Here is a 72,089-nt window from a genome sequence, read left to right on the forward strand (position 1 = left end):
ATCAATCAGAAAGCATTTATTAAGTGCCTACTAAGTGTCAGACATTGTATTAAGGGCTCTAAGATTAAAAGTTGTGTACCAAATACCAAACTACATAGGTGAAGGCAGTTTTTCTGTTAGGAATTCTAATAAAATCTTAGGTTCAGTGCAAAGTAAAAAGTGCAAATCTTGGTGCTAAGCACTAGGGATACAAAAACAAAAAAAAGTCAGAAAGAGCTTATAGTTTATTATGGAATGGGGCAGATACTCAAAAAATCCCCAAATATTAGAGTTTGACAGTAGCTAATAGAAAGCTCCTTTCAAATATGTTAGGATATAATCCTTTAGAAACTAGGGCTGTTTTTTCCTTTGTACTTGTATGCCTGGCTGGTTGGTCATTCAGTCCCATCTGACACCATTTGGAGTTTTTTGGATACTGGAGTGGTTTGCCATTTCCTTCTCCAGCTCATTTTCCAAGTGAGGAAACTGAGGCTAACAGGGTTAAGGGACTTGTCCAGAGTCATACAGCTAGTAAAGTGTCTAAGGCCAGATTTGGACTTGGGAAGATGAGTCTTCCTGACTCCAGGGCTGGCACTCTATCTACTGTGCCACTGAGCTGCCTACTTGTATCTGTGGCTTAGTGTGGTACCTGACACACAGCAAGCATTCCAAATATTTGCCAATTGATTGACATGTGTGTCTTTCTTCTCAATGCAGAAATATCAACGCTTTTCTTCACACACTAGTCATGCTTAGTATAATGAGCAAAAGCACACTGTTTTCTTCAAGAAGGCAACAAAATTTCTACCTCCCTCCCAAACAAAACTCCTTTTTTAGTCTGTTTTGTATTCTTTCTTTCTAAGTTTGTCATTATTATTGCCACTCTGTGTTTCTCTCTTTGATTCAGTGTCTCTTGCTGAACAATAAAAATGAATGGTTTTGCTGGTAGCATGTCAAGGAACAAATGTCCTTTCCTTTCAGAAGAAGGAAAGATATTGTGAATTCAAGTGGTTTCCCACCTGGGTAACTTTAATGTCCTTGCAAAACTGTTATTTTAGGTCAGAATGTAGCGGCTTGGTTGTCAAAACCATCGCCTCAGTGTTTTGCTGAACGTTGACAAAGGCTTATTGTATTTTTGTCCAGTTCTAGCAGTCTGTGTATTTTTGTAGATGAAGTCTCCTTGAGGGCAGAAACTCATTTTATTATGTCTTTGTATCTCCAGTAACTAGCAAAGAACCTTATATATAGTAGGTGCTTAATAAATCCTTGCTGGATTGTTTTGAAGGGGTCATTTTAACCAGATGAATTAGTACTCAGTTCCCCAGGCTAAAGCCTGCACTTTATAGTTTCTAGAATGAAACTCAGCTAATGGGGATGCATATCCATTTTTCTTAAGCTTGCACTTAATAACAGTCCCACATAGAGTGGGTAGGTGCCACAAGATTTTTAATGCCCTTTGCTTGACGTACATGTCACCGAACCCTTTGGGTCAGAACTTGGACTATATCCATTACTTAGTCCTCTAGGATGGTTGAAGTGGGCCTTTGTCTGTAGTAGGGGCTCTGATTTTCACTCCTCCCATTCCCAGAGATATTAGTCTTCCAATTGGGAGAATGAAGAGGAAGAAGGTAAGAGTTCAGTTGGGTGGTTGAAGTGAATAAGCCTCATGGGCAAACAGTTAGCAAAGTTTCTCCCATTTAGCCAGCAGGCAGGAGCTAGGGAGGGAAGAAGGAAGAATCATTAAGGACAAGATAGGCAGGGACAGAGGGAAAAATTCTGTCATGAGATCTCCTAAGTGAGATATTTGGAACACTGAGTTTATTCTTTGATATTCTGGTGATCTGTATTCTTATCGATGTAGGTATTTCCTTCACTTATGCAGATTATGCTCCAGACATATTATTTTCTCTTACTGTGTGACTCTTATCTATGTCCTCCCAATCATTCAAAGGATGTCAACTCAACCTGTCTTGTGAGATTTTTCTTGATTTCTTGGCATTGTGTGAATAGCAATGGAAACCACAAACTCTTCATCCATTATTCCATGACCATCTCACCTTCTTTTCCCATCATACATCTTTCTGATAATATCTTTGTGGGCAATGTGCTTTACAATTCAGGAAACTGAGGAAAAGGTTAAATGATTTACCCAGAGTCACATATCTAGTAAGTAGATGAGGCTGGATTTAAACTCATATATTTTCCTGAACACAGGGATGCTAGATGATACAGTGGATAGAATGGAGTCAGGGAGACTCATCTTTGTAAGATCAAATCTGACCTCAGACACTGATGAACTGAGCGACCCTGGGCAACTCACGTAACCCTATTTGCCTCAATTCCTCATCTGTGAAATAAGCTAGAGGAGGAAATTGCAAACTACTCCAGTATCTTTGCTAAGAAATCTTCAAATAGGGTCATGAAGACTAGGACAGGACTGAAAAATGACTTAATATTCCTGAATACAAGTTCTAGTATGCTCTTCACTATCACCTAGCAGTGAATGAATACTATTTTTTTTATTGCATTTTCTAGATCAGAGGATTTTAGGACTAGAAAGGAATTTGTGTGTTTGTCTTTCGTTGCTGAAGAAGACCATGCCATCAGAGAAATAATGACATGACGTGCACTTGACTTTGTTTTGAGTAAGGGAGGGCTGTGCAGGTCACCAGCCTCACTTCTCCTCCAGAGCCATCTAAATCCAGTGACCAGATGACTGGAGATGACCCAGGATGAGGCAATTGGGATTGAGTGACTTGCCTAAGGTCACGCAGCTAGTGAGTGTCAAGTGTCTGAGCTGAGATTTGACGTCAGGTCCTCCTGACTCCTGCACTGGTGCTCTATCCACTGCACCACCTAGTTGCCCTTGGAAAAAAAAGAAATTTAGAGATTATTCAGGTATCCATTCATTTTATTTTATTTTTAAAATTACATTTCTTGTATGCAGCAAATTGTTGGCTTTTGTTTTCTTATCCATTCTACCTTTGCCTTCCATTTGATTAGATTTCTTTATCTATTCGCTTTACCATTGAGATAGTTAGGTTCACTAGTTTCCTCCATTTGTTTCTTTCGTATGATTAAAAAAAAACCCTTCTATTTTCTCTTTTAAGTCAGTATTTTGTCTCCCTGCTGAATTTTGTTTATCCTGCTTTGGAGCTTCTAGTCTACTCCACATGGCTTCTCACTGTCCCCTTCTCCCACCTCCTATTTATCTGACCTACTTCAAGGTCTTTGAATTAAAAAAAAACCTTCTCTCTCTCTTTCCCTTTCCTTCCTTCCTTCCTTCCTTCCTTCCTTCCTTCCTTCCTTCCTTCCTTCCTTCCTTCCTTCCTTCCTTCCTCCTTCTTACCTGCTTTGATCTCTCCAAATTATTCTCCTCTTTTCAGAAAGAAGGGATATGACATTTACAGAGAGCAAATAACTCATTCACTGTTACACAGACAGTATAGAACAGAGCTGGAATTTGAAGCAAGATACTTCAGCCACTGAAATAATCACTTGCTCTGAAGGGGAATTGTATTCCCTACCAATTAGATCCCCACCATTAAGAAAATACTTACAGAAAAGGAAAGGTCTTACTGAAAACTATATATCAAAATCTGGTTTGCCTGAACTACAGCATTGTAAGAATAGGATTTATAGCTATCTAAACTTGCTTTGGCTTAATTTCATTTTCAAGACTTGCAGGTCCCTTCACCAATGGGATCTATTCTTTTGGTTTTAATCTTGGATTCAGCTGCTATGGGCTCACATTACCTACTCAATATTATCTTTGTTAAGTTCAGAAAAACCCTGCCATTACTCTGTTTTCTGCCTGGGGGAAGGGACTGTTTCATTTTTGTATCCTCAGTGTCTTGCACAATTCCTGGCACATAGGGGATACTTAATAAATGTTTATTGATTGAATGATTGATTTCAGACTCTGCTTGCTACTGTGAGTTAGCCTTCAGAGTTAGGGCCTCTGAAACTTTGTTGATCCCATAAACCAGTGGTTTTTTTACTTTGGACTATATGTCCAGATCCCTACTTGAAGTTTCTTGGGGGTAACCCTAATGAATATTCATTAAGGATTCCCTTAATTTCATTCCATTCATTTTAATGTAGCTTCTGGCCCAGCACCCCAGGTTTTGTGCTTACATGGACAAAGTCCAAACTTTGAGACTTCTTTTAAAAGAAATCTTTTCCCTTTGCCCTGTTTTGCCCACACCTAGAATTTACTTTGGAATCTCAGAATATAGTCAATATCAATGTCCCCGAAGATGTGGGCAAAAGAGTCTCTAGTTCCTGGATAAGCACCCAAGGTAAAAGTACATATATATTAAAGGATAGTCTTTATTCTATCCTAAAGAAAATTCAAAAACCACCTAAAGGAATCACATAGGTACTTAAATGGAGTTTTATTGATAACTTATTTTCATATCACCTAGAGTTCCTCTTATATCCCTTCTCTTTCCTTTCTCAAAAGGCCATCCCTTATAGCAAGAAACTTAAAAAAAAAAGAGAAATGAGAACAAATTCAGCAAAACTTATCAAAATATCACAAAAACTTATAATATAATAATGCTCCCCTCTCGTGGACCCTTGCCTCTGCAAAAGGGTTGGTGAGGTCTCTTCTCATATGTCTTCCATGGGGCCTCACTTGTTCTTTAGAATTTTACAATATTCAGTTTCAGGTTTTTTTTTTTTTAATTTCCATGTGGTTGTGTAGGTTGTTTTCCTGAATCTGCTCACTCCACTCTAAATCAGCTCATATAAATCCATGCTTTTCAATGTACATCATGTTTGTTTATTCTTGGGGTAGACAATGAGTTCAGGGAGAATTAGTACCTCTGGCATGAGGGCTTGCCAAGTCATTTTTGCAGCTCCTCATCTACCTTTGGTGTCCACCTTTCACCCAGCTCTTACCTGTGGCTCCAAGAAGTTGTAGTAGCATGCACAGTGGTCACATTCCAGTAAAACTGTCTCAGCAGATGGGCTAAACCAGGTTGAGGGTAACCTATAAGCCTCAAGTCTGTCAATGAGTTAGGGGGATGTTGGTTCCAAATGTGAAGACTTCCACTGGCAGACTGGGCAGAAAAGAACAATTTGGTCCGATAGCCATGATGGCAACTGACAAGGCACTGTGGAGTGTCTGGAGCTTGGTCAGACTTTGAAGATGCCAAGGTCATCCACTGTATCCTGGGCCCTTGTCAGTTATCTTGCCACTGGACTTCAATGATTCTGGAAGAGAGAGTGAAGCTTTGTGCAACTCTGCCTCACTTAAATCCAATCCACACAAAAGTCAAGGCATCATCCTGTGACGTCACTGGTCCTTTTTGAAAACAAAGGATGAATGTCTTTTTTAAAAAAAATTATTTTTAATTTATCAAATAAAACAAGCATTTCCATAACATAATAAAAAGATGATTGCATTAAAATGACAAATCTACTATGCACAATTTGCTATTCCTTTCAAATATGCAACAAAACTATCATTTAAATTTATTTTTTCTTCCATTTCCCCCATCCCCTGACCTAGAGTTGTTTACCATTAGATACAAATGGGTATATATTTATGTAAAATATTCTATACACACTTCTATTTATCAGTTCTTTCTCTGGATTACAGATAGTATTTTTCTTCATATTTCCTTTATAATTAATTAGAGTATTTATAATAATCAAAATAACTTGGTTCCTCTTACCATATACATTGTTCTCATCTTCATTTCACTCTTCATTATTTTGTGCAAGTCTTTCCATGTTTTTCTAAAATCATTGAGGTTAACAGCAATGATATCTTGACTGTAGTCTCATCCATGCTAGAAAAGTAAAAAATTGGGGCAGCATTTTTTTTTCCAAAAAAGTTTCATTTGAGGATTATTTGGTCATATCCTTGAACTGCCTCTCTGTTGGTGACCACATAAATGAGGAAAACAATACATTACTCTCTGTTGAGTCTCCTATTTCCCATGGAGCCTTACACAGTTCAAGACTCAGGGTGCTCCTCTATATTTTATATCTTCTTCTAAGGGAAACAAATTTGGGGTGTCACTCTTCCACTCCAACATTCAGTTGTCTCACTTTGATCACATTTAGACCTCCACTCATATTTTACTTCCTCACTTAAATCCAATTTAGTTGCATGTCATGGCTTCACCTCCATGATGACATGGTCTTCTTTTAGAATGAAGGATAAACCACAATTACCACTACTCTAGGGACTTGGGCTTTTCCCCAGGAAGAAAATGAACTTGGGGTTGCTAGTCAGGCAACCTGCCCCCCACAGACCTGCACTGTCCAAACTGCTCTGAATAGCAGAGGGCAAAGTCCAAGTATTTTAATTCCCCATTCAAGAGCCATGTGCATTACCCTCTTTATGAAGTCTTACTCCTGTTAGATGGTTATCTTCTGGAATTCTCTAGGAATTTTCAACAGTGCTCCAGAAAATAGGATTTGAGGAACTCCCACCACTTGGTCACTTAGCCTCCCTCTCCATGGATGCCAGCTTTTTGGTTGAAAACTTATTCTACCATCTCTCTCTAAGGCTGGGGATAGGAACTCTCCTTTTGATATATGCAAGTAAAAAAAAAATATTTGTTTACCATATGCTTCTGCCCCAAGTCAGCCAATGGTTCCTTTCAGAGAATGGGTTACTGTGAATACACATAGGCTTTCCCCCTTTGAGACCCAGGGCTGCTCTTAGCACTGTTGCTCTTTAATCTCCCCCCCCCCCCAAATTGAGGGGAAGGCAAAGGACCCTATAATGAAGATTCTATTTTAGACGCCAGCCACAGAAGGGTTACTGAAATTCACAAACTTTGTGCCAACTGATCCACCTCCAATCCATTCACAACAGCCCAAACCAATTATTTCATTCTCAGTTGACTACTCATTCTCAATGAGTTGTGGATATAACTCTATAAGGTTCAGTGGGCATGTTCACACTCCCCACAGGGAGAATCAAAGTCCCAAATAAAAGTGCACTTTTCCATAATATCCCTTCTCCAAACACCCTCAAATTCTAATAAATATCTAATATGTGCAAGGTGCTCTGGCACATTTTGGAAACGGTAAAGACACTTAATTTCTGGTGGAAACATGTTTGTAACTATTACATTGCTCTCTTTGTGCTGGTAGATTCAAAAGTCAGAGCCTGAAGCTATTTTAGACATGACAGCTGATCGTTACTTGTGCAGAATTGCCTTGGAAATATTGCTTCGTTCAGAAACCCTTGCTAACTGTGTCATATTCCTGGAATATCACACTCTAGCCTGCATCTTGCCCTTTTTAATCTTGTAATGACCTCTGTCAAAAAAAGAAATAAAATTGGACCTGTTCTTTGACTGATGGTATAGTGTGATGAAAATGACATTAGACAGCTGACATCCATAGAGAACTTTAAGGTTTACAAAGGGCTTTGTATCATTCGGTGACACTGGCCTCCTTGCCATTCTCACACAGGACCCTCTACCTCCTTCCAGACTCTGGGTCTGTTCAGTGGTTTTCCCCCAGTCCTGAAATTCTTTCACTTTTCACCTTTGCCTCTTAGCTTCCTACAAGACTCAGCTCAAATCCCACCTTCCCTGAGAGAACTTTTTCCAGTCTCCTCCTATCACTGGTATTTTCTCTTTAAGATTATGTTCCATTTACTCTGGATATATCTTGCATGCACTATACATACACACACAAACACACATCCATATTTGCATACACAAATAAATACATACATATATGTGTATATATAATATGATGCAATATATAATGGGTTATAACATAATATAGTATGTGGAGAGAGAGAGAGAAAAAGAGAGAGAGAGAGAGAGAGAGAGAGAGAGAGAGAGAGAGAGAGAGAGACATGCACACATACATGCACATACACACACACAGAGAATTATATATATTTAAGAGGCCAACCAAGTCATCATCCCTCTCCAAACCACATCTCCATAAGGCAACATTTTCCTACCATGCCCTTTCAAAAAATACTGTATCCACCTCATCCTTTTCAGTCCACTATTATATATTGTCTTTCCTCATTAGTTCTTTGAAGGCAACAATCTTTCTGCATATATCTGCGTTCTCGTCTCTCAGCATATAGTATTTAATAAATACTTGTTGACTTTAAACATATATGTATATTTGTGTACACACACATATATACACAAAAGTGCATACCTACATATATATGTATGTACATGTATGTATGTTAATGCTGTATATAGTTGTTTGTGTATTTACTTCTCCTATTAGAACATAAATTCTTGAGGGAAAGGACTATGTCTTTGTCTTTCTTGGTATTCTGAGGGCTTGCCACAATGTCTGGACTACAGTAGGTACTTAATAAATGCTTGTTGATTATGAAGTTAATATAGCATTTGATAGGGCATCTAGGTGGCTCAGTGGATAGACTACTGAGGTCAGAGTCAGGAAGACTCATATTCCTGAGTTCACATCTGGCCTCAGACACTTACTAGTTGTATGAACATGGGTAAGTCACCTAATCCTGATTTGGGGTTGAATTGAGACCCTGCCTCAATTCCTTATCTGCAAAATAACCTGGAGAAGGAAATGGAAAATCACAACAGTATTTTTGCCAAGAAAACCCTAAATGGGGTCAAGGACAGCCAGACAAAATTGAAATGACCGAACAACAACATAACATTTGATAGTGTAGTTTTCATCATGATGCAGAGGACCCACAGTTTCCAAAATTTACATCAATGGAGCTCAGTCTTTCTCTGACCCAATCAGTGTGGACAGATAGGCATCTCTACTGACACTCTCTGTTAGTTGTCTAAAGACCAGCCCTAACAAGGCTTTGGGATTTGACTTATGTCCAGGTTGACCAAAGTGTGGTGAATTTTTTGGTTATAGCTATCATGGAAAACTGTTTACAAAATCTTAAAGGCATTAAAGTCTGTCAGTAGAAAGGGTGGTGAATTTTTTGGAACAAGTGACTCTCAAAAATATCTTGAGCTTTAGAGAGGTGGTAGATCTATTTGGTAGGAAACAAAATGATGTATCCATATTTATGAAATGGCAGGTTTTTTTTTTTTTTATCAGTCAGTAATAATGGTATGTAGCATTTACATAGAATTTTAAGGATGCCAAAGCACTTTGCAAATACTAAGTCATCTCATCCTCACAGCAATCCTGGGGGAGGGGATAGGTGCTATTATTATTACCATTTTACCAGTGAGGAAATCGGGGCAGACAAAAGTTAGGGGCTTGCCCAGGTTCACACAGCTAGTAAGTATCTGAGGCTGGATTTGAAATCAAGTCCTCCTGACTTACAGGGCCAATGAGTGTACCATCCACCATGTCATCTAGTTGCCCTACCCATTTTACCATTTAGCATTTATTAAGACCCTAAGCACTGTTATTAGACCTAGGATACCAATGCGTATACACACATAATATATATAATACATATATGCATGTATATATGTATGCATATATACATATATATGTGGGAGTATACACACACATACACACATACAATATGGATTTCTGAAGTGAGACATGGCATTAGTACAGAAGTGGACAGAAACAGAATAAACTCCTGTAAAGGTTCCATGATATAGTAAGATAATTTACCTCTGAAATGATAGTTCTCTAATGGCATCAGAGTCTGCCAGATAGGAAGCTGCTTGCCTTCCCAGCCATATATGTGATCTATTTTTTGAAACAAAGAATAATTTGTTTTCCTGACATGTCAGTAATAAAATTGCTCATTTTTGGTTTTGATTTGTCACTCTAAGTTGTCACTACCTTTGGTGGTTCTTGATTTGTCACACATCCCTAATTCTAAGAGCATTGCCAGCACTTTAGATATCCATATGCCAGCCACAAATCCCTGTATTTTAAAACATGACTTCTGGAATCTCCTACTCTGAAAAAATCTCACTGAGATAGAAAGCTCCATTTTGTGTGCGCTTTTTCATGTTTATTTATTGTTTAAAATTTCAATGGATTCATCTTTTCAATGCTGTGGACATCCCTCCCCATGGTGGAGATTGCCGCCCACTCACACTCTTTCATTTTGTGTGATTCTTGCAAATGTTCTTCCACAAATACTCCATAGGAGATCTACCCAATATGCCAGAGGCCTTCTTCTAGATTTCTTTTCATTTTTGTGGGTACCAAAGTAGAGTTTGGGCTATCTATCTGTTATTCCTGCCCCTTGCTCCATGACTGGTCCATATCATTTTTTCCAATGATTGATTTTTTTGGATGATTTATCTTATGTCACTTACTCTATTTAGGCTGTTATAAAAATAAAGTGCTATAGCCCAGAGGTATCAAACACCCTGTTCATACTTCATGCAGCCAGCAATTCCTGGATGCTCCAGAAACCAGATTAAAATGTAATTAAATTTTTAACAAAATAAAAATATAATAAAACATAGGTTGTGTTAATTTGTGATTTTCTAAATTAATATGTATTCTACAAGGATTTGTTTCTGTTTGAGTTTGACACCCGTGCTGTAACTTATTTATCCTCATTATTTGTGTCTTCATTGCCTTTTAGTTCACCCACCACTGTGATTCATTGGAGATTGTGCACAGTGACTGGGTCATAGTTGGCACTCAAATGGTTGATTGATTGTAGTGTTCCCAGATTACTAACCATACACCATCAGAATCTAAATCCTATAGGAAATAAAAGCTGTTGTGGTTGTTCAGTTGTGTCTGACTCTTTGTGATCCCATGGACCATAGCATAACAAGGTTGTCCTCGGAGTGTTTTGCCATTTCCTTCTCCAGTGGATTTAGGCAAATAGAGGTTAAATGACTTGCTCAGTATCATATAGTTCTTAAGTGATTCAGGCTGGATTCGAACTCAGGTCTTCCTGATTCCAGATGTAGTGCTCTCTCCCCTGAGCCATCTATCTACCTCCTAAAGGAAGAACCAAGGAACTAAGAGTATCTTCCTTAAAATGTGAAAATAATGTCCTGAACCATCATCAGTAGAACTGATGTTAGATTGAGATGGCCCCATTCATAGTCTCATCTTATTTCCCTTGTTAGCATGAGTATACATTTGCAAGTTACCTGGCTAGAGTCGAAGGCACAGCTGATGGCTATGAGGTGATAAGTCTTCCCTTTAGACTTCCATTCTGAGTATATTTTAGGAAAGATATTGACCCACTGGAATATAATTACAATAGGTCTACTGGGATGAGGAGAGACTAGTAGACCAAATGAAGATCACTTGAAGATACTGTAGATAGATATTGAGCCTGGAGAAGAGAATGGAACATGAGAGTTTTCTTTTTGGAGGCTTCCATCTAGGAGAAGTATTAAATTTACACTCCAGGGAACAGAGAAATGGGTGGATGTTGTGGAGGGGAAGATTTCTTCTCAATGTAAGGAAAAGTAGAGTTGTCCAAAAGTGGAATGGGGAAGATCATCTCTTGATTAGGGATGATATGGAGGGAATTCATTTTCATGCATGGGTTGGACTAAATGATTTCCTATGTCCTTTCCAGCTCTGGTCTTCTGTAATTTACACAAATGGAGATCAAACTTTGGTGTCATTAATACTAATAATAGGTCACTAAAAAATTATTGATATATCTCATTTTAAAATCACTTTCCTTCTGAATAGCTCCCTTCTTGTTCTACTACCAAGCAGTCTGTCCTTTGTAATGTAGAATAAAGAAAGAGGGGAAAAAAGTAGTTCAGAAAAATTTATTAACACATTTGATTCCAACAGTCTATGTGATGTTTCATGCCCCTCACTACCCACCCCTACTGCAGAGAAGGAAGAAAGGTAGATTTTTCTCATTTCTTCAGGTCTAGATTGGTCCTAATTCCACAATATTCACAATTCCACAATATTCTTGTTTTTCTTCTTTTTGTTTACTTAGTCATGATCATTATGTGTATTTCCCCTTAGTTTTGTTTTCTTTACTCTGTATTAGCTCACATGTGTTCTCATGCTTCTCTGAATTCTATACATTAATCATGGTAAAGTTATATTCCATGGCATTGATGTCTCACAACTTGTTTAGCCACACATGTATTTATCTCACATCTATATGGTGCTTTGTTGTTATAAAGGATTTTACTTATTTTTTCTTATCTGATCTAGCTAACAACTCTTTAAGTAGGGAGTGAGACCATTATACCCATTTTACAGATGAAACAAATGAGCCTCTGAAAACTCAAGTGACTTGCTCAAAGTAACACAACTGCTCTGTTTAAGAGCTAAGATATGAATTTAGGTCTTCTACTTCCCTATTCAGTTCTCTTTGCAGGCACATTTCTTCAGTTCACAAGCTTTTTGTTCCTAGGGCTCCTTTGTATTCGTAAAATTTATTAAGGACCACTCCAGAAGTTTTTGTTCATATGGATTATATCTATTGATTTTTCACAATAGAAATTAAAACATCTTAGCATTATTATGAAAATGATCTGGACCTGAAAGACCCCTTGAAAGAATCTTAGGAAGCTATAGAGGTCCCTAGAACACACTTTAATAACCAATACTTTATACTATGCTGCCCTCCTGAATAAAAGTGGGTCAGGGAGAGGACTAAACCCTCTTTTCATTATTCATTTGTACATTTCCCCCATCTTATTCTGTCCTCAAATTCAGATACTAGCTCTTCTCAAAGGCAATGTAGCTTGGCAGATCAAATGCCAAATTGAGAGCTATGATCTCTAAATCTGTTTAGTTTATAGCTTTAGAAGGCAGCTCATCTGGAAAATAACAGCTTAGAGCTCTAATCCTGCCCTGACCACTAATGTATTGTGTGGCCATGAATAAGTCACTTATTCCCTCTCTCCCATCAATCCTTTTAACTATAAAGTGAAAATCATGGTACAAAAGTTGTTTCTGGAATAAGAATCATTTTAAGCGTTGGGCTAAGCCAACTCAATTGAAAGTTCCTCATTGAAATGATGATAAAAAGTGATCAGTCTTTCAAGAAAGCAAAAGAAACCCAATAACTCTATGCAATTACCAAATGACTATTTAAAAACTACAACAACTATTGTGCTATACGAAATGATAAACAGGTGGGTTTCAGAGAAACCTGGAAAGACTTACATGAATTGATGTGGAGTGAAGTGAGCAGAACCAGGAGATCATCATACACAGTAACAGCAACATTGTGCGATGATCAACTATGATAGAGTTGGTTTTTCTCAGCAATACAATGATCCAAGACAATTTCAAAAGACTTGTGATGGAAAACGCTAACTGTATCCAGAGAAAGAACTATGGAGCCTGAGTATAGGTTGAAGAGTACTATTTTCACCTTTCTTGTTTTTTCTTTCTCCTGATTTTTTCCTTTTGTGCTGATTCATCTTTCACAACATGATTAATGTGGAGGTATGTTCAACATGATTGTACATATGTAACCTATATCAGATTGCTTGCTGTCATGGAGAGGGAGGGGAAAAATTGGAACTCAAAATCTTGTAAAAGTAAATGTTGATAACCTTCACATGTCATTGGAAAAAATAAAATACTATTAAGCAGAAAACAACAACAACAAATTTTTGGGAATTGCTAAAGTAAGTGAGCATAAGCAAAGAACCCACTCAAATAATTTCAGAATTCTCATTTCCAAAGAGGTTTTTAAATGTCATATCCTGTGGATCCATGCAGGTCCTCAGGGGGATTGGTGTTTCATTTTAGGAAAGTGCTTTGTAAATTGTCAAGTGGCAGCCAAGCAGCTCAGTGGATAGAGCTCTGGAAGGTCAGGAAGACTTTAGCTCAGATCTGGCCTCAGACACTCAACTAGCTGTGTGTCCCTGAGCAAGTCACTTAAGTTATCTTTGCTTCAGTTTCTTCTTCTGAAAAATGAACATAATAATAGCATCTATCTCCCAGAGTTGTTGTGATGATAAAATCAGATATTTGTAAAATGCTTTGCAAACCTTAAAATGATATATAAATGTTATTTATTTCTTCAATTTAATACTCATTCATTAAACACATTCTTGATAAGGAAACCAAGAAGTAAGCAGAGGAGTTTACAGTAGAGGTGGGAGGAATTTCAGACATCTTTTACTTCTATCCACTCATTTTACAGAGGAGAAACTGAGGCCCAGAGAGAGGTTAAATGACTTGCTCATGGTCACATAGCAAATAAACATCTGCAGGTAGATGTGAACTCAGATCTTTCTGACTGATTGAGCATAGACTCAACCCACTGAGATTCTCAATAATGTGCTTGTTCCTACATGACAGATGATGAAATTGCAAGCGGTTGTGCCTTGCTAATATGTGGCAATACAGGGTTGGCAACTCATGTCCTTCCTTCTCTAATTTCAAGGTGTTTTTTTCTATTCCAAGATGACTTTCATTGATGTAGTATGTAGCTAGGAAATAGAGAAAGGTGAATCTCCATCAAAATCTTATAGAAAAAGAGACAGGTTCTCAGGTTAAAAACCTTGACCAGAAATCTTAAGCATCATTAAGTGTTTAATATTGACTGGTTAATAAACCCACTTTCCTTCTAAGCAAAATATGATAGCCATAAGATATAGTAAAAAGAGCATCTTCTAGGCTGTCCTGTTCAGTTGTTTTTAAGTCATATCTGACTCTTTGTGACTTCATTTGGGGTTTTCTTGGCAAAAATATTGAAGTGACTTGCTATTTCCTCCTCCAATTTGTTTTACAGATGATGAAACTGAGGCAAGTAGGGTTAAGTGACTTATGCCTAGGTTTGTATAGCTAGTATCTGAAGTTGGATTTGAACTTTTTTTTTTGACTCCTCTGTACCACCTACCTACCACTCTATATACTTTACTGCCTCTCAAACATGACCTGTAAGGATGGGATTTGAATCAATAGCATGAAGAACACACTGTATTAGCAGTCCATTATTTTAATCGTGCAGTTACCTTTTTCCTAAATCCTCAGTTTGATTAAGTGTCTTGATTTCCCTGTCCCTCACTTTCCTTGTTTGTAAAGTGAAGGGATTGGAGCTTCTCTAAGTTTCCTTCCAATTCTAACCCTCCACGAGTCTATGAGTCACAAAGTATCTGCAGAGAATAGTGGGTAGGGGCCAGGATGTCAGGGGAAGTGATGGAATATGGCTTAATGATTTCCGCGTCAGAATACCCGAGTTGGTATCTCATGGACAAGTCACTTGACATCTCTGGGCCTCAGTGTTCTCATTTCTAAAATTAGGCATTGGGTTCATTGACTCTCCTAAAGTCCTTTCTGGCTCCAAATGTATGAAACTATGAATCCATGTGACTTGCAAGCAAAGAGGCTTATAGAAACAGTAAACAGAAGCAGAAGCAAATTGGAAATCTTTGAGACTAACAATTCCTCATTCATGGGGTTTCCCTTTTTTCTTCCTTACTCTAAAATTTTTCTTTGTAATATCATGAATGGTGTCTTTACAAATGGGAATTTACTTTCAGGTTTTCTGTTTTAATGGTGCTAGTGTATGGGATGCAACAAGCACTTATTAAATGCTTATTGATTGCCATGCAAAGATTTTCCCCAGATTTCTTGGGTGGAGATTTAGGAGGCAAGAGAAATGAGAAAATATCACAAAAAACATCCTTCCTCCTGTGGGCACCTCTGATATCTAAAGATAACATTAAAAATTGTAGCCACATATGTTAAATAATGAAAATCCACAAAAAGTCTTCTATTATCAACTTGACCTTTAAGGGGTTGATATTTTAGTTTGCCAATTTCCCAGGTCCCTTAATTAAAATTACAAATCATATAAAAATAGAATGTTAGATCTTAAAGGAACCTCAGAGGTCACCTAGTCTAATCTGCTCATTTTGCATTTAGGAAACTGAGGCCCAGAGAGATCAAATTCATTATCTTAACGGCCAGACAGATACTTCATGAAATGACAAAATCTGAGTGTTGGCAGGGACCTCAGGGATTATCTAGATTAAAATACCTAAAAAAGAATCTCTCTCCCTCTTCTTTCCTTCTCCCACCCCAGTAACCAATGTACTGACTGGAGAATTGTCCAGCTTTTGTTTCTTTGTTTTTTAGAACCCAAGTGAGGAAGAACCTTACCTCTTTTGGAGAGTTCTAATAATTAGTAAGTTTTTTTCTTTATAGGGATACTGTACTAATGACATAGGGAACTGTGATGAAGAATCTCCTTCTTCCCATTCAGGTCATAAGTCCTGTGACTTAGTTTCTGAAAGTTGCCTAGAGCATTGATGGGTTACCAGGATCCCATAGCCAGCATGTGTCATAGGTGGGACCTGAACTCAGGTCTTCCTGGCTCCAAGGCCAGAATGCTATCCATGGTGCTATAGATGTTTTTTCATCAAATCTAAATCTGCCTTCTTGTAATTAGAACCCATTGTTCCTAGTCTTGTCTGCTGAGGTCATCCTTAACTATTAAGCCCAATTAAACCCTCTTTCACACACTATTTGTACTTCATATACCTGAATATAGTTATCATCATCCTAAGTCTTTCATTTTCTAAACTAAACATCTTCAGTTCTTTCACCCAGTTGTCATAGCAAGTGGAGCCCGTGACTTTCATCATCCTGGTAGCTCTCCTGGAGGACTTTCATTTCTCCACCTGGGGATGGCATTTGACAAATAGCACCATTAAGCATTGGTAACTTCCACCTACACACTCAGCCTGTGTATGGCAAAATTTCTATCAGGATTTGGGAGAAACAGGGGGTACAGAATAGTAGGGCTTCTAGATTTTACATACTGTACATTGAAGTAGATGGATCCAAGAGCTCTGTGTGGGCAGCCTTGTGAGTGGGTATTTTAATTTGAATATTTCTCCAGTTGCTATAGCAATTGTCACAACTGTGTGGTTTATGCGGTCTCTGATGTGCTGAACACTTATTAGAAGCACACGCCCTGTAGTAATGTCTACTTCATGTATTTGTATTGCACTTGGAGAGGGGAAAAAGAACCAGGCAATCAGATTTTAAGTGGAGATTTAAATTCTAAAGGCTATTCACCATTTCAATTTATTTTGGTCAAGTATTTTCCTTTCAAAATTCTTTTATTTTAACCAGATTCTCCCCTCCCCCTTAGCTTAAATATAACTGCATAATCTCACTAAGGATGTGTTTTTTTCTTTTTTAAGTTGTTGTTTCCTCAAGAAAGTAAAGGCTCTAGAAACCAAGGTTACCAAACTCTTTATATTGAGAACAGGAAATTCCCCCTTCTCCTCTGAATGTGTCAAGTCAGCATCGATGCTGATGTGGCACTGAGATGTATGTGGATATGAAAAATGAGTATTTATAAACTATTGCCTTTTTAAACTGTTGGGTTCCCTGTGGCCACTGATCATTTATTCACTCCCTGTGGATCTCTTATGGGGTTAGTCCTAAACATGGCTTTCCAAGGGTTGAGAGGTACTTTTTGCTTCTTCATAATAGAAAATCTGTAATTGTTTTAATATTTATCAAAACCTCAATACCAATGGCTTAGGCCTGCTCATCTATTAGATCTCTTGACAAAAGCACTTTAAAAACTCCAGCTGACCACCCAGCTTCATAAATTAAAGTGTATATGAATTATAAAATAGATTCACAATTAAAAATTACTGCTGGACTTCATTAAAGTTTTGGTTTAAATATACATTTAACTATTACATTGTATAGCACATAATTTAATAATTAAATATAGAATGTATAATTGTATACAATTATATATGTAAAAATGTTCACTAGAGGTAAGTGATGTGTGGGAGGTAGTAAGTTCCTCATTAGATGCCTTCAAGAAAAGGCTGGAGAGTCATTTGTTGGTTGAGATGGAGAAGACATATTTGGGTTGGTTGAGTTTAGGACCTTTCCAACTCTGAGATTGTCTGACTGCAATTTGGAAAATGAAGTCTTGGTTCAGTGACTCCAGAGACTTGAAGAGAAGTAAAATGACAGAAGAAAAAGCTATGGCTTTGGCCACAGTTTGGGCATCATGTGGGCTATGCATGTTGTGGGATGGGCCCTGTGGGTTAGAAGAACAGAAAGCCAAACTTCCTGATTACTGGGCAGCTCTTCAACCTAATTATTTTAAAGCATTTGGAGTATCAACAGCCTGCAGATAGGGTGTGTAACTAATGGGATTTGTTCAATTAGAGTTTAGATTACGTTTTGCTAAATTCAAAACTTAGTTTATTTAGATAGAAATGAGATTTCTTAGTATGTGTGTGTGTGTGTGTGTGTGTGTGTGTGCGTGAACCTGCATACTTTGTTTCTGTTGGGCAGGTGTGGAGAGTTAACAGAGGTACAGGTGCATGGGGGCTAATGCTAGATCACAAGAATTGCCTGTTGCTATAGATAGGCATTCTTTATACTTGAGTCTGTAAACCTTAAAAACATTTTTTAATAACTGTATTAAGTATAATTGGTTTCCTTTGAAATCTTCTGTATTTCATTTTTTGCATTTAAAAATATTCTGAATAGTGGTCCATTGCTCCTCCAGATTGCCAAAGGAACCCATGACTCAAAATAAGTTGAATAGGCCCTGGACAAAGGACTTTCATTCAAATCCTAACTGGACTACTTACTACCTATGTGACCTTGGGCAAGGTTCTTAACCTCTCTGAGCCTCAGTTTCCTCATCTATAAGGAGCGAGAAATACATTAGATGACTTCTAAGGTCCTGTCTACCTCTCAATCTATGATCTAGGAAACTTGGGCATGCAAATGAAGAGACCGGCTTAAGATCATGTATGTGAAGAACGTTGCTATCTTCAAATCTACCACATAAATATCTTTCATCACTATGAAAGCCTCTTCTATACCAACACACTGGTGTCTTGGTTCTTAGCTCCTTTTCTTTCTGAGTCTTTCTTCTTAGAGTCTATGGCTTGGTTAAATTATATTAGTTACCATCTATTTATATAGGGGGAAGGAGACAAGCATTTATATAGTACCTACTATGTTCCATGCACTCTACTAAGCACTTGACACATATACTCAAGTCAATCAACAAACATTTATTAAACACTTACTAGGTACTATGTATCACTGTGCTAAGTACTGGGAATAGACACCTAAGTAGAAGAAAAGTCAGTCCCTGCCCTCAAGCTTACCTTCTAATGGGAAAAGATAATACACAAAAGGTAGTTGAAAAGGGGTGGAAGGGAGAAGTTAATCCCTCAAAGGGATGGTGAAGAAAGTAGGGAGAGTCAGAAATGGGTCCTGGAGAAGAATGAATGTCATTCTTCAAATGATTACAAAGTGCTTTTAGGATATTATCTCGTTGGATCTTGCCAATAAGCCTATGAGGTAGGATCTCTTATTACCATCTCTTCCCTATATTATGAAGTGAGGAGAATGGAGGAGAAGGATTAGTTAGGGACTTGTCCAGGACCACAGTCAATAGGTATCGGAGGGAGGATTTACATGCAGATCTTCTTAACAACAAATCCAACTTTCTCTCCAGCTAGTTTCCAGATTTCCCTAGTATCTCTCTGGACTGCTTGGTTTCCAGGTATGGTATCCCCACCAAAAAGACTGTGCCATTGCTTGACTGACCAGTGTTTTCTGAACTGCCCACTTGCTGGCAATATGGCTACAATTCTTCACCCTAATTTTCTGATGTTCCGAAACACTTAGCACAGACCTTTGAATGTATTAGGTTCTTAATTAACTATGTGTTGAACTGAATTGAATTTATAGCCACTGTCTGCCAGAATTTGTGTCCATAATGTGTGTGTTTTTTTTTAGGAGTGAAAAATACTTTGAGGTAAGAGAAGGTACTCAAAGAAGAAAGCATGATGTAAAGACATGAATTTGAGGTCCAACTTTCATTTAGTTTGTAAGTGACCCATTTCTCTGGCCAGGGCTCAATTAGCGAATCTCCTAGAGTGTTGGACTAGGTGACCTTAGGTGCCTTCCAGCTCTTATATTCTGCAGTCCTGTGAAGGTCAATCTTCTTTTCCTAAGCAGCTGAATTAATGTAAGGAAATGATTCTGCATTTATCAGGGAAAGCTCATAGACCTTATTGTTTAGGAGAGATCTTTCTATGTTATTTTCTTGAAGGAAGGATTAAAGATTATTTCCATTCCTTCCTTGAATGACTGTAGCAAGAAAAATTGTACAGATTAGGTAAGGGATATTGTTCCAAAGATCCTCTTGGACTCAAAAAATGAAACATGAAATCAGCAAAAATATGGGTAAAGGTATAACATAAATATTGTATCCTAATGAGCTTTATTCTTTTCCAAGTGTTTATTTTTATTGATAAACTTTGTTTATTATATTACATTCATTTTTCCACTCCCACTAGAGAATTGTCTTTTATGTCATCATAAAAGAAAAGAAAAACAAAAGATGCTTGGAAAAACTAACCAACAAATTGAGTCTGCCAGTAGATACCATATTCCTCCAGAGATAACCTCTTTCTTTGGAAATATGGAGAGAAGCTACATTTCTCATTGCATCTTTGGGTCCAAGCCTGGTTATTATAATTACACCATATTCAGTTTTGTGTGCACACATAAACCATTGGATTTTCTTTCTGTTTCCAATATTGAGGTCATTGTGTATATTATTTTGTTGGTTTCTCTTATTTCATTCAATATCACTTCAGAAAAATCTACTGTTTCTCTAAATTCTTCTTTTGTCATAGCGATCTTTCATGACACTCATATACAATAATTTGCTTATACAGTAATTTGCTTAGCCATTCCAATTTTTTTCCATAGTCATGTGCAATTGATGAACATCTCTGTTGCTTCTTTGAGAAACAACCTATACCAGTGAGGAGAACCTTATACAAATGGGGCTGAACACCTGGTCACATTGACAGTTTCAGGAAGAGATTGCTATAGATACGTTCCTCCTTTTCTAACTTTGGTTCTGGTTCTGGATATTTAGCTGACAGTGGATGGGGTGTTGAGCTTGGAGTTGGGAAGACATTCATTTGTCTATGTGGCCCTTAGCAAATCACTTAACATCTGTGTACCCCACTTACCTCAACTGTACTATGGGGATAATAATAACACCTATTTCATAGGGTTGTTGTGAGGATAAAATAAGCTGGGATGTGTAAAGTGCTTTGCAAATCTTAAAGCACCGTGCAAATGTTTATTATTATTTTTAATGCAAGTGGACTTCAAAGATGACAAGACTGGTAATGAAGAAGGAAGAAAAGGTGACCTGGATACAAATCTATGGGTATATAAGCAGGAGATACACACACTCTCTCTCTTTCTCTCTCTCTCCTTCTCTTCCCCCCCTCTTTTTCTCTCTCTCTCCACGCCACTCTCCTTTGTCCCTTTGACTCTTTCTGTTTCTCTCCATCTCTCTGTCTTTCCATCTCTATCTCTCTATATTTATCTGAATGTTTGTCTCTGTTTTTGTGTTTCCATTTCTCTGTCTCTGTATTTCCATCTCTCTGTCTCTGTATTCCTAGAGTAAGGAAATGTGGGAGGGAATCACTGATATTACAATGGAAAATGTGAATTTTCCATACTCAGGATTATCCAGTCTGGATTATTTTCCTGGAGGTAGAGATCAAAGGATTATAGATCTATATCAGAAAGAGAAATCAGATATCAGATCAAGTCCAATCGCTCTAATTCCTATCCTAAGGTCACTCAGGTAGTGAGCTTCAAGGGTGTTATTTGAACACAGGTTCTCTGATCACAGAGCTGGGCCCCTTCACACTGTACCACAGCACCTCTCTGTGATAGGGCCAATATTTACCAGGGTTCCTCCAATGGTCTTATCACTGTCCCCATTCATTCTTTTTCATCTACCTCATTTATGGATTAGGGAATGGTTCAATGATAGCTGATACCTCAATCTCTTTTAAGGGAGACAGTAAATAAAAAAAAAAGATTCTTAAGTGTGTGCTGAGTTATTTATTACAAAGACTTGGGAAATTTAACATAGATACTTACTGATTTCTAAAGAATGACCATGATTTAATGAGTCAGTTCTGGTTTGAGAAAATGAGACCTAGTTGGAATGTAGCCTCTTTTATCTACTTTTACATACTTAGCATCAAAAATGAGAAACAAATATTGGACATGGCACATGGATAAGAGCAGTAGGCTGACTTGGTCCACTATAAATTCATGTTATCTAATCTAAACTAGGCCTTCACTACAGCCGGGCAATCCTAATTGATTTTCTGCTCCACTCACAACAGAAGCTATATTATATCTTTTCTTTTCTCCTTCAATCTCCCTCTTCCTCCCCTCCTATGCTCTCAGTTAAGGACCTTGTTTTCACCAAACTGAGACTATTTACTGACACCTTCTCTTCCACTTCTCATCTCTGTGAGCCCCTAACATCATCTATCACTTTCTCCTCTTTTACTCCAGTACCTGATGGAGAGAGATTGCTTTTCTCCATGTAAAGACCCAGGCCACGACAAGGAGGTATCCTTGACCCTATCCCCTCCCCACACTGCTCTCCAGCAGGGAGAACTTGTGTCTGCCTTTTCTTTTTATCCCCAGTGTTCAGTGCAGCATATGGTACAAAGTACCATATAAGTACATGATACTTACAAAAGTAATTAATAAATTTTTGTCAATTAATTGGTTTGCTGATTTGGAATCATGTCAACCTTGGTTCAAATTCCAGTTCTGTCATTTATTACCTGCATGGTCTTGGCCAGTGTCTTTGGGGTTATTTTCTCATCTACAAAATGAGAGAATTGTGCCCTTTTAGCTTGAAGTCTATGAACCTATCAGTGAACTAAATGACCTAGAGTATCTCCATAATGAGCATCAAGTGAAGGCATTGGGTATATTAAGCTTGAACAAGAGATGACTAGAGAAGAATATTAAATAATTGTATTCAGACAAGGGATCAAACTTGTTCTGTTGGTCCCAGAGGGAAAATTGCAAACAGACTAATAATTTAGGCTTGAAGTCAGGAGAAACTTACGTGTTTGTTCTGTTACCACTTGGAGTGTGGTCATTTGGTCACAGTGGACAGCTGTAGGCATCTGAGTACAAGTGTGAGGAGATTACCAGCATAATTCTCATCCTTCTCTGGTACCTCACTATCACCTAGAAGGGTTAGGTGAGTCAGGAAGAGGATCCCACTCCAACAAGGAGAACTGTCCAAAATCGGAATTAGATTATAAGCTCCTTGAGGTCAGGGACTGTGCGCTGGCTCTTTTCATACTCCGAATACTTAGCACAGTTCCCAGCATATAGTAGGAATACCTAGTATGCACTTAATAAATATTTATAGATTGGAATTTATGACCTTAGAAGATAGTGGGTTCTTCCTCACTGGGGCATCTTTTAAGAGAGGCTGGATAAATGCTATAGCCAGTATATAAACACCCCTCAAGTACGGATTAGTTGCTTAGATGGTCACTAAAGTCCCTTCTAAATCTAAACATACAGTGAAAAGCCTATGCTGGGAAATACTTCTTTGAAGGATTTTGGGGGAAACATGGACAAGAATTAGAACAGGAGAAGGTATGAAGAGTTTCTGATCTGGCATTGGTAGAGAGAAGGATGGAATCATGAGTTTGGAGAGAAATCCCCAAATTTTGAAATTAAAACAAGCTCAGCTTAAAAGGCATCCAAAGTAGCACAAAGTCCAAGCACACCAAAGTTTACTTTTTACCTGATGCAGCAATCAGGGCTCTCTCCCTGGAGCCAAGGAAAAATAGAACTTATGACAGAGTGTTATGTTGTAATTTGGCCTCCACTCTACTGGTAAACGGGGGAGGCAGCATCCTGATCCAAGCCTCAGAGAACTGCCCAGGCATTTTCTAATGGATTTGCCTCTGGGTAGCAGTTGGCCTTTTCAGTAGGTGTTGTTAAGTACTAAGATTTCCATCTGGGTCATTTTCCCAAGACACTCCCATCTAAACATATCCAAGCACAAATAAAGGTATAGCAGGTATTTATCTAGCACTCATGTTTTATCTATACAGATGTACAATACTTTGGATTATTTGGATGACTGCCTATTGGTCTTCATTATAAAGTATATTTCCAATGAATTATGTTAAATTTAATTGTAATGGCTTCTCAATTGTACTTAAAACATCAGAAGAAGCAGCCTTGGTATAGATAAGCTTTACTACCTTTGAAAGTTAGATGAAAATGTGACCACATGCATTATTCATGTATGATAATTATAGTTTCTTCTACTGAAGTCTTTTCAGATGCTTAAATGTGTGTTTTGGGTGACTCAGGACTCTTGGAGGCAAAGCTCACGGAGAGCAAGTACCAGCAAGTCCTAAGAAACTGGAAGGTCTTCTCAAGGGCTTTAGAGAATGGGAGTGGCCGTGAACTAGATGTGTATCTGTCCTAACCTTTACTGACTGGTTGAGGGGGTGAGGTTCTATGGAAGGCATGTTAGATTTCCAGTCAGAGAACTTGGGTTTAAATCTTGGCTTTACCACTTGAGTGATATCAGGCAAGTTCACTCACTTCCACAGGACTCAATTTCCTTATTGGTAGAATAAGGGAGTTGATCCAAATTGCTTCTGAAGTCCCTTCTGGATTTGCATATATGGTTCAAGGAACATAGTCAGGAATTTTTTTGGATGTAACTACTCATAGAAAAAGGTGGTGGAGGGGTTGCAACATCCATAGCAGGCTAGTGAAATGCTAAAGTGAGAAGTTCATTTTGCATTGGGAGAGGAATCCCTGGGCAGTGTAGGTGCTGTAGTGGAGAGTGATAGAGCACTGACACTGGAGATAGGAGGACCTGAGTTCAAATTTGATCTGTCATTAACAAGTCACTTAATCCTGATTGCCTTCCAAAATACACATACATATATGTAATTCAGATTATACATATATATGTATATATGTATAATACACACACACACACACACACATATATATGAAATTTAGATAAAGTACTTTTACAAATGTTTCCTTGGATCCTCACACCTCAGCGAGAAAGGTGCTATCTTTACTCCCTCTGTTAACGATTTCCCATTTATCTGGTATTCAGCTCGTTTTGTATGTATTTGTTGGCATGCTGTCTTTCCTGTCAGATAGTAAACTCCTTGAAGTTAGGGATGCAAAAAGAGTTGCCTCTTCTGTATCCCCATTGTTCAGCACAGTGCCTGAAATATTTGTTATTTAGTTGTTTCAGGTTGCGTCTGACTCTTTGCGACCCCATCTGGAGTTTTCTTGGCAAAGATACTAGAAGGGTTTGCCACTTCCTTTTCCAGCTCATTTTACAGATAAGGAAACTGAGGTAAACAGGATTAAGTGACTTGCCTAGGGTCACACAGCTAGTAAGTGTCTAAGCCTGGATTAGAGCTCAGGAAGATGAGTCATGCAGGCCAGGCATTCTATCCTCGTTGCTTCCCTAAATTAAACTAGCAAACAAATACATTAAAGAGTTATTAAAAGAACTATTGAGGTCAGGAAGAGTCAGACATGACAAAAAGAACTGGACAACAAGGTTTAATTTTATCAGTCCATTGATTGATTAGTTCATCCAAGTTTATTTCTTTCATTTGGCTTAATTCTACAGTTTGTTCTTATATGGTGCTGGGGAAAGAGTGATAGATTTGGAATGAGAGGATCTGGCTATGAATCCTCTTTCTAACACTGTATGACCTTAGGAAAATACATCCCCTCTCTGGGCCTCAGGTTTCTTCACCCATAAAACAAGGGGGCTGGACCAAGTGACCTTTAAAGTCCCTTTCAGCTCCAAGTCTATGATGTTATGATCATGAGATGCAGGAAGGAGGAATCTGCTGTAGGGAAAAGAGTACTAAACTTAGAGTCATAGACCCCCAAGTTCAAATTCAGGCTCACTTACTTGTGACCTTCGCAAAGGTTTCAATTTCTTCCTCCATAAAATCAAAGGGCTGGATCATAATCGTCTCAGGTCCTTTCAGCTCTCAATCTATGACCCTATGCATGTTTAGCTTGGTGGAAATACATTTTTAAAAAATCAGACATCTCTTCTTCCTTCTCATGAGCTCACTTAGCCACTCCCTTTCTCATCTAAGGGGACACAGAAATAGGAAAAATATGCTTGTCAGTTCAGGGATACCATGTTTGCTGGTTCATCTTAATAATGGGGTGTGAGCTCTTTTAAAACTCTGGATGCTTCTATCTAGTCATTCCAACTGATATCAACAGGGAGACAAGAGAATTTGGTACTGTACATTTCATTTTCCAGATCCCAGAGATCTCCCCTTTCTCCTTCACACTCCACAGGGGAAAAAAAATGAAAAGAAAACCACATTGACATCCAAAAGCAAGTCCCTTCCTCAAATATGCTGCCCTTGGTCTATTTCACTTGGTTCCTTATTTTTCCCCTCCACTCCCCACCTCCCTAGCCTAGATTACCAGGGTATGGGACCTGTAAAATTGAGTGGATTTTTCCTTCCTAGTTAAGTTTCTCTGCCTCCTCTCTCACTCCTACAGCTGTACATTTGAATATTCAGAAGCCAGGCTGGAGGTGGGAGTGAATTATTTTGGGTGGGTTCTTTTTGCTTGAGAGACTCACTCAACTGAGTGGTGAGGGCAGAACTCTCTACTCCTTGGGGAGTTTCTTGCTCAGTTACTGTTAGGGAGCTCCGAAAAGCTCTGAATTACTGTTCCAAAGTCTTCCACAGAAAAAATGCATCTTTAATGAATTATTCCAAATTAAATTTTAAAATCTTCTAAATCGTACACAGAAGCACCCAGCACAGACTCAGTTTCTGTGCAGAGATAAACCCCATTAGTAAGGAAGATGGAAGTGTTGCTTTTTGTATGCAATTCTCTCCTCCACAGCTCCTTACAATGTTGGGGGAGATTTTTCAGCTGTGTATGGAGAGGGACATGGTTCTTTCTTTCTACTCCTACTGTGTACTTTTTGTGTTCAGAGCAGGATTTTTGACTTGTCACTTCTCGGAAAAAAATAAAGCAAAAAACCAGAAGTGTGAGCTTTCTGGGGATGTGAAAAGCTCCATCTTGCACATGCCCAATCTGGCAGCAGCTCATGTTAACTCAGCCCTCAGGAAACCCTTAGAGAGCTGGAAAGAGCTTGCCACCCCCACACTAAACTTACTTCCTCAGCTTAGTCACATTGTGAGGAGAAGCGCTGACACCCTCTGTCCTGGCAGGCCTCTTAGATACCAGAGAACATGGGCAGGGTAGGCCTGGGCCTTGGCACTCCCTCCACTGCGGTATGGTAGGCACCCTTCCCCACCCATTCTGACTTGTTCTTCTTGTTGGAGTGGCCTAATCCTTCTGGATGCAGCCTGGGTGTGAGAGAAGGGTGGGAGGGAATGCTGGGTGCTTCCCTGGACACTCTGGCAGCCTCCTCACACTTGTGGTCAGCTCCCTGTTGCTACCAGCTACTAGCCAAAAGACTACACCCCATGAGGTACAGCCCCAGAACAGCTGTGCAGACAGCCTATATGGTCAGACCCTGTCTGAATGTCTCCATCTGCCAAACCCTAGGAAAGCTGGAGTTTGGGTGGACACAAAGCCCTGTGGGTAAAGGGTGTATAGAGTGACATGCTTTCAGGACAGACAGCCTGTGAAACTCAGTTTTTGCCAGACTGAGGCTCTGACAAAAAGTATTCTTTAACCATATGTTTGGTGCTAAATTCCAGTCCTTTTTGCTATTTAAAATTTTTTCTTTTATTTTTTTTTCAACTAACAAAATTTTATCTCCCACTTCCCTCTCCCCAATGGAAAAAGAAGCATAAAACCTTTGTAACAAATGTACATAGTCAAACAAAACAAATCCTTGCATTGGCTATGTTTAAAAACATTTTATCTTTGTGCCCTGAGTCCATCAAACCTCTGTCACAAGACAGGTCAGTATTTTTCCCAAGACAAATTTTTTAAAGTAAAAAATTTGCATCATATACATCTATAAATCACATGTAATATAGTGTCAATGTTGCATAGTGGGGGACCAGCTAGGTGGTACAGTGGATAGAGCTCTGAGTCTGCAGTCAGCAAGACAACTTCTTGAGTTCAAATCTGGCCTCAGACGCTTCCTGACTGTGTGACCCTGGGTGAGTCACCTAACCCTGTTTGCTTCAGTTTCCTCATCTGTAAAATGAGTTGGAGAAGGAAATGACAAATCATTCCAGTATCTCTGCCAAGAAAATCCCAAATGAGATCATGGAGAGTTGGACATGACAACGAAAAAATAAAGGAATCATTTAAGTCTTCTCAGCCTTAGTGTTTTCAGCTGTAAATTAGACCTAGCAGAGAGAGAAAACATGTTAGGAGAAGCTGGGTTTAATCCCCCACTTCCATATGATGGGTGACCCTAGGCAAACCACCTAACCTCTCATGTCCCTGGAAATTTTCTGAGACTATAGGTGGTGATCTGTATTGTATCTGTACCACTTCCCTGGTCAGACCACAGTGGGAATGCTATGTTTTCTGGGCACCACGTTTTAGGAAGCTGGAGTCAGAGGAAGGCATCCAGAATGATTTAAAGCCTCAAGATCATGTCAAATGATGACTGATTAGGAGAGCCAGGGATATTGTGCCCTGAGAAGAGAATACTTAGAGGGCATGAAAGCTGTTGTCAAGTACTTATGAGACTCTAAGTGGCAAAATGGAAAAAGAATTGGGCCTGGAGTAAGGAAGGCTTTACTTCAATTCCAGCCTCAGACACTTACTAGTTGTGTGGTCCTGGGCAAGTCATTTAACCTCGTTTGCCTGTTTCTTTGTCTGTAAATTGAGGATTATAATAAACCCTACTTCACAGGGTTGTCATGAGGATCAAATGAGATGCAAAAGTGCACAGTGCCTATATATAAGTAGGTACTTAATAAAACCCTTCTTTTCTTCCTCCCTCCCTCCTTTCTTCCTTCCTTCTTCCCTCCCTCTCTCCCTCCCTTCCTTCCTTCTCCATTTGTTCCTTCCTTCCTTGTTTTTCTTGGCCAAGTAGGAGCAATCCACAGACATTGTTAAGAAGTCAATTTGGACTTGAGGTCAGGCAACACCTTCTAACAATGAGAGTCATCTGAAGGCAGACATAGGTTGTTTGCTGTGATACTAGATCATTCCTCACTAAAGTCTTCAAGCAAAGGTTGGATAACCACTTGACAATTTTGTTAAACCCTGCGATTGTTTTAGAGCAGGGTTGGGGAACCTGTGGCCTCGAGGCCACATGTGGCCTTCTAGGTCCTTGGATGTGGCCTTTTGACTAAGTTCAAGTTTTCCAGAACAAATCCTTTTATTAAGGGGATTTGTTCTGTGAAGTTTGGATTCAGTCAAAGGGTCACACTTGAGGACCTAGAGGACTATGTGGCCTCAAGGTCTCAGGTTCCCCACTCCTGGCCCTAGAGGACAACACTTAGGCCAATATGCAAAAGTTATAGAGGCAAATTTTGATGCAATCTAAGAAATACCTAAGTGCTAGAACTGTCCAGCATGGAACAGATGTCATTGGTAGTCACTTAGTTTCCTGACAATGGATGTATTCAAGGAGAAGCTGGTGGGAAGGTAGATGAGTTGATTTCTATGAAATTCTAGGATTCTGACTTAACTTCCTTTGTCTTTCAAATATTTTTATATTTAGGTCATGATAAATACCCAAATGCCTCTTTTACAGGTAGACAAGTAGTACCTAGCCTGTTCATTTGTTCACATGTATGAACTGACACAAATAGCAAATATCTTTTTGATGGCCAGGAATAGCAGTGTTTGACTCATCCAGAGAATTTGGGGAAACTAGATGACCGAATGGATAATGTTCTTCATGGGGAAATTTATAAGGCAGCAAATGGATGTTAGCAGGTGGCTAATAAATGCTCAAGCAATTTGTTTCTATGATACTCTGAGGTAGGATTGTTTATTCCTTTTGCCAGGGCCCAATAAAATTTAGCCAGCTGTATGCTATCTCCAAAGTGATAACGAATGCTTTATCTTAGAATTCCTTGTTTTACAATGAAACTGCAGAGGAAGAGTTAGGATTCAGGTAAATAATTTATTTCCAGATAGATTTGAACTAATCTATCACTAGATAGAATATTTCAGAATGATTTTAGCTTCACTAAAAAAGAAACATCTCTTCTCCATTAATGCAATGATGAGCACTACTGTCACTCCATAAAAGCTCATAGAACACTAATCAAATATTCTTTTATGATTTGACTCAGAAATAATCTGTTTACAGTTTGGCATTTGGGGAAGACCATGGAGGATCATTTATTCATTTACTCAAGAACTATCGTCAGAGAAATAACTTAATGCTTTGAATTATTTCCCTTTATAAGGGGGAACCTGTCCAGAGTAGTATTGCAAGTCTGAAAAACTGAATAGGTCCATGTGGCACTTAAGAGGAAAGGGATGTTTTGACTGCTTATAGTTTGTGTTCTATGTCTGAAGTTTGGGGAAAATGAAACTTGCCTTGTATTTAATTAATCTGAGTCTTTACATGGGAGGTGAGGACCTCTTTTGCTTTTGGGTTGAGAGCAGGATGGAATGATATTCCCATAAGAAACCCTAGGTTGAGGCATGAACCATGGATATTATTTGAGAGATATAGACAGGAATGAAGTCAGTCAATGTGAGTTCTTAGCTTTGGTAAAGAACACAAAGTTACATACTTTAGGGACCTTACAGTCTAATAAAGGCGAGAAACATGCTTCGAGAATAAAGAATAGATTAACATAGATGTGTAGAATAGGTATAAACAATATTCAATGGGAAGTAATTCATAAGAGAGAAGTTTTTCTCAAGATGTATGATTTCATTGGTGTGAGTGCTCCTCTGCCAACATACACTGCAATCCTTCCACACCTTACTAGATAGTCTTCATGAGTTGTGACCAAGTCTGGTGACCAATCTTCTGGTGATGTTGTTTAGACGTTTTAGTCATATTTGACTCTTCATAACTCCATTTGGGGTTTTCTATGGCAAATATATGGCCATTTCCTTCTTCAACACTTTATAGATGAGAAAACTGAGGCAAACAGGGTGAAATGACTTGCCCAGGGTCACATAGCTAGTAAGTTTCTGAGGCTAGATTTGAACTGAGGTTTTCCTGACTCCAGGTCTGGTGCTCTATCCACTATATCACCTAGTATTTCCCAATTTATCTAGATTAATCAATAGAGGATAGTCACTGTGCCCATACTTGAAGCTTGGTAGAACTTGGTAGAACTTGTGTGTTGTTTGTATCAGTCCTTGAGGATCTAGGTTCCCCTCTATGCCATGACAGGTCATTGGCATGGAAATTTTCTTGTATTTGTCCTCTTGCCTGCACTTATATGATTACTATCTAAATTCAGGTTTGTTGTTCGGTCCTTTTCAATTGTGTCTAACTCTTTGTGACTTCATTTGGGGTTTTCTTGGCAGAGATACTGGAGTGGTTTACCATTTACTTCTCTAGCTCATTTTACAGATGAAGAGACTGAGACAAACAGGGTGAACTGACTTACCCAGGGTCACAGAGATAATAAGAGTCTGAGGCCAGATTGGAACTCCAGGGGATGGATCTTCCTGACTTCAGGCCCGATGTGCTATCCACTGTACCATCTAGATTCATTCATGTGCTTATTGGTATTTCAAGAACCTTCTAATTAGTCTCCTTGCTTGTGTTTCCTCTCCTCTCCAATTCATCCTCCATAATGTTGCCAAAATAATATTTCTGAGGCATGGGTTTGAACATGCCCTTTCCCATTCAGATATCTTCACCAAATTCCCTATTGACTCAAGTATCAAATGGAAAACCGTTAGGCCTGGCTTTTAAGGCAATTCTTAACCTGGTTTAACCTGCCTTAAATACCTACATGCCTAAGCCTTAGTTTATATCGCTCCCATTTATATAAACTATGTTCCAGTCGAGCTGGACTAGTAGCTGTTCCTGACCTTGACATTCTCATCTCCCACCTCTATGTGTTCATGCATTTGTATCTAACCTTTGCTCTCTGGAATCTTCCCTTCCCTTTCTCCCTCCCTCCCTTCCTTCCTTCCTTCCTTCCTTCCTTCCTTCCTTCCTTCCTTCCTTCCTTCCTTCCTTCCTTCCTTCCTTCCTTCCTTCCTTCCTTCCTTCCTTCCTAGTTGATGGTTGAAGACCCAGTGGCTCCTGCTGGTTGGCCCCTTCCTGTTGTTAGTTCCTGTCTCCTATTAAAATTACCCAACTCAGAGGCCAGTGACTTTAGCTCTAAGGTTGCACATCTACATATCTATATCATGTGTATCTTGCATGTAGGTATTTATTTACATTTTGTCTTCCCTTGTACCATGAAGGCTCCTTGAGGGAAGGGAATGTTCTTGCATTTCTTTGCATTCTCAGCACTTAATGCAACTTCTACCGTATAGTAAGGACTTTGCTCTAGCATAGGAAGTACTTGATAAGTGCTTTTTGATTGATTGACATATCCCCCCAGTACAATGTAAACTCCATAAGGGTAGGGACTCTTTGATTTTAATAGATGCTACCTGAGTTTTTTACTTTCTATCCCTAGTAGCTAGTCTAGTGTCTGACACGTGGTAGGTTTAATTGATGCTCTTTGCATTGTTGAGGAAGGAAATTATGGCAAGTTATATCATCACACAGACTGAACATTAAAAAAAAATCTCTTGCCCAGTTTCTTTGGTTCTTCTTGAAGTTGCTTCCTAGGGCTTCCTCTTTCTCGCCACCCACTCACTTCTCAACTCATTGCTGTCTGGCTTTTGAACCACTGGTAGGATGAAACTGCTTTTTCTGAGGTTACTAGAGAGCTTTTAATTGCCAAATGTGATAGCTCTTTCTCTGCTCTTAGCCCTCTCAGTCTTTCCTCAAGATTTGACACTGTTGACACCCATCCCCTTCATACTTTTCCTTCAGTTTTCATGACTCTCATCTCTCCTGGTTCTTTATTAAACCACTCCTTCTCACTCTCCTTTTCTGGATGCATATCTAGGCACTCTTTCTGGATTCTGCATCTACCTGTCTACCTTTCCGGTAAACATTCATGTGCCACTCCCTAACTGTGGGTACCACCTATGGTTCCATCCTGTAATTTTTTCTCTCTATACCCTTTATTCTGGTGATCTCATCAGTTCCTCCTATTTCCCTCAACATCTCTCTTTCAGTGACTTGTGGAGACAGTATAATGCTATGGAAAAGCACTGAATTTGGAGTTGGAGGAACTGAGATTTGGACCATGGCTTTGCACCTTCTTATCTGTGTGATCTTGTACATGCACTCCTTCCCAATTTTCTCACCTATAAGATGAGACAGTTAGACTAAAATAATCTCTAAGGTCCCATCTAGCTCTATAGTCATGACTGCATGAATTGAAAACCCTAAACAAAAAGTGGTTGCTTTAGCAACGAAATGATATGATCAGAATGAGACAGTGTCAACCCTGATATAATTCATCAGTGCCGATAAAATTCTCTTTCCTTTGGCTGATACCCATCTCTCATTGTGTTTTTTTTTTTTGTGCTATCTTTGCTCTCTAGAAAGACCTGTTGCAGCTCCCAGACAATCCATCCTGACTCTGAAATGTAGCCAACTACTTTACAACTACAGTTGACCTTATGTATGAGTGAATATATGCTTTAAATTCTCCAAGAACCACAGGAGCCATTGATATTCAGAACAACAGGTGTGGGAGATTTCAGATTCCTTCCCATTTTTGGAAACTTAAGTGACTCAAAAGGAATTTTGCATCCATCAGATTGTAACTTATATCTTGAGAACTGCATTGGGTGAATTTTATAGCAACAAGTTGAAGACGGACATTTTTAGTTCTTTCCTAAAAGTTAAGCTGAGATAAAAAGAAGTCTGAATAAGCCTTTACTCTTTAATTATTTTTCTCTAGGCATTTATGAAGTCCCTGCCATTATATTAGTGCCAACCATTGTATAACTCCTGGGATACCGAGAAAAATGAAATAATGCCTTTCCTCAAGAAGCCTATATTCTAGTAACTTTCATTCTTCTGGTACAAGTAGGCTCATAAATGAGAATTATCACAGATATTGGAGCGCAAGTCTCTGACTATATTCCTATCTATGAAATGAGCTGATATCTATAAAGTACTTAGTATAGTGCCAGGTATATGGTAGGGATTATATAAATGCTTATGTCCTTCCCTTCCCCTCCTCCACCAATCTTTTGCATTCATTTGCTAATTAGAAGGTCTGGGGGAGGGGGATTGCAAATTATGAACCAGAGTGTTTCACCCTAATGACTATAATGCTGGTTTTGCCTCCACACCTGTAGACATGACATGGGAGAGGCACGTTGTTGCTTGCAAAGAGCAAGAGTTGATAGGTCGAGAATGACTGCTTGAGTTGTTTCCAGGTGTGAGTGAGTGAGTGAGTGCGTGAGACTGAAAGGGGTGGGGCAGGGCTCATGCCTATGGCTAAGGCTGGAAGTCTGGGTCTCTTCACACAGAGAACCCATGGGGATTGCCTGGATTAGCAATGGGACATGTCCTTAGGTAAAGAGATCAGTCAAGTCAAATCAAGCATTTTATTAAGCACTAAGTATGTGCTACACACTATGTTTAAACGCTATTAAAGGTGGGGAACCTGCAGCCTTGAGGTCACAGGTGGCCCTCTAGGTCCTCCAGGTAGGCCCTTTGACTCAGTCCAAACTTCATAGAACAAATCCTTTTAATAAAAGAATTTGTTGTGTAAAACTTGGACTCAGTGAAAAGGCCCCACCCAAGGACCTAGAAGGCCACAGGTTTCTCACCCTTGCACTAGATCCAAATCAATCTTGGCCCTCTAGGAGTTCACAGTTGAACAGAGGAGACCACATGTAAATAACTGTACAAACAAGATGACAGGATAAACTGGAGATAATCTCAGTATTAAGAGGGACCAAGATAGCTGCTGCTATTCAGTCATTTCTGATTCTTCATGGCCTCATTTGGAGTTTATATGCATGTATGTATATATCAAATATATGTTATATGTTACCTCTATAATATATAGAGGTATATATATACATATATATGTGTATGTGTGTATATCTGTCTATCTGTATATTTCAGTCATTGTTCAGTTGTGTTTGATTCTCTGTCACCCCATTTGGGGTTTTCTTGGCAAAGATCCTAGAGTGGATGACTCTTTCCTTCTCCAGTTCATTTTACAGATGAAGAAACTGAGGCAAACAGGGTTAGGTGACTTGCCCATGGTCACCCAGCTAGTAAGTGTCTGAGGCTGTATTTGAACTCAAGAAGATGAGTCTTCCTAATTCCAGTCCCAGCACTCTATCCACTCCCCTACCTAGCTGCTCTAGAATTATGTATCTATATATAGACAGATATTATATGTATCCCTATAAGATGAAATTCCTTGAGGGGAGGGACGGTGTCATTTTTCATCTGTGTATTCCCAGCATGGAACTCATCACCTTGCGTATATTTCAGTGCTTAGATATGTCATTACAGAGCCATAACTATTATTTTTTCATGCTTGGAACAAGCTTTGCAAGATCCCAGGGGAGCAAGAAGAAAGAAAAAAAGTGCCTCAAGCAAAGTTTTTAGGATAAATTTGGCTGGGATAAAATATATTACATATTCCTTGATAGCAGCGACTATTTAATTTTTAGGCTATGTATTCTAAGGATCTATCAGAGTGCCTGACACATAGTAGGTATTTAATAAGTGCTTGTTTGTTGATTAGCTGATTGAGAAAAGAGATACAGAGGCCCCAGGATACTAGCTCTAAGAACCCAACAAGTCTATTCTACCATGAGAGTAAATGAGTAGGGCTTGCTCACTTAAGGGGGATGACAGATAGGGGAAGAATGTCTATGCCATTTGATAGATATTCCTAATTTATTTTTATTGAACAATTTTAAAATTGAAATATTCTGTTTTTGCAACATATTTATTTCTGGTTTTATCTCTACTCCTCTCTATTAAACCTTTTTTTGTAACAAAGATTTAAACAAAAACGGAAAAAATAGTCTGAAAAATATACCAATACTTTTCATCTGACAGTATATGCCATAATCCACACTTAACAGTAACCCACCTCTGCAATATTAGTCTCTTATTTAAATCAAGGATTCTGTTTGCTTCAATTTCCCCATCGGTAAGGTAAGTTGGTAAAGGATATGGCAAACCCCTCCAGTATCTCTGCCAAGAAAACCCCAAAAGGGATCATGAAGATTCAGACCCAACTGAAAGGACCTGAACAACAAAATTCTTTCCGACTGGGGTCTGAGCTCAGTTGTTCCTACGCCGTTGAAGGAGTGGTTGTACTAAAAAGCACCCTATAAATCTCAGCGTCCTGGGAAGAAAACATCCATAGCTTCACCCTAATTATAGTTCTGCCTTAATGGACCTCATTGCTATGGGTCCTCCCTAACAACCCACCCACATCTGGCCATCTTGTGTGACTCTCATGTCCATGTCCTTCCTAAGTTCAGCACGAGCGATTGATCCAACATTGATCTCGTTATGGTGGGTATGTCAGTGGTGTCTATGATAAGTGTTTATCTATTTAATTGAATGCTTTTTGTCTCTTTTTGTATTCCCAGAGCTTAGCCCAGTGCCTGGAACACAGTAGGCATTTAATAAACATTTTCTGATTGGTTTGATTGAATAATAATCTCTGGGTAAAGGAAAAAGTGAAGGAGAAGCTAACAGATACACAGAAACAGAGACTGAGCCAGAGAGAGACGTAGAAAGAAGCAATAAGACAGATCGACACAAACATACACATTCCCCAAAGAGGATCCAGCCCCACGATCTGTGCAAAGACAATCCAGGGAAACCCACGCATCTGTCAGGCACAGGTAGGGCTGCCTCTCCTGCTCTCTTTGTTTTCAGCTCTCCCATCTTTAGAATAGGGCTGCTAATCTGCCCCCTGCTTCCTACAGAAGAATGTTTTGAGGATTCATTATATTAAAAATAAAATAGGATCTCTAAAGCTCTTCTAAGATAACAATTACACCTTGCACTTATAAAGAGCTTACTTATTATCATAAGAGTTAGATAGCAGCAGGGGAGGAGAGAGCTTGGGAAGGGGGTCGTTATCTCCTCACTTATCTGCCAAAGAAGCAGGCATCATCTGCCAGCTAAATTTCCTTTTCCCTCTTTGAAGATTTCTGTTCTGGTAACTCTCCATGTTCTAACTCTTCTTAAGAAAAAAATGATGGGGGGAGTCATGTGAGGGGAAGATTTGGGGTGTGGGGGATGGTTCAACAGTCATGAAGAGAGGAGGTTCTTTGGTGGTGTAGATTTACAGGCAATTCGTCCTTTATTAAAGCTGAAAGCAACAGTCTTGGGCAAGAAAATGAATATGAAGCTTTACATACATATATGGAAATATAATCATTTCTGGCCTGCATGGAGGTTGTGAGCAGTTTATGGAGATAAATTACCTTCATGCCCTTTATTTTAAGAGAACTTTCTGCTAATGCATGACATATATTTCATATTCTTCTTAGATTGCTGGACTGCATAATTAAAGGAGAATTCCTTCAGCATGAGAGTCTGCCTCTGAAGATATAACATAGCATCAGTCCTTTGTTTGCTGGATGACAATTTCAAGATTAATTTTAAAAAGGGGGGTCCAGTTTTGCCATATAGAAGGGCAACAAGATATTATGTATAGAGGGTCGAAGTTGGATTCAGAAGAAATGGGTTTAAATCCACCTCTTGTGTAATCTTATGCAAGTAACTCAGCCTTTCTGAATCTCAGACAATCCTCTAAGACTACAAGTTGCATGACAGTTGTTTTCTTGGTTGGTTGAGGATCTGCACATTGTTTCCCACACTGGAACATGGGATCCTTGAGGAAGGGGATTTTTATTTTTTCCTTTCTTTATATTCTTAGGGTTTAGTATAGTTCCTAGCCCATAGTAAGTTGTTGATTGTTGACGGACTGGAAAAAAAATACAGGTCATCAATGGTCAAAATGATTTACTTTCATTATATTAAATGCCTCTGTAAGCACACAATAATGAATCACACATAATAACGCTATGAAAAGTGCTTTGTCAATTAAAAAAGGGATATACTAGCATAAGAAGGAGGTAGCATGGTGCCATGAGAAAAGCACTGGCTTTTGGGTTAGAAGAACTAGATTTGAATTCTGCCTCTGTTACTTATCTTACTAAATGTGTGATTCAAGCAAGTGATTTAATCTCACTGGGTTTGGGTTTTGTTATCTGTAAAATGAGGGGTGAGGCTAGATAATCTCTAAGGTTCTAAATCTGTGATGCTAAAACATTTTTCTGAGCACCACTGTGTATATCCCTAGTGCTCAGCACAGACCTTTGCACATGGTGAGTGCTTAATGAATATTTTGAGTTCATTCATTCTCCTAAAACTTAACCTAGATATCCTCTGAAAAAAACCAGATCAATTAACATAAGCTGCCAGCTTTTAATTCATTGATAATAATAATGATGGTGATGATGATAATAATAATTATGGTTTTAATATAATACTTAAAAGTTTAAATAGCTCTTATCCTTACAACAACCCTGAGAAGTAGGTCATATTATTATCCTCATTTTACAGATGTGAAAACTGAGGCTTACAGAAGGTAAATGACTTGCACAGATTCACACAGCTAGCAAGAGTCCCAGGGAGAATTTGAATTCTTCTGCTCCTAATACTGAGTTCAGAGTTTTATCCACTGGGCTGCACCAAGGCTACTCATGGGCATCCTTGCCTGCCATTTTGGGTGCTGAAAAAACTATGCATCTTGATACACTATCTTATGCTATACCATTCTTGCCTTGAGGAATGCCCTGTCATTTGTCCTTCATTTTTAACAAGGACCAAAGACATCATGAGGTGGTGTCTTGACTTGCAGGTGAATTGGGTTTAAGTGAGGCAGAGTCGTGCAAAGTTGTCAGCCTCATTCTCTCTTCCAGTCATTGAAGTCCAGGGAAATACCCCAAGAGACACTGCAAAACCCTGCTTTTTATCTGCCCTTTGACTACTCCATTGAACCAGACTGTGGACCGTGTGTGTGTGTGTTTGTCCTTTGTTGCTGAAGAAGACCATGCCATGAGAGAAATGATGACATGACTTGTAGTTGACTTTGTTTTGAGTGAGGGAGGGATGTGCAGGTCACCAGCCTCACTTCTCCTCCAGAGCCATCTGAATCCAGTGACCAGATATTCATCAGGATGACTGGAGATGACTCAGGATGAGGCAAGTGAAGTTAAGTGACTTGCCCAAGGTCACACAGCTAGTGAGTACAAGTGTCTGAGGTGAGATTTGAACTCAGGTCCTCCTGACTCCTGCACTGGTGCTCTATCCACTGCACCACCTAGCTGCCTCTAGTGGGCAGTGTAGAGAATAGAGAAGCAGGTGGCAGTCTCACCTCTGCCCCTTACTAAGGAAACTCTACCAGGGTTGAAGCTGCTTTTGAACAAATTTCTTTTTCTTCCTTCCTTTCTTTCTTTCTTTTGTTTTTTTCTTTCTTTCTTTCCTCTCTTTCTTTCTTTCTTTCTTTCTTTCTTTCTTTCTTTCTTTCTTTCTTTCTTTCTTTCTTTCTTTCTTTCTTCCTTCCTTCCTTCCTTCCTTCCTTCCTTCCTTCCTTCCTTCCTTCCTTTCTTTCTTCCTTTTCTTCCTTCCTTCCTTCCTTCCTTCCTTCCTTCCTTCCTTCCTTTCTTCCCCCATGAAATCACAGATTCTTCAAATATTCACTTTTACAAACATTGTAGGGCTAGTGTAGAAGTCCATTTGGTGCCAGTGGTCAGGATAAAATAGTGACATTGACGTTTTCAATTGTTCAAGTTTCATGAGATACAGTGAATTTGTGACTGAATTAATTCCATCAGTTTGAAATTCTGCTGTGTGAATTCTAGTTGAGGACAGATACTAGCATTGATGGATAGCTGAGCTCTGTTGCTCAGATAGATGTGCTCAAAATTTGGTTCTCTTTATCCACATGGTAGAACTCTATCCATCCCCTTTCCAAGATGAGCCAAGAGAGGGGAATTTTTGTCCATGAAAAAGAGTAAGATGTGGACTTTACAGGAAGTATTATGATCAGGATAAATGTTGGATTTCAATTGTTGGAGGATCCAGGATGATACTTGTGTGGGCATTCTCTCCATTGATATAGATAGCAGCCTGATTTGGTGAATCACTGGGGACCAAATCATTCATTATCTGGTGGCCTGTCTATTCTCTGATGAGGAGCCACTCCCAGGTGAGGCAGACTGTCCCTAGATGACAGATACCTGGCCTAGACTCAAAGCCTTTGCACCTTTCCAGGAGTGCCTGTTACTAGGATGGGATCAGCTTTGGAAACTTTGAAAGACTGTTGAGAGGATTGTCAGATCACAGACCTAGTAGTAGAAGGGGTCTTAGAGATCATCTGGGCCAGTGAGTTTTTCACCTTTTTCTGTGTAGTGGACTCTTTAGAAAGTTTGGTGAAGCATATATATGTAGTCCTAGAGAACAATACTGGATAGATGTTGACATTTAATTATCTCAAATTAACTGCTTTAAAATTTTTTTTTAGGGATGTTTGTTCCCTAAATCATATACTTAGCAGAATAAAATTGTTCAGTGTGTTTTCTGAAGGCATTTTGCTTTCTTTTTGGAAAAAGTCAGACATAGAGGATGGTAGTTGAGATCTCCTAAAAATAAATGTAATTTATGACCGTTTTTGCATGCAGAATGAAGGCAGTACATAGCCCCAGCTTCACAAAGTTGTTTTTCAGAAACATTAATTCTTTTTTAAAAATGTTTTTTTCTAACCCTTCTCAGAATCATGTTTTTAAACGCATAAAATAAAATCCATAGGATTACAAAGAAAGGTTAGTGAAAATAAGGAAGTGATTTTTCTCTCCTGAAATTTGTTCATGGACTCCAGATGAGATCCCCTAATCTAGACCCAATCTCCACATTTTACAGAGGAGGAAACTGAGGCCCATGGAGGTTAGCTGCTGTATTTTAGTTGCTTAAGTTGTGTCCAATACTTTGTCACCCTATCTGGAGTTTTTATGACAAAGATATTAGAATGGTTTGCCATTTCTTTCTTCAGCTCATTTTACAGATGAAGAAACTGAGGCAAACCACTAAGTAACTTGTTCAGGATCACATAGCTAGGAAGTGTCTGAGGCTAGACTGGAACTTAGAAAGATGAGTCTTCTGGATTTCAAGCCCAACACTCTATCCACTGTGCCATCTAGCTGTCCTATGGAGATTTAGTGACTTGCTAATGATCATACATATTGTAAATATGAGTGGCTGAATTTCAGTCCAGGTGCCCTGACTCAAGAACTGGTGTTCTTTCCACTGGGTCACCCTCTTTCATTGCCATAACTGCTGACTAATAACAGTAAATAACTTTCATGTGTCACTTTAAAGTTTGCAAAATCCTTCTTATACATGATCTCATTTAAGCTTTATAACCACCCTGTGAAGCAGCAGGTACTATAGATTTTATTTTTCCCATTTTACAGATGAAGAAACTGAGATTTAGAAATCTGAAAGGATCATTCAAGGTCACACAGTTAGTAGATGTCAGAAGTGGGACTTGAACCCAGTATTTCCTGACTCCAGAAGTTCTTCAATTTATCCATTCTATCTACCTCCATCTGATGACTTGGCAATGTAGTTGAAGTAGGGAGGGCTAATATTTTGTCATGGTTAGGATAAGCATTGGTTCTGAAAAGTCAGTCAATCAATGAATATTTATTGAACATTCTGAGGATGGGACTGTATCAGACCCTTGAATGAGAATGGGCTTATGTGCTTTGGGCAAACCTTACAGAATTTACACTCTTCTGGTTTAGACTTCAAAAATCTAGCATTAGAGAATGACCTGGCTCATGTGGGGCACCAGAGAATAGGACTGAATAGATTTTGACTTGAAATTACTGCCAATTAATTGCCTTTAATTTTAGGGAGCTTTGTTCCCTAAGTCATTTATTTAGCAAAATAAGGTTGCTCAATATGCTTTCTGAAGTCATTTTACTTTCAGAACAAGTCAGAAATAGGGGTTGGGATTTGAGATCTCCTAAAAATATACCTCGAGGCAGGTGCTGGACCTGGAATGAGAAAGACATGATTTCAAATCCAGCCTCAGATACTTACTAGCTGTGTGACCTTCTGTTTGTCTTAATCTATTGGAGAAGGAAATAGCAAACCACTCCAGTATTTTTGCCATGAAAACTCCATTAACTGTATTGGCAGCTATGGCCACACAGAGTCAGATATGACTGAAAGACTGAACATGAAGAACAACACTTATGATCATTTTTCATGCAAAATGAAGGCAACACATAGCCCCTATTTACTAAAAGTTGTTTCTTGGAAACATTAATTCTTTTGGAGATTTTGGTTTCTTCTCCTCCCCTGGATAACTGTAGATTATTAAAATAAAGCTCCTCAAGACCTTGTTATTCAACTTGTAAAAATTTGATGGGTGTAAGCAATTTGTTCTACACTGTTAATTCAAGGACAAAAGCAGGCATACCCATGAATAGGCAAAGATGCTGTTAATAGCTTCAACAAATAGACTGAGGAAGCCAGAGACCCAGAACACATACCCTTTATGGTAAGAATGGAGGGAATGATGGGATCTGTTTAACATCAAAGAGGGAAAACAAAGCGATGATTTTTGGTTTATAGGAAAACAAGCCAGTTGAATTAATCTTAGGATCATTAGAGTATACATTTAGAGCTGGAAAGGACTTTAGAGGTCATCTGATACAATCTGTTTATTTTACACATGAGGAGACTCAGGGGACAGAGGGGTTAAGTGATTTACCCAATATACACAGATAGTAATCTGGCTTCTACAAAGTTTTTCCCTTTCATTTCACTGGGAATAGCCAATAACTAAAACGTGGAATCTGAAGAACTAGGTCCAGGATCTTACTAGTGGTGTGAGTTTGCTCAAGGTACCTGTAAGGACCTCAGTTTCCTCTTCTGTAAAATTAGAAAAATGGTCCATATACACCTTTGAAAACTGCTAATTGTTCAGAATGGCTCATACTTGAACCACAAATTGAAATCAGTACTTATCTTACTATCACTTCATTAGGTTTATAAGAGTATCAAGTGAAATAATCTTTGTATTATTTGTAAAAATCATTATTTTTACTCGTTCATTTCTTTGTTTTTACCACCTGGATATATGATTTCATTAGTATAGGGAGTAATTTTCTTTACCAAGGAAGACACTTATCTTTTCTAGTACAGTGTTAGTTTCCTGGGTATAATCAGAGGTGAAGAGTCTTGCTCAGTGTCACGCAGCCAGTAAATATCAGAGACAAGATTTAAATGCCTATCTGTCTGATTCCAAGGCTGGATCTCTATCTATTATGTTATATTTACTTCCCAGCTTTTATTAAGCGCTTCCAAATAAATTCCAGATTTCTTAGCCTGGCATTCTAGGACATTGAATTGTACAATCCCTCCTGATTTTTCACATTGACATAAAGATCCCAACTTTTAAAGCTTGAGCAGTCATTTTGTGTCATCTTTTCATTTTACAGATGAGGAAACTGAGACCTAAGAAAGTTAAGTGGCTTTCCCTTGTCAAGTTCATATGGGTAGAAAGTGGAAAGCCAGGATTCAAAGCTAGGACCTTGAATTCTGCACCCAAAGGTTTTTCCAGGGCACCATACTGCCTCATAAGCCATTGTCAAAGAGAGTGCCAAAATGAAATTGATCAATCCAAGCCAGATCTTTCTGGTGTTTTCTGTCCCAAAGATCTAAAGTTTTTGGATCCTCAGCATAGACTGACAAATGAACAGCAACTATACCCCCGCCCCCAACCCCTATTCCATCTCCATCATACAGGGGATGAATATTCATGGCTTAGGGGAAAAATACTCTGGGAGACTCTAGTCCCCAAATTCCATGGCTCTGCTCAGAGACAATGTCCTACCTGTTTGCTCTCTTCTGGATTCTGGCATTTTGCACAGACAGGTGACTCAAAGCCAGCTTGTAAATGTCAGCAGGGAAAGCTGGGCTTCTCTCCTTCTATGTGCTTCCAGCAGACCCAGGGCAAGAGAGGGGCTGATGGCATGATTCTCAGGATTACTGACCAAATATGGTGCCTTCTCACTGGAGTCTCTCAGATGTATTGCCTTCTTTCCTGCACTAGCACAAAGTGTGCCACAGTTGAGTTCCAAACTACCTTTCAAGCTTTGTTTCACACTAATCTACTTCATGTGCCTTCTATTCTAGACAAATTCAATTATTAGTTGTATTACAAACAAGTTCTGTGTTTACTACCCCCAATGCCTTTGTTCATGGGGGATCCTGCCTCTCCCTCTACCCCTATTTCCTCCCTTCACTAAAGCTATATCTTTATATTGATATCCAAATCCTTATCTATGTATTTATCTAATATAGGAGGGGGATGGCTAAATTTATGACTTAATCTCTATGGGAAATTTCCAGCATAGAAATTTCCTCCATCAGTGTTTATCACAATCTCAGTTGTAATGTATAGTCTTAGGTAGGTATTGAGAGGTTAAATGACTTGCCCAAGGTTACATAGCCAGCAATGTCAGAGAGAGGACTTGAAATCAGTTTTTCTTAAAAAAAACTTTTTTTTGTTATTCCAAACCTGACAAAAACCAACAAATATGAGATTTTCATATTTAAAGAAGAACAAAAAAGAGAATCATATATGAAACCTCATATCTTTCTGAGACTGCCTGTTTTCTTAAAATATATTAAATATATATTCAATAATTTGTTTTCAAGCTGTTCTGTTTTGTCAATATCTCCCTCTGGACTTGCCCAAAGTCACACAGGTAACAAGTAGTAGAACTAGACAGCACAGGCTGTCTCCTTTTAACTCCAAGACTCTTTCCCTATGTCACACTACCTTTCATCATAGTTGATGTTCACCATTTTGGGTTACCTTCTCAATCATCAAGACAAGTTTGAATACACTTCAATGACCATGCTAAACACAATTGACTATATATGGGGCATTATGCCTGATAGAAGTCACAGATGGGTTGTTGGATTGGAGCATATGCCTTAATGAGCTCAAAGATCTCTTAGAGGTTTGGCACAATTATTTGAAAACTGGGAATTTGAGATCTACAAATCAATTTTTACCTGTTTTATTAATAAAATTTAATTTGGATATCTTGAGTTGATGGTTTGTGATTTAGATGGGTCAATTGTCTTTGCAAGAGACAAATTATAAAATTTTAAAACATCTTATTCTAGAAAACTGGTAATTATGTCTGGTATATAAGATAATCATTTATTAATCATGATATTTTGTAAAGAACCCTCCCCTTATGCAGATGACTGCAGGCAGCATAGGATAGCAGAAACCTTTGCAAAACTTGAAGAACTATATAAATCTGAGCTATTATTATCATAATCCAGTTTTATTATACATATGCATATATATTACATATATATGTCTGTCTATCTTTCTGTAATTTCTTCATCTATTTCTAAATTGTTATGATTTTATTATTGATCATACCAATTGTGACAATAATAGCTGATATTTACAGAATACTTCAATGTCTGCAAAAACCTTTTCGCACATGGTCATGTTTGAGTCTTTTAACAGCCCCCAGAAGGAGGTTCTCTAGGCAAGATTATCCTCATTTTATAGAGAAAAAAAAGTGAAGCCGAGAGAGGCTAAGCACCTTGTCCATGGTCCCATATCTATTTAGTATCTGAGACAGGTTTAGAACCCAGGGTTTCTGAATACTAAATCTGGCACTCTATTCATTATGCCACCCTGGAGTAAAATCACGTAATATTTATAGAAATAAAAATACTGAGGCACTGTATCAGTGGGAACTCATGACATATGCAGCACTGCTGGAAAGACCTTTGGAGATCATTTACCCTAGGAGTTCTTAACAATTTTGCAGTATGATGGACTTTTTTGACAGTCTGGTGAAGCCAATGGGCTGCTTCTCATGTTTTTAAATGACAAAAATAAATAGAATTATGAAGGAAACCAATTACATTGAAATCCAAACATCAAAAAATACATGCATAAGCATATGTATATAAATATATATGTATATAAATATATATGTCATTCATCTATCCATCCATCCATCCATCATCTATCCGTTCCATAAACATATGTATATAAATATGTCATCTATCAATCCATGATCTGTCTATTCAGCAATCCATTCATCTCGCTATCTGTTCATCATCTATCCATTCATCAGCTATTGATCTGTCTATTCATCCCTCTCTCTACTTCTCTTTATCTTTCTCTCACCTATCAGTCTACTCATTCATCCATACAATTATTCATCCATCTCTCTCTAGTCATCTCTCTGTCTTTCTCTGTCTCTGTCTGCCTATCCAAGCTCACAGATCCCAAGGTAATCTAGTCCAATTTCCTCAGTTTACAGATGATGACTTCCCTAAGGTCAGATAGGAGGAAGCAGCTGAAATTTCTGATTCTCAATACAAGTGTGCTTCTCACCACTCCAAAATGTCCCACTAAGAACATTCCTCCAAATACAGGAGAGTCCTTGCTAGGTTCTCTGAGGGTTGCCTGGTGGTTCCCCAATTTGTCTTCAATGCTACCCTTCCAGTTTTTTGTGGCTTATTTGTTTAAAGTGACTTTAACAAAGCTACCATGAGGAAGCCCACCCCCCATCCCAAGGAAATAAAAACTCATATTTGTCCTGTTACCCTAATAAGCTTAATAACAATAATCCACAAACATCTGCAATCATAAAATAAAACTTCATTACCATTTCAATACAGTTAATGCAAATTCTCAGGTTAGCCAGTGTGCCAGCTGTGTCCGGGTGCTCTGCAGCACAAAGCAACAATTCGTTCCAAATTACCACTCTGGGTGAGCGACTCTTTGTCGCTGGCTCCCATCCCAAATATTCCTGCTGTTCAGAGCTATTGTTACCCTTCACTGGAAGCCTTTCATTTCCTGGGAAAGCTCAAAGGATTGTCACCATGGAACCCTGTGGTAGGCTACTAACTTCAGATTTTCTCATTTAGCTACCTTTTCTTTTTTTCAATATAGCATCCTCTTCCCATGAGAAAGACCCACAGTCTTCTCTTCCCTTCTTTCCTTTCCATCTGCTAAGAATTTCTGTAAACTCGACCTCCCACAAGTTCCTAGAAAGATGGGATGGAGTAATGGATAGAGAGGCCAGACTTGGCATCAGGAAGGACTGAGCTGGAGAATGTGTTCTTGGTTTTACTCTCAATATCTTTGTGTCCCAGGAAATAATTGTAAACTTTTATATAGAACTTTAAGATTTGCAAAAGGCTATCTATCTATCTATCTATCTATCTATCTATCTATCTATCTATCTATCTATCTATCTATCTATGTATCTGTGTACCTGTGTATCTGTGTATCTGCGTATCTATGTATCTACATATCCATCCATCCGTCCATCCGTCCGTCCGTCTATCTATCTATCTATCTATCTATCTATCTATCTATCTATCTATCTATCTATCTATCTATCTATCTATCTATCTATCTATCTATCTATCTACCTATCTATCTATCTGTATGTCTGTCTATCTATCTACCTACCTACCTACCTACCTATCTATCTATCTGTCTGTCTGTCTGTCTTTCTATCCATCTGACATTTTTCCTCACATGAATGATGGATAAGCTCTGACTTCTGACCTAGAGGACCTAGATTCAGATCTGCCATCTGTGTGATTTTGGGGTGTGACAATTCAGCGTGCAAAGCCATCTTTGCTCTCTGATGTAAAATGAAGATGCTAGATGAGATGGCCTGAAGGTCTCTAGGTCTAGGAATCATCCTCTGAGAGTGCCCTCCAAACATAAGAGATTGGGTTTGTTGGCCTCTGAAGAGCTTTCTAGTTCTACCTCTGAGTGTGAGATTGTTCAGTTACGGAATCATGGATCCAGAGCTGGAAAAGACCACAGAGGTCATCTTGTCTGATCCCTTCAAAATGAGGAAACTGAAGCCCAGAGAGGAGAAGGCACTTGCCAAGGTCACACAGGAAGCCAGTGACAAAGACTATTATGGAGAAGCCTAGACCCAGTGTAAGAAGGGACCATCTAGAGAGACCATCTAGTTCAAACTCATCATTTTACAGATGGAGTCGAAGCTCAAGGAGGTTAAGTGATTTGCAAGGTCACACATGTGACAAGTGGCAGACTCAGAATTTGAACTCAAGTTCTACGATGCCACGTCTCTTTCCATTAAGTCACACTAAATCCCAATCTGTGTCATGGAGAGAATTTCCACATGGGTGCCTCCTTAAACCAAGCACACCACAATTTTGGACTAGAAAAAGTCCTAGTGTCTTTACAAATTTCCTCTAGATTATGAGCCTACCAAAGTACTTGTAAATGTTGAATTTTAAATTTCCAGTATAAATTTCCAGGAAGGACTGAGTTGGAGAATGTGTTCTTGGTTTTACTCTGAATATCTTTGTGTCCCAGGAAATAATTGTAAACATTTATATAGCATTTTAATATTTGCAAAAGGCTATCTATCTAATAAGTTGTTATAAATAATAATATAATATTATGGAATAATATTATAAATATAATAAACAATATATTTGTAATATCTTATAAATAAAAATAATGATGTAATAAATAATAATAATAAATTGGTTGTCCTTCCTTCTTGTAGAGAATCAAAATGACCTCACTATGTTAGGATCTAGGTATAGTGTATCTGACTGTGGCTGATCAGACCAACAGCAAAAGCACTTACATAGTGCTGGAAAGTTTGTCAAACGCTTTGCATGTGCGATTTCACATAATCCTCACAACAGCTCTGTGAGGTGGGTGTTATTATTATCTGTAATTTATACATAAGAGAACTTGAAGCATACTAAAGTTCAGTGACTTACCCAAGGTCATTCAGTTAGTAAGTATCCAAAGCAGGGTTTGAACTCAGGTCTTCCTAAATCCAGGTCCAGCATTCTATACACTTCGTCATCTAGCTTCCTTTCTAGCTGTGCAGGAGGGACTGCTCCCTCTCTCCAAATCCTATCAGGAGACCCTGAAGTCTGCCCCTACCATCTAATCTGACAGACCACTTCCTTTTGAAGGTTTATGGCTCCTGGTCCACTGATTAGAAACTGAGGACTGTTATTTGTCCTTCTTAGAAATCAGATGCTCAATAACAGAAATATGGCACCCAGTAGGAGATCGAATTTCAGAGGCAATTCATTTTCTTGCCACCAAATACTTATCTCTCCCCTTTCATCTGCAACCCAACCCTTTGCAACCCTGAGCACAACTCAAGAGAGGAAGCTAGAAGGATATTTGTTCTCTGACCTATAGACAATATATAATACTCAGGGAAAAACATTGTCTAGGCTGACCCATCCATCTTTTGGATTAACTGCTATGACCTTCGTTTGGCAGTACAGAAATCCAATCTAGGGATTTTTCTCCCTCTGTTAGCCCATGACATTAGAAGTCTATTAACTGTCAAGGCAAGGGTTATAGAAAGCATTTCCTTTACATTCAATCACAATTCAGGACTTAGGATTTAGGAATGAGGCTGGATACATTACAGTGGCTGCCTATTGTGAGGTGTATAGCTCTGTATTGTTTTCAGTTGTGCTCATTATCAATGAGCTGGCATTTATTAAAGGTCTGGTAGGTGCTAGAGAGGGATAGCTTAGGGTGATGCAGTAGATAGAATGCCAGGCCTGGAGTTAAAAAGATTCATCTTCATGTGTTCAAATGTGACCTCAGACACTCACTATGTGAGCCTGGGCAAGTCACTTCACCCTGTTTGCCTCAGTTTCCTCCTCTGTCAAATGAGCTGGAGAAGAAAATGGCAAACCAGTCCAGTATCTCTGCCAAGAGAACCCCAGATGGGGTTAGGAAGAGTCAGATACAATTAAAATAATAGCAACAAATGTGCTAGTAACAGAAAGAAAAAGATGGAACAATCCCTGCTCTCAGGCTTACATTCTGTTGGGAGAGGTTACATGTATACATAGAAGCGTATATGTGGGATCAAAGAAGGAGGGTTGGGAGGGCTTTTAGCAGCCATACCCTCATTTTGTCAAGGAGGAAACAGGCCCAGAACGGTTAAGAGACTTGGTCTAAGTCATATAGGCAGTTAGTGGCAGTGGTGAGATTCAAACCCAGGTACTGTAATGCCAAATTCAGCATTCTTCCCCCTTCACTGTGCCTCTATAAAGATGGTCTAGTAACTTTCCCCCAACTCTGGGCTATTTTCAGACCATAGTTATCATTTGCTAGGGAATCTAGAGTGGAGTAGGGGATTTCCCCATCCCTAGTAGTGATTCAGCACAGAGGAAGGGCCCTTCCACAGGAATGTGACAGCTGACTTAACCCAGGGTTAATCCCAGCAGTATGTGCCAGAGATTCCTGAACTCTTAGAAACTGGCTTTGAAACAGGCCGCTTGCCCTTCTCTTTCCTCCTCACCCCCTCCTCCTGCCTCCAACTACAATGCAGCCCTGGCTTTTGAGATGAAATGCAGCAACTCTTTCATACAGCACGTCACACCTCACATCTATTTCCCAGACAGAAAATGAAGGAGACCATTTGAGCCAGATGAAACTTCGTTATTGCCTGGTAAATTTACGCAGGCAGAAGGTAAGAGGGGAGAAGAATCTGTCTGCAGGGTCCCATTGCACATTACAGAGATAGTGGTTGGGATAAAATTGGCAATAAACATGGTAATGAGCTCATTTTCATAGATTGAGTTCATTAATCTTATCATGGGCAGCTTTTAAGTCCTGAAAACACTTTTACGCTATACTGAACAGAAAGGAAATGGAGTCATGTAAGTGGAAGTGGGGCACCCTGAAAAGCTGGCTCATTTCAGAACACAAGAGCTAGGTGGGTTAACCTGCTATTTGTCGCTCCCTTCTCCTGCTCCACGCGCCCCCCACCCCCTCATCTTTCCCCCCTATATAATTATCTTGTTGGCAGCTAGCAAACAATGCTTGACATGCTTTTTAAGATTGAAAAATACAGTGACACCTGCTTAGGAAGTCCACCCACAGTGCTACAGAAAAAGCAGCGTTTTTGACAATTGGTCTCTCAAAATAGATTCAGGGTAAGCATAGGAGTCCCCCGGGGATGTTTGAAGGGTCAACTCAGGTGACCTCATAATGCCTGCTAGGTTGTTTCTTCAAGGTTCCAAGGCCTCCTCTGTATAGATTCCTCTTAGGGGAATCTTAAAATCTAGGGTCACCTCTGAGGCCATGAGTTTCCATGGTGATTTGGAATCCTGGAAACTTCAGGAACCAGATTTTCTTAAAAAGGATTAAGAAAATGTATTACTAACGATCAAAATATCTTTGGTTCTAGGACTGGAAGGGATCTTAGAGTCATCTATCCCAATAGCCCATTTTACTGATGAGGAATCTGAGGCCTAAGAAGGTAAATTGAGCTGCCCAAAGTCACACAGAGGATTTGAATTTAGGTCCTCTGACTCCAGAAACAGAGCTCTTTCCTCCAAACACTCAACTTCATGATCACCATCCTTGTGACTATCTAGGTGAGAGGTTCCTAACTTTTTTTTTTGTCATGGATCCCTTTGTCAGTCTGATGAAGCCTATGGACCCCTTCTCTGAATGAGGTTTTTAAATACTTGAAGGAAAAGTAAAATTCAGTTAGAGATCAGTGAAAATGAAAATGCAATATTTTGCCCATTCAAATCCATGGACATCCCTGATATCTATCTATGGACCACTTGAGGGGATGGGCCAATGATCCCCAAAGAAAAACCCTTGTTTCTGTATCAAATCCTTGATCATGGCTTTGGACATGTAATGTAAACCCCTTAAAGGTAGGGACTGTCTCATTTTTCTATTTGTATCACCAGCTTCTAGGCTAATTCCTGACATGTATAATTGGATCATAATAAATTCTTGTTGATTGAGTGCTTTGAAGGTTTTTTGTAGCTGAGCAGGTGATGGCTGAGTACAGACCTTAAACATACCACCTGGTAAGGAGTTCAACAAAGTTGGTCGCTTAGTCAGGGAGGGAGTGAATCCAAGTTCTCTCCTGAGCTCATTTCATTTCAAGAATTGTAGGAAATGAGTAATAAACTGGAGATGGAACTTCTATGTGATATATGACTAGTTGGTGCCAGTAATGATAGTGCACATTTCCATAATGCTATAAAGTATATCATGTACTTTCCTCCCAGAAATCTCATGAGGTGGGTCATGTCAATTTTATTATCCCCATTTTTACAAATGAGACTCAGTGGCTTGCCCACAGCTATATGTGTCATCTTTATCTTCCACCAAAACTTGGATCAAATACCAATTCTTATATAAGACCTAGTTGTTCCCTCCAGTTTTTGATCAATCAATCAATCGATAAGCATTTATTATATATCTAGTATTTGCCAAGCACTTTACTAAGAACTTTCAGTATAGAGACAACAATGGAAAAAAAATATACCCACCCTTGAGGAGTTTATATTCTGCAGAGTGAGAAAATATGTACACACATCTGGCTATGCACGAAATAGATACTAGGTTATATTTTTAGAGAAGAGGACATTAGGAACTAGTAGGATAAGTAAAGACCTTGTGTGTTTTAGGTGAGTTTTGAAAGAAAGCAGGGATTTTAAGATGAGGAGACAAAGAGAGGGTATATTTCAGGAACTGGGGGAAATCAGTGCAAAGGCATGGGAGACTGGAAACACAGTGTAATGTATGAGGAATGGTAAGTGGAATGAATGCTTTTCACTTCTTAAAATTACTTTGTATAGAATTTGTATATTTCTTCCATGTGTGTTTGTTGTATGTCCCTCAGAAGAATGGAAGCCCTTTGAGGACAGGGACTATATAATTTTTATCTGTGTATCACATCACAGTGCTTGGCACATAGGTGATGCTTAATTGATTTTTGTTGAATTTAATTGAGTGTAATGGAATAATAAATGTTTGAACTAAGCCTGAAACCCAGGTTCCGTTATTTCAGTTCTAGCTACTTATCTTTCTTATTGCCTCTCTTTGTGCAAGGCACACAAAAGTGAAACAACAAGATGTGATGGGAAAAGAACTAGTCTTGGAATCAGAAAAACATGGATCTTAGTACCTGTTTTGTGACTTACTATGTGATTCTGAGCTAATCTTAACCTTTCCAATCCTTTTTTCCTCATCTATAAAACAACATTAATGATATCAGTACTAATAACCTCCCAGGATTACTGTTACAAAAATACTTTGTAAATCTCAAGACAAGAAATAAACATGGATTCTTATTATAACAAGTATGAAATGATAAAGACCTTCCCTCGAGGAATTCCAGGTTTCATGGAGAACATGATAGCTGAACTGGGTCCTGGAGGAAGGAATAGATTTCAACAGTCACAGATCTTGGGTAACCCATTTTAGGCATAAGGGACATTATTAGGGAAAGCATTGACACAGGAGAAGATGAGACTGGAGATGGTGAACAGTCTGCATTAGCTGGGAGATAGCATGTATACAGACTTCTAGTCAAGATGGCTACCTGAACAAAAGGCAGATGACCTAACTTCTATATTTCTATTCCAGCAAAATCTGGAGTTTGAACATAATTGAATAAGAATCTAGAAATCTACTACATTAAGTGAATTTTTCCAGCCCAGAATGGCACAAGGGGTCAATTAGCAGCCCAAGGATAACAAAAAAGAGAGCCCTTCAACAAAGTAACCACCAGGGTAGGAAAGGCTTCTGGGACACATACAGACTACAGAGTTCTTTACAGAGGACCCTGATCTTGGGAAGGGGAGGCCAGTGAAGAAAGCCTAGAGATGCAGGGTAATACCAGAGAGGGCTGACCAGCCTACCTAAAAACTCAGTGAGATACAAAGTGCCAGTTCAAGAACTAAAGAGGTGAGTAAATTAAACATCAATAAATATTTTTTTAAAAATTGGAAATCAATATTCTCCCCAAAGAAGGAGCAACAAGTCCACAACAACCATGAGCAGAGACTCAAAGGAAATAATAGATTTTTCAAAAGACTACACAAATATCTAGAAGAAATAAAGCAATAACAAAAACCTTTCCCCAAAAATTACGGAAATAAGAGCAAGCAGAATAAATAGCTCAGAAGAAAAGCGTTAAGCATTGTCAAAGAAATGGACTCCCTGAAAAGTAGAATAGACCAAACGGAAAACAATGGCTAAGAGACAGCAAAAAAAGAACAAAATCAAAAACTTGAAAAAAAGAAGAAAATGTAAGATAATAGATATTTATATATCTATATTTCTCTCTGTCTCTTAATATATATCTCTCTCCATACATACATATATACAGACATACATAGATATGTATATACGTATACATATATATGTAAAATCTCCTGAAAAATAGGTCAGAGAGAAATGATTGAAGAATCATTGAATTTCCTGAAAGTTATGATTTAAAAATCCTATATTTCAATAAATCATAAACAAAAACTCTACAAAGAATCCATGGATCATCTCTTGAAAGGAACCCCAAAAGAAAAAGAACTTCCAGGAATTTCATAGCCAAAATTCAGAGTCCCTATGTAAAAGAAAATACTATACACATCCATAAACATAAAATAAGTAGCTCAGGTACCCAGGAACTACAAGCAGGATCACCCAAGAACTAGTAGCTTCCACTCTAAATGAGAAGGGATTTTGAAATAGTACAATATTCCTAAAGGTTAAAGAGACAGGCTTACATTCAAGAATAACAACTTAATATAGTGTTACAGGTATAAAAAATAAATGGACCTTTAGTACAGTGATGTCACATGCAAAAAGAAAGAGACATCTAATGTGTATAAAAGGATCACATGTTAACAGTTTTAAAGTGTAATGTGTTCTATGTTTTATTTTATTTTATTTTAATTTATTTTATTAAATATTTCCCAATTATGTTTTAGTCTGATTTAGGCCACAGGTCTGACACCTCTGGTTTAGTGAAATAAAGGATTTCCTTCCTTCTTTAGTTTTGGCCAGTTTATTAAAGACTACTTTTCTGCAGTTTACTTTTCACTGTTCTGTTCTGGCATGCTTCTAAAGATATAAGAATCACTTGGATCAATGATAGCCAGTGTACAGATTCTGTAGCACTTCTTACATACTGTACCCAATTAAATGTTGTGACCACTGTAGTGATATACTTCAGTTTTGGCCAATATAGTGTAATATTCAGTCTCTGATTTCCTCAAGGTTGAATAGTTTATTGCCTATGATGACCAATTTGGCTTTGTCTTGTCTGATTATTTTCAGGGTCTCTGTAGCCTAGCATCTATTTGCCATTTTTCATGACCAACTGGAGCCTCGAATTGGTGGACTTGAGCGACTTTTTCATCTTCTTTGCAGTCACCATCTTCCTGCCTGCCATGTGGGAAGACCCTTAACTAAGACCTGCCACCAAGATGGCTGGGAAGCAAGAAAGGTGAATAAAGGACTTTTCAAGCATTTCTGATGAGAAAACCAGAGTTGAAGAAGAACCTGCAAATGAAAACATAACTATCAAGAGAAATCTAGAAAGCTAAATTTACTTGAGCCCCTGGAAGGAGCTACATAATGATGTAGTGCTAACATTCTAATGAGGAAAAATAGCAAGTATTCTTTATGAACTTTAATGACTTCAAGGGATACTGAAAATGTTTTGTTTCTGTTCTGAGGTTTTGAAGAGGGGAAAGAGAAAAGGGGCTGACAAGAAAAATACGCTAGGTAGAAAGGATCAGGAAGGGAAAGGAACACCATATCTCATAATTGCAGTATGAGAAAGGGGTATACAAACATGGAGAAAAGAATGGAGGGAGTGGGCATCATTAAAAAAGAAACTCATCTGAAATGGATAAAGGAGGGTTGAACATACACATACAGTAAGCCAAGCAATAAACATTTATTAAGTACCTACTATGTATATTGTTTCAGACATGAGAAAGGTAGAGAGCAATTGTTGCTTTATGATGACAATAGAAAGTTCTCCAGCTCTGAACTGGTGCTTATTAAACATTTGCTGACTTAAATTAAATAGTAATAATAATTAAATATAATAACAAATTGTAGTAATAGTAGTAATAGTCCTTACAAACAGCTCAGTGAGATAGGTGCTTCATTTTACAGATGAGGAAACTGAGGCTCAGAGGTGTTAGTAAAATGACCAACCAAAGGCCACACAGCTAGGAAGCATCTTAAGGTTGTATTCAAACTCAGGTCTTTCCTAATTATTTTCCCAATGGCAAATGATTGGTGAACAGAGGACAAATGAACATTAGTTCTTTAAACCAATATGTGTGAGGGACAGAATTTGAACAGAAGTCTTACTGATTCTGAAGAATCAGTAAATATAGTATTGTCCACTAAGCAATACTATCCATTTTACGGATGAGGATATTGATTCTCAGAGATGTCTCATATGAAATCAAAGATTTAAAGTTGATAAGAACCAAAGAGGTAATCTATTCTAAACTCCTTATTCTACAGATGAGGTAAATGAAGTTGTGACTTGCCCCAAATCAATCAAGATTTGAACCCAAATCCTCTGACCCTACGGTCAATGCTCTTTTCATTTTGCCATGCTTCTTTCTTATTGTGCTAAGTGATGTGTCAATGGTCAATAGCCAGTTAGTGTCAAAGGTAGGATTTGAAATTAAATCCGTGTTTTTTTTGTTTTTTTTTTGCTTTCCTGACATTCCCTAATGAATTTCTGAATAACCACATACACTGACTTTTGGTTCATTCTGATTCTCCTTGACCTCAATGCAATACTGAAGTCTTCCCAACTTTCCCCAAAGTAGTGTTGATGTTTCCTAAACTTTCTATTAAAAGGGTCTCTCACCCTTCCTAGGAAGACATATTTAAGGGGTATGATTTCATTTAGAAACCACATCCATATTTCATCACAAAAACTTATTAAGTACCCATCGGTAAATGCTACTCTTCTGAACAATATTCAGGTTGGACAAAGAAGACAGCTGCCAGGAATTTATAATTTTAGACAGAGAACAACAGCCTTAAAAAAGAATTACACACCTGAGTCATCCCTGAACCAAGAGCTGATTGAAATTAGCAAATAAAAAGAAATACCCTGCCATTATACACAGGATACAGGATCATGGACCACAAGCATCTTCCTGCTCTGTTTGTGACATGTGGTGAGCTTGGAGTACAATATCTCACTGTCTCATTATTTAACTTTTTTCCCCTCTTTTCCATGCTCATGGAATAGATGCATGTAATCTGATTAATGCTCTCTAAACTGGTGATAATGTCTCCCTGAACACATTTGGACAGGACTTGGTGAGATCTTGATTTGCCATATTCAAGGTTCCCTTTTTTTCTTTAAAGGTCAGTCCAATTACACCATCATTAGAAGCTTTTCAATTTCCATTGCTGAGTCACCCTTCCTTTGAAAACCTACCCTGACCTTCTCAGGATGGAGGTAGATTTGATTCAACATTCCATGTAGGGAAGAACCTTATATGATTTTCAGTTTCAGCTGAGTACTCTAAAAAAAGGAGCAGGGGGGGAAGAAACAACCCAACCCACAACACACTGCCTTAGTGTCAGTGGTTTGAAATAATGCATGGAAATGAAAAAATGATACTTCAAGCCCTAGGGAGATCTGTGAGTCTATTTTGGATGGGTCCCACCTTCCCCTAACCGTTTTTTGAAGTCTGAGGATTTGCTACTCATTAGATACAACCCAGAAATTCATTTTTGCATTCTTTATTTCAACAGGCATTGTCTACAGTATAGTGGATATAGGTCATTTTATAATTGACATTCTAAAGTCTTCACATACTGACTCTACTTCCCAGCTTTGTTAACACCTTGCAACCTGGTGTCTGCCCTTGCTACTCTCTTGGCATTGCCTTCCCACAGGTCACCTAAGATTTCCTAATTCCCAGATACAGTGGCCTTTTCCCAAGAGTTGATTTCAATGTAGTATTTGTAATTCTTGGTCACTGCCTCTTTGCACTGCTTTGCTTTGATTCCTCCGACTGTGCTCTCCTTGGATTCTTCCTGCCTTCTCAGCTCATCTTTATCTCCTTTGCTAGCACTGGTTTTACTGTTCACTCCAAATAAGAAAAATGGCTTGCATTTCCATAGTGTTTTAAGGTTTGCAAAGGCTTTACAAACATTATCTCATCCATCCGTCCCAACAACCCTGGGAGTAAGTGCTATTATTACACACATTTTAGAGATTAGGAAAGTGAGTTTGAGATAGATTAAGTGACTTGCCCAGGGTCACATAGCTAGTAAGGGTCTGAGGTCAGATGTGAATTCAAGTTTTTCTGATTCCAGGCACAGTTCTCTATCTACCATGTCACCTACAGCTCTCTTCTCTATTTTATCTGTGTGTGTATATACGTATATATATTATATACACAACATATATGTATATATACACATATACATATAAACAAATATAGGTATACACACATGTATGCACATGTGTGTATATGTACATATACATTAAAATATAGGTATATATACACAGACATAAAAGTAACATTAGATCAAAAGTGGGCATGGGAGGAAGCAGGGGGAAGTCTACAGGTACAGACCATAGAACATATTGTTAGATATTTCTCAAAGTGTAGATAGTTTTTGCCAATTTCCCCCTTCTTCCTCTTTTTAAAATTTTTTTTATATTTTATTTTATTTTTTTAATTGAATTATTTTATTTGTTTTTTGTGTTTGACAATCACTTCCATATATTTTAGATTTTTCCCACTCCCTCCCTGAGATGGCGTACAATCTTAAATAGGTTCTACACATACATTCCCATTAAATGCATGTTGCATAGAAGAATTAAAATGAATGGGAGAAACCATAAAACAAAACAAAACATAATATAGAAGAAAATGGTCTATTTCTATCTGCGATCCAATTCTATAGTTCTTTCTCTGGATGTGGAAGGAGTTTTGCCTCAACAGTTCATTGGAAATTTTTTAAGTCTGTGCATTTCAATGAAGTATTAAGTCTACTAGAAAAATTCCTCGCACACTGCAGTTGTTGCTGTGTACAAAATTCTCCTGGTTTTGCTCCTTTCACTCAGCATCAGGTCATATAAGTCTTTTCAGGCTTCTCTGAAGTCTTCCTATCTATCATTTCTCATAGCACAATAGTATTCATTACATTCATACACCATAATTTATTCAGCCATTCCCCAATTGATGGACATTCCCTTAATATCCAGTTTTTGGCCACCACAAAGAGAACTGCAATAAATATTTTTGTACATGTGGGACCCTTTCCTATTTCTATGATCTCTTTGGGATAGAGTCCCAGAAGTGATATTGCTGGATCAAAGGGTATACACATTTTTGTAGCCCTTTGGGCATAGTTCCAAATTGCTCGTTGGATGAGCTCACAGCTCCACCAACAATGAATTAGTGTTCCAATTCTCTCACATCTTCTCCAACATTTATCATCTTCCTATTTTGTCATGTTAGCCAGTCTGATAGGTGTGATGGGGTAGAGGTGTTTTGATTTGCATCTCTCTAATCAACAGTGATCTACAGCATTTTTTCATATGATTATAGTTTTAATTTCTTCCTCTGAAAATTCCCTATTCATATCTTTGACCATTTATCAACTGGGGAGTGATTTTTTTTTTTAAAGGTTTTGTTATATGGATGGCTCCCTGGGAGGAAAATGGAAAGGATACAGGGGGAAATATAAGTAATGTAATAACAAAAGATATTAATAAAAATTTTATTTAAAAAATATAATACAGCTATGTGACCCTGGGCAAATCTTTTTGTGCAGCAACATCCCAGGGAAATCTCCTGATAGGCAAGGTGCCACCTGTGCCATCTTCCATGCTTGTACCCCATTCTGCCCCTAATATTTAAATTGGCTATTATATTGGTTTTTCCTTTTAAAAGGGTTTTTCTGATATTCTTTCTTTTTATAAGATGAAATCACCATCACTTTCTACTGCCTTCTCCCCACCCCCCAGTCTCTTTGTTTGCATGGTATCTGGCATATAGCAGACACAATAAATGATGGTTGTCATGAAGTAAAACAAATGAACAGTCGGTCAATAAGCATTTATGAAGCACCTATTATGTGATGGCATTGTGCTAAGTATTAGGGATACCAAGAAAGTTCTTTCCCTCAAAGAATTCCCATCCTAATAGGAGAGAATTGGTAAAAAGAGGACAATTCCGTCAGGTCCCACAGATACAGGCCATGGCGGGTTGGGGGTTGGGGGGGCAGGTAGGGGAGGAGGTTCCTCTTGTCCATGAGTCTTCTACTTAAAGGTCCGTATTAAGGCTGGTATGGTTTGGGGCATGTTCTTCAATCTAAACCCCATTTCACCTAAGTCTGCTTCAAACGTGCTTAGCTCAAAGCAAAGTGGCCAAACCCATTGCTTACTGCTGGGGTTCCAAGCCATTGAAGGCTGGCCTCCATCTGATCAGGAGTTTCTAGGATGGCCTTCATTTGTAAAATGAAGTGACTGATTCAGCCATGAACTGGAGTTGTTCTTCATGGATTTATGCTGAACAATTGTATCCTTTTTACTCTTGTGCTTAACGTAGAAGTTTGGAGCTAACTAGAGAAGGGAATAGGGTCAGCTACATGGTGAAGTGGATAGAGCATGGGCTTGGAGTCAGAAAGACTTGGGTTCAAATCTGTTCTTAGACACTTACTAGCTGTGTGACCCTGGGCAAGCCATTTAACCCTGTTTGCCTCAGTTTTCTTAGCTGGAGAAGGAAATGGAAAACCAGTATCTTTGCCAAAAAGACTCCAAATGGGGTCATGATGAGTAGGAGGTAACTGAAAGGAACTGAGTACCTCTGTAGGGGGAAATCTACTGATATAGATAGGGATCAAAACCATAGAATTTGTCTCAATTTTTACCACGCCATTTCTTTTCTCCCAAGCTTTCAGTAATTTTTTAAAGATAAAATTATAAATTCCTTAGAGGGCATTTGAGGTCCTCCACAGTCTAGTTCTCATTTACTTTTCTGGTTTTTTTTTCCCCCATAACCAAACTGAGTTCCTAGCTGTTTTCTGAAGACATGTAATTTCTCAGTGCCATAAAATCAGCTGTCTTCTATGCTTGGAATATACTTTTTTCCTTATTTCTGCCACTTATAATCCATATTCTCCTTCAAACCCCAGTTTCCCCCAGCTGACTGTGTTCTCCTCCTCCTCAAATGTAACTAGAATAATTTGTTCTTTCTTTTTTCCTCCTTCACTCGCTACCTTGTACTATACTTTTTTTTGGCAACTGAGTCACATCTTGCAATGAAATATAGGTTTCCTGAGGGCAGGGATGATTTTTCTTTCTCAGTCTTTTGTTTTTGTCATTGAATTTTTACTGCCTATACAGTGTCTTGCATAAAGTAGGTATTCAATAGATGCTTGTAGAATCAATATTATGCTTTACCTGAGTGAATGCGTGAGGGGGATGGAAAGCTAAGTGACCCTCCCTGGGCACACCAGCTGGCACAAATAAAATCAATCTTGCTGACTCACCAGCTTGGTTTACTTAGATGCACATGGTAGGACATTCCAGCGTCCCCTAGGGGAAGATTTTAGGCCATGCAATTTGGTCCCGATTTTTCAAATTACACAAGCAATTAGAAGCTCTTTCACATAAATATAATTTTCTTCAGCATCTGTTGAATTCTATTCACTCATGAAATTTAGCAGGAAATTAAAAGCAGGAACACTTGCATAGCATGATGCCTAATTGGCCAAGTTTGAAATAAAACCTCATCCAATTTAGTCTTCCCAACTTTTTCCAAAAATCATTAGGCCCATCAAGTTTATATTACTTTTATAAGTCATAAGATCATAAATGGAGAGTTGAGCAGGACCTAAGAGACCACTGAATCTAATTTCTTCCTTTCATAGATTAAGAAACTGAGATACAGAGAAGTGACTTGCCTAGGGTCACAGAGCTAGTAATTATCTGAGAGTGAATTTGGATGTTTTCTTGACTCCAAACCAAGAAGTCTAGTCATTGGGTCATATATGTCAGCCCTATTAGTTTTATCCCATCCAAGATCCTTTTGAATATGTCATCCAGTGTGTTAACTTTTCCTTCCAGCTTGGCATGCTTTGAAAACTTGCCAAGTGTGCCTTCTACATCTTCATCCAAGTCATTATTAAAAATGGGGGTCAGGACAGGCCTTTGTAGTGTGCTGCTAAAAACCTAGGTCAACATTATTTCATTTATCCATACCCTTTGAATATAATCAACCACTTGATCAGTTGTCAGTCCACCAGATGCAATATACGATCCACGTTTCCTCATGTTGTTCAAGTCTTGGTGAAATTTAGATAGACTATATCTTTAGGCACCATGTCATTTATTCTCACTCACCCTCAATTTCCTCATCTATAAAAGCAGGATAATAATAACACTTACTTCATATACTTGTTATGAGTATCAAATTAGACAACATAAGAAAAGCGCTTTGTAATTCTTCAAAGATGATATAAATATTAGTTATTGCTGCTGCTATATGTTTCTGATCTACCAGGCTAATAGCCTTATCAAAAAAGAAATTTAGATCAATTTTTACTGTATTTGTTCTTAGTGAACCCATTCTGTCTCCTAGGGATCATTAATACTCTTTATAAGTGCTAACATATAAAAATCTATTGTAGAGTTTTGATGGGGATTAAGGTCAATTTCACTGGTTGATATATTAAAGAATACTCCTTTCCCCTCTTTGTCTCTTTTTGAAATCAAGATATCTGTTAATCACTAGGATCACAAAGGATCATGGATGTAGTGTGTGGAAGGATCCTCAGGAGCCAGCAAGCAAGGACAACTCCCTCATTCTGTAGATAAGGAAGCTGAGACTGAGAGCATGTCTAGAGCCACTCAGCTAATAAATGTCTGAGGTGGGATGTGAACCTAATTCTTCATGACTGCAGCACCAGACACTCACTCTTTGTGTGATCTTGGGCAAGTCACTTAACCTCCCTTAGCTTCAATTTCCTCATCTTTAAAATGGGGTTAATAACACTTACTTTGCAAGTTTATCATGATATCAAACAAGATTGCACATATACAGTACTCTATAAATTTTCAAGTGCTATACAAATGCTAGCCATTAAATATTTTTTTTGGTGGCTCACCTATTACATAAGCAAATTCTTTCACCAACCTTGGAGTGAAATTTATTTGATCTTAGATGCATAGGATCATTTAAAGCAGGTAAGGTGTCCCTTTCTGCAATTTCTTCTTATTCATGTTTGCTGTGGGGTTGTAGTAGGAGGGGGATAGGGTCAGTTGTTTTTATATGAATGACTCCATTTTAGAATTAATGTCCATTTCAGTGTAAAGGGGCAGTTGTCTTCAACCCTATATACTGGTTTTACTCTATCCCACTTCTCATTTGAGGTCAGTCAAATGACAAACATAACCCTCCTCTTTCTCTTGGACCCAGAGTTCAGCAAAGACTAGCAGATTAGAAAGTCCATGTCTCACTTGCCCAAATATAACAAACTGCCCCAGAGCTAGTGGCCAACTATTTGTAACCCAGTATAACTATATACTTTTCTGTGTGCTATTGTAGAAACAAATTAAAAACCTCTTTTTTAGTTCAGCTGGTAGGTGTTGTAGTCTGTAGTGGATAAGCACTGGATTTGGGGTTAATTAATTCAAATCTGGCCTCAGACATTAACTAGCTAGTTGTGTGGCCCTGGGTAAGTCACTTAACCCTGTTGGCCTCAGTTTTCTCAAATGTAAAATGAGCTGGAGAAATAAATAGCAAGCTGTCTTTGCCAAGTAAACCCCAAAATGGCATCCCAAAGAATCTGAAGCAACTGAACAGCAATAACCAAGTCCTTTTCTAGATTTTTCCATTTAGGGAAGTATATTCAAGGTCAAGAACAAAAACAAAGGTCTTGGGAATGTGGACTAAGTGGGTTAATCAAATTTAGAATAAAGAGTATCTCTTCCTATTGATAAAATTTTGACATTTTCTATTCCTTGAAGAGATTGGTCCGCCTAAGGGCAGTGCCCTATTTCCATTCTGAAAGGATTAAAATATTAATCATTGGAAAGCAGCCCTTTAAATCCTTGAGAGGTGTGGCCCTGGGAGGAACTGAGTAGGACAGTTTGAGTGGAAAATTAAGTGACTAGTCTAGAATGTTGAGCCACAATCTATTTTAACATCCTGTGAACTTTTCTGTTTTTTAATTCCGATAAACATTACTACAACTGTGTTGAGGTAGAGGGATGTCTAAGAGCATGGGAGAGACTTTATCAGTTTGAACCTTTCTTTCTCTAAGCTAGAAATGTTTGGATTTAGAGTAGTGTTAGGCAGACTTGTACAGAAAACACAGAGTATATTCAAAGGTTTGCTTGTCCCATAAAAGCTTGCCTTCTCTGTGAGCTAACTGAGGTTTCTTCATGCCACGGTTTGTAATTATGGACTAAATAAAGGTTTTTACTGACTTGTTCCCTAAACAGCAAGCAGGAGGTTTTCTTTCCATGACAGGTCTGCCTTTTCAAGATTGGAAAGTGCTGATACAACTTATAAATCTTTCCCTTGTAAAGGAGACAGAAGTAAAATTGGAAGAGAATAGTCATCTGTTTAAACCTTACTGTGCAGTCCAAATCTCTTCCTTTTCTTCTTCTTTTAAAAATTATTATTGCTCTGCATACAGAAGTTTTGGGTTTTTTTGGTTCACTGAATTTTCCACAAGTCTCAGATCATTCATTAGGGAACCCTCCTTTTTTAAAGTATTCAAGTTCTTTAATACTCTCCTTCTTACATCTTTTACCCATGACCTTTAAGGAGTTTTCCCCACATAGGAATATGAAGGTTCTGTGATTTGCCCTATTAGCAACTTTCCATGGGTCCTCTCTCTACAAAGATTTTTGCAATCTGCTTGGTTTAGTAATTCTGAAATTCCCTTATCTGACCCTGACTCATGTAATGAAGTGCCTTCCTCTTTGAGAAGGCTAACACCCTACATGTTTAAGTGGTCCCATTCCATCCCTCCTATCTCCTTCATCAGATTTCCCCCTCTTGTCCTCCCCACCCTTTCACTTATTTTCAATATTTCCTTGATTATTAACTCATTCCCACTGCCCACAAACATGCCCATCTCTCTCTTATCCTGGAAAAAACCAACCATCTTCACTTGGTTCTTCCATCCTCTTTCACTATCCCATATCTCCTATGCTCTTTGTAACTAAATTAAAAAAGGATGTCTACAATGGATGCCTTCACTTTCTTCTCACTTTCTTCTTAACCCCTTACAATCCAGCTTGTGACCTTCTCATTCCAGTGAAATGGCTGTTTCCATAGTTGCTTGTGACTGAGCTCTTAGCTGTCAAATCCAGTGGCTTTTTCTCAGTCCTCATTCTCCTTGATGTTTCTACAGTCTTTGACACTGTAGATCATCACTCTCCTCTTTGATATTCTCTAATTCATCTTCTATTTAGCTACTAAAGTGATTTTCCAAAAGCACAGGTCCAACCATGTCACATTCCCTCTTCCCCCATCTCAGTAACAGTCACTGGTTCCCTATCACTGCCAGGATCAAATAGAAAATACTCTTGGCATTCAAAGCCCTTGAAAACTCAGCCCCCTCCTACCTTTCCAGTCTTCTTACCCCTTACTCCCCAAAGGGTATTCTTCACTCCAGTGACACTGGCCTTCTGGCTGTTCCAAGAACAAGACCCTCCCTACCTTTTGGCTCTTGGCATTTTCTCTTGTTGCTCCTCCATGCCTGCAATGTTCTCCCTCTTCTACTCTATTGGTCTGCCTGACTTCTTTTAAGTCCCACCTAAAATCCCACCTTCTACAAGAAGAATTATCAACCCCTCTTAATTCCAGTACCTTTTCTCTGTAAATTGTTTCCTATTTATTCTCTATATAATGTATTTTGTATATATTTGTTTGCATATTGTCTTCCTCCATTAGATAGTAAGCTCCTTGAAGTCATATCTCTATCTCTGTCTTTTTCTCTCACTGTCTCCATCTCTGTCTGTCTGTCTGCCTCTGTCTGTCTCTCTCTGCATCTGTGTCTCTCTCTGTGTTTGTGTTGTGTTGTGTTTCTGTTTGTCTATCTTCCCAGAGCTTAGCATTGCCTGCTTGGCACATACTAAGCTCAGGGATGGGGAACCTGCAGCTTTGAGACTACAAGTGGCCCTCTAGCTCCTCAAGTGTGACCCTTTTACTTAATCCAAACTTCACAGAACAAATTCCCTTAATAAAAAGATTGGTTTTGTAAGACTTGGACTCTATCAAAAGGCCACACTCAAGGACCTAGAAGGCCTCAAGATTGTAGGTTTCCCCCCTTGTACTAGGGGGTTAATAAATGTTTATGAATTGCTTGATTTAGTAGGTACCCACCAAAGAGTTGCTTGAAGTGCATAAAAATAAAGAGTGAATTGGTAAACATCATTAGTTGTTGGGATTTACATCCAGATCAAGGGATAAAAATTTAGAATTGTAAGGGCCAGGAAAGTCATTAGTAGGACTAAGTGTCCTGAGTCTGAGTTCACTTCACCTCCTCTGCCCTGCTGTCTCTCCAAATGCGGAGAACACAACATATTAAGGCCACCTCCCTCCCATTTCTTTGGATTCATTATTAATTTAAAGTATTCAGTATGAACCTACATGCATCTTGAGACACCTAAGATTATTTTGAGATCAGCATCAATGTTCCAGCTATCTATTATGATGTTCAGGGATTAAAGATAGATCAGAATTTCAGTGTAATAATGTAAAGGAACATGATATAACAAAGTGTTTCCCCCCCTTAAGTATTATGATTTCTAGTTCTCTATGAATTAAATTTGTAACAGATGGGAGATAATATGGGTCAGCTGGTAGTGGGAGGCTGCCATCTACTAAGCACCTGCTCTAGGGGGTTGTTCCTTCCCTACTCCCTCTTCTCCTCCCCCATTCTTGTCTTTGTAGTAGTTCAGAGATAATTTCCGTTAAATGTTTCAAAAGAAATAATAGGAATTCATTAATAGTGGGTTTTGTTATTATATTTCCATATCAAAGCAAATGAGGTACCCAGATCATCTATAGGGAAGATGCTTATGTAATCTTTAAATTATTCATTAAAGTAGAAAAGAAATCTGTCCATGTGGTTTAACTGCAGAAGCAAAGGAGATACCCACACCCACTCCAAAGTATCTCCTGTTTGTTGCTTGAAATATGTTAATGAGAGTTTAATTTCTTGAGCTGAAGGAATTCTGGGCAGCATCCCTCTGAGAGGCAGCCTGGTTTAGGAAAGAGGGAGCTGTCTTCTGGGTCACAGACCTGGATCCAGGTTCTGCCTTTGACATATATTGGCTATATTTTTTCTGGGTAAGTCACTTAATCTCAAAATGTTCTTTCCAATTCTCTAAGGCTATAAATTTCAGAACAGGTACTGACTGGCATTTTTAGGAGTTTCTTTCTCACTAGGAGTGCCCCAAGCCAATGAAATCATCAGTCTAATTAAAAAAAGAAAATCAATGTTAGATGACTCTTGTCTTGAAACGTAAGTATAGCAGGGATTAATATGGTAAGTCTATTTTTAGTCATTAACACTTTAGTACACTTTTAGTTTATCAGATGACTTATCAAAGGCTAGTAAGGGGACTGGAGTACTGGGGAGGTCAGATTAGATAGAGTGTTGGGAGAGTGCAAGGGGCCCAGGAGCTTAAAGGGGGCATTGGGTATCTGGTTGGATTGGAGACAATATGAAGAGAAAGAGGAGACCTCAGTGCAAAGCATGATTAAGGCAAAGACAAACTTTTGTTAATTCAGAATTTTACCAAGGGTCAGGCCTCCTTGGGGGATGAAGGTGCAGGATGGGGCCTCAGAGATTATCTTGGTCGATCCATGTCAGTCATAAAGCCTAAACTAGCTGGTGGCTGTAGTTGTGAGTCATTTTTGGTCATCTCTGACTCTTCATAACCTCATTTGAGATTTTCTTTGCAAAGATACTAGAGTGGTTTGCTTCTTCTCTAGCTCATTTTACAGATAAAGAAACTGAAGCAAACAGGCTTAAGTGACTTGCCCAGGATCACACAGCTGGTAAGTGTATGAGGCCAGATTTGCCCTCAGAGTCTTTCGGGGTCCAGGTTGTCATAGATGATTAACTGGACTCCTATTTTTTTCCAATCAATATTAATCAGTTTGATATGATTCCATAGGGGGAGTGATTATAAATTCCATATATTAGGTTGCAGTGCTGTGAACTGAAGATTTTAAGTTCACTTGATTAACCATAGGAAGTTAACTAGAGTACCTCTACCCTAGTTTTTGCCTTGCTGTGGTGACCAAGCTCATTGTGGCAGAGGTGACTCAAAATGACATGGAAAGTCTCCCCAGTTATTTTCATTTTCTCTCCATCCCTCATCATCCCTCTATTGCCCAACATGGGGAGACGGCCATGAGCACTTGACCAACTAGTGGCCCTGATTGCTGTTCTACCACCTATCCACCCATGTGGATGTTTTAACATTTATTTATCAGCCCGGTCCTTGGGTCTGCTCAGTAGCTCAGGAGGTAGGACCTCCTGAAAGGTCTTCCTGAAAAGTTTGTCAAGGTCTGCTCATTGGCCTGTTTGTCAACCAGTGGGATTCTATATTTTGTGCAAACCCTCCTGGAGGATTAAGATCAAAATCCATTGATCAATGAGACTGCATTTATACTTTGTTTCATTGGTGTGGTCTGGGTATCAAGCACAATAAAGCTCAAGCCCTGGAGGAAGGGGGCATCTCAGATAATAAGGAAGATCTGAGGTCCACTTCATTAGAGGGGACCATGGACCCTTTAATAAAAGTGCCATATGCTCAGAGCTCTGCCTCAATTTCTTTTATTGTAGGTTGAACAATTTTGGATCCTACAAGGCTCAGCACTCTGCCCTACCACCCACTTGCTCTGGGTCTATAGACATGCTTTGAAAATAGTTCCAAGAATCCCCCTTGCGTTCTATGAATTGAGTGGTCCAAATGACATAGCAGAGTACCCAGGAATCTATGCTCCAATCTTGTGTGACATATATTTTAATCAATGACAGAAAAAAGTTGATCAAATTAACGGATGTCACAAAGCTGAGAACAGACTCTGGATGACAGAGACTGGATTGTCAGTGATTTTGAGAGGCTACAATATTGATCTTAGTCTGAGAGGGTGCAATATCATGAGGATAAAGTCTTACAATTCAGCCCAAAGAAAAGGTATGACTAGACAATGGAGGACCTTGAGCTCAACATGCCAGTAGTGTTATGTGGAAGGTTGAAAAACCTCATTTAAGCTTAGGTTTCATCAAGGGAGGAATGTTTTTGAGGATTAGGCAGGTGATAGTCATTGTATCCTGCTCTGATCAGACAATGGCTGGGGTATTGAATTCTGGTTAGGCTATGTTAGGAAGGCCCTTCATGAGCTGGATTATAGCATATCAGGATTGGGTAAAGGAACTGAGGATATTTAACCCCAAAAGGATAAAGGTACTTGTCACAGGGAAAGGGAATGAAACCTGTTCTGCTTGGCTCCAGGTGGCACAATTAAGAGCAATGGGTGGAAGCTGAGAAAAGGAAGATTTTTGGTTCTACCCTATGTTTAAAAAGAAAAGAAAACTTCATGATAATTGGAGCTTTCCAAAAGTGGAATGGGATATTTTGAGATAATAGCATCTATGTAGTACTATAACACTTGCAAGGTGCTTTATGGATATTTCCTTATTTCCCTGGGAATAGATGCTACTATTAGATCTGTTTTACAGATGAGGAAACGGAGGTTGACTGAAATGAAGTGAATTGCTCAAAGTCACACAGCGAGTAACTCTAAGACAGGATTTGGACTTGAGTCTTCCTGATTCTAAGTCCACTGCTCTGTCTACTGTGCCACCTAGCTAGCTAACTCCTCTTCATTAAAAACTTTTGAACAACACAGATGACAATTGGTTGGGAATATCAGAGAAGGGACACTTGTTCAGGATGAATTGAACTCAGTCTCTGAATTTGACCTGATCAATTGCAGATATAGAGCTGGAGGGGAACTTAAAGGTCATCTAGTTCAATGCCCTCATTTTATAATTCAGAAATCTGAGATGCAGAGAAGTCAAGCCAACTCATCAACAAACACTTATTAAACACCTACTGTAAACCAGACACCGTACTAAGCACTGGTCTTAGGAAGGAAGGTGAAAGTGAGGTCCTTCTCCTGGAGTTCACATTTCAAGGGGGGCTATAACCTGCAAATAGCTATATTCATATAAGATACTTACAGTGAAAGGTCATATGGATAGTAAGTGGTGGAAACAAAGCTTGAACCCAAGTCTGCTGGCTTTAAGCTACTGAAATTATTCTCAGGCACCAGTCTTTCTTCCTCTAAGAGGCTGCGGATTCTATGGGAAAAATTCATTCATTCATTCAATAAATATTTACTGAGTATTTTGTAGCTTAGAAGGGGTTGTCACAAAGGTACAGAAAGTTTTTTTGCCCTCTAGTTGGGGAGTAAACAATAGGATACAGTTAAGTAACATTCAAGATATCTAGCAAGTGTTTTGCAGGAAACTCCATGGATCTGGGGTGGGGGTGGGGTGGAAAGCACTGCATGACTAGAAGAGGAACTTCTGGAATGTGAGAGGGGTCCCAGTAAGGAATTGGTTTGAAAAACATACAGCGATAGAACAACGCTAGGAATCAAATGATTTTCTTTTCTTTTTGAGAGATTCATTTTGCTACTCTTTTCTCTTTTTGGACATCATAATCTTGTCCCACTGACTTCTCCCCTCCCCAAGACCTTTTCATGGGGAGTATAATTGAGAAAATTAGTATGATTGAGAAAAACAAATCAATTCAATGATAGTCTCTGAAATAGAATTCTTTTTCCTACGGTAAATATTGCTTTATTTTAGAAACTCTACTTTTCTTTACTCCCTATGTGCACATACATATGAATACACATATATATGCATGTGTATACATATGGGTATCCCTGTGGGTGTGTATATAGGCATATATCTATATAAGCACATATGTACACATAGGGAGTATAGACAAATACATATACAATATACATGTATTACTCCCTATGTGCTTCTGTACTCCCTATGTATACATATATACTTTCTATATACTGTATACATTCTATATATAAATAGACATACATACATATATATACATATGTACACATATATATGTGCACATAGGAAATAAAGAATTTTTACATATCTCTAATGTATGCATATGGACACAATACTTCCTATATGCTTTCTACTCATGCACACACATACACATACATAGAGAGTAAAGAAAAGTATACGTGCATATATATGTATGGCTCTATCATATCTATACACATATACGTATAGCTCTACTTTTCTGTGTTCCCTATATATACACATGTAATATGCATATAGGGAGTAAAGAAAGATTTTTCCTCCCACCTGACCAGTTTTAATGGCACTGTCAGTTTCCAGGCTTGAAGCCTAGGAGTCATCTTTAAATCTTCCCTTTTTCTCACTCTGTAAATCCGATTATTCATCAGATATGGTTAATTCTGTCTCCACAATGTCTTTCAAAGCAGTCCCTTTCTTTCTATGCTCATAGATGTGACCTGAGATCAGCTCTCCATTACCACTTACCTAGATTATTACATATATTCTGCTTTAATTGGTTCCCCTGCCTCCACCCTCTCCCTCTTCCAAGTTATCCTAGAGACTACTGACAGCATAATTGTCCTAAAGAGCCTTTGTTCAAAGATCTCCCATAACTCTTCACTTCAATAAGGACATTCACCTGCCACTCAAGGCCCTTCATAATTGAGTCCCTGTCCTCCCTCTCCTTCCCCTCAGATTTATCTTACGCTACTCTGCAAGGATTCTATAGGAATAAGGTCAAGGATGGGACTTGGGATTTCAAGGCACAGTCTCTAGATACTGTGAATATACAAAGAAAAAAAAAATGTAATTGCTTTCAAGGAGTTTATAACCCAGTAGGAGAATTAAGATATAAACACACACACACACACAAAAGAAAGAATAACAAAAAGGAAAACAGCCACATCAGGCTACTTTCTGTTCCTTACATACATGCTCCATCTCCATCTATATAGTTTGCCCTGGCTGCTCCCCAGACCTGGAATGTTCTCCTTCCTTATCTCTGCCTCTTAGAATCCCTGGCTTCCTTCAAGACTCTGTTTCCTCCCTCATAAAAGGAGGAAAATTGTATGAACTGCTTATGTGATTCCCAATAGTGAAGTAGTGAAAGGATATGAACCATAGAAAATGAAGAGTAAATTATTAACTAAATGAAAGTGTGCCAAATCACTAATAAGAACATAAACGCAAATAACAGCTGTATACCTAGCAACATGGCAAAGAAGTCTAAAGATGGGAATAGTTAATGTTCGAAGGGGTTGTGAAAATATAGGAACACTAATGCATCACTGGTAGAGTTGCAAACTAGGTCAGCTGTCCTGGAAAGCACTTTGGAATTGGGTGAAT

At 38.6% G+C, this 72,089-nt stretch overlaps 1 long non-coding RNA gene and 1 pseudogene across 1 annotated transcript; both read right to left on the reverse strand.

Moving 5' to 3' along the window:
- Window positions 1-2,852: 2,852 nt before the first annotated feature.
- On the reverse strand, window positions 2,853-43,885 carry LOC140534469 (uncharacterized). Its single transcript, XR_011977326.1, has 3 exons — window positions 43,626-43,885; window positions 5,664-5,780; window positions 2,853-5,290 (listed from the first exon to the last, which is right to left on the reverse strand). It is a non-coding gene; the product is annotated as an uncharacterized lncRNA (long non-coding RNA).
- A 10,769-nt stretch (window positions 43,886-54,654) lies between these two features.
- Window positions 54,655-55,103, reverse strand: LOC140534470 (large ribosomal subunit protein eL30 pseudogene; annotated as a pseudogene).
- Window positions 55,104-72,089: the final 16,986 nt, after the last annotated feature.

This window comes from Notamacropus eugenii, chromosome 3, assembly GCF_028372415.1.
Source record: "Notamacropus eugenii isolate mMacEug1 chromosome 3, mMacEug1.pri_v2, whole genome shotgun sequence".
NCBI lineage: Eukaryota > Metazoa > Chordata > Mammalia > Diprotodontia > Macropodidae > Notamacropus > Notamacropus eugenii.